This window comes from Mesoplodon mirus (genome assembly GCF_964341445.2).
Source record: "Mesoplodon mirus genome assembly, chromosome: 6".
In the NCBI taxonomy this organism is placed as follows: Eukaryota; Metazoa; Chordata; class Mammalia; order Artiodactyla; family Ziphiidae; genus Mesoplodon; species Mesoplodon mirus.
This window is the reverse complement of record NC_138982.1, coordinates 17,137,408-17,209,496: the sequence shown is the minus strand read 5'-3', so window position 1 is coordinate 17,209,496 and position 72,089 is coordinate 17,137,408. Positions and strand designations below refer to the sequence as shown.

The following is a 72,089-nucleotide window of genomic DNA, read 5'->3' as shown; positions in this document are numbered from 1 at the left end:
TCATATTTTCTCATTCCATGAACTGATTCAGGAAGTATTTATTTAGTTTTTAAGTACAAAACCCTGTGATGGCACCAGAGAGGAATACAGAAATGAAAACTGGGTGAACTACTACCAAGGAAAAGGAGGATGAAATTGTCACTGCAAATAAGTAAGTAAAGTTCTTATTGGAGAATTAAAGGAAGAGGATACAATTTTGAATTGAGCCTTGGAAAATGAAATGGATGACCTTCAGCCAAGTGGTGTTAAGTGACCAGAGACTTTGGGCATAACTTATTTTATCAAGTTTTATCATTTGTTTCTGGAAATGGAATTATATATTGATCAGTGGTAGACTTTGGAGGCAAACAAAAAATGGATCTTAAACACTCAATGATTGATAAAACAAGATAAAACAAGCAAACTGAACATGAATCTGACTTCAGGCTATTCCTGTTAGATTTTAGTAAACTTGGAAACAACAGGAAATTCCAAACTGCACATTTTTGCCAAATTTTGTGTTTAACTTATATCCTTAAGTTGCTCTGAGTCTAATAGCTTGTGTACATTAACAGCCAATTGACTTGGAGCGAACACGGTGAGACAACAGCATATCAGGAAAAAGGAATGATAAGGACAGGTGCAGAGCACAGAGTCTTTGGAGGATCAGATCTGTTGTGCCTCATGCAGTAAGTACTGAATACACTCCACACCAGTCTTGGGAGGCCTAATGGTCTAAGCTGAGTCATCTCGGAGCTTGATATGAAATTCACATTTTTCTGTATGAAGGGTCTGAACTATCACCATTCTTGGCCTTATACTCCGTTCTCACCCTTTGTTTCCCAAGTATGGTCGTCTTACTGATGGCAAGACACCACATGATTGTACGGGTTACCATGACATCTGCTCACATACTGAGAAAGATTCAGTCCCTTTTCAACCTTTGGGAATACATCAAGAAGAAAGCCTGATTTTGATATTTTAAAGAATATTAAGTTTTTAAACAATTCTTTAACACTTACTATTGCCCTTTTTACAGGGGGCGCTATGAGGTGTCAGGCTCAGAGCATTGACAGGCAAGAGTATTCAGATAGTATTTATTGGTATTTTATGTTCATTACATTCATGAAAGGTGATATTGGTTTACTATTTATGATGTAATCTGAAGTTTACTTTTTTTTAATTTATTTATTTATTTATCTATTTTTGGCTGCGTTGGGTCTTCGTTGCTGTATGTGGGCTTTCTCTAGTTGCGGTGAAGTGGGGCTACTCTTTGTTGCGGTGCACGGGCTTCTCATTGCAGTGGCTTCTCTTGTTGTGGAGCACGGGCTCTAGGTACACAGCCTTCAGTAGTTGCAGCATGCAGGCACAGTAGTTGTGGCTCACAGGCTTAGTTGCTCTGCAGCATGTGGGCTCTTCCCAGACCAGGGCTCAAACCCGTGTCCCCTGCATCGGCAGGCAGATTCTTACACTGCGCCACCCGGGAAGTCCCGAAGTTTACTTTTTAAAAATTTATTTATTTATTTATTTAATTGTTGGCTTCCTTGGGTCTTCATTGCTGCACACGGGCTTTCTCTAGCTGCGGTGAGCGGGGGCTACTCTTTGTTGCGGTGCACGGGCTTCTCCTTGCGGTGGCTTCTCTTGTGGAGCACAAGCTCTAGGCATGCAGGCTTAAGTAGTTGTGGCACATGAGCTCAATAGTTGTGGCTCGCGGGCTCTAGAGCACAGGCTCAGTAGTTGTGGCGCACGGGCTTAGTGGATCCGCGGCATGTGGGATCTTCCCGGACCAGGGATCGAACCCTTGTCCCCTGCATTGGCAGGCGGATTCTTAACCACTGCACCAGCAGGGAAGTCCCTGAAGTTTACTTTTAAAAAATCAATGTATTTAATTTACAAATAGTTAATTATTAAGAAACATTAAGAAAATTAATAGTATAGTTTTCACCTAGATATGGCAAAATTGCGAGGATTTTACACAAATTAGTGATGTGTTGAGCCATTGCTCTGAGCTGAGGGAGAAGCTGTGAGAGGGTGTGCTGTCAGCTAGAAGTCCCAGAACAGAAATTAGAGGCCTCTTCTCTCCATGTACCTTTGTGGGGGAGGAAGAATTCTCCTCTACCCTTCCAGGTTCTTCTGTCTGGTCTAAAAATTAAATTGACATGAGACGGATTAACAGGAGAAAATCAAACAAAGTTTAATAACATGTATATATGGGAGAGACCCAGAAGAACTGAGTAAGTCACCAAAATGGCTAAAAGCCTCACCTTAAATATCATCTTCAGCTAAAGACAAAAGGGGGTGTGATTTGGGACTTCAAAGGGGAGAATGGCAATTCACATGGAGATGGAAAAGCAAATGTTTGGTAAATAAATGTTTGCTGGGCCCTGCAGAGACAGTGGGACACTGAGTGGACTCTAATCACTAGGCCCCGCTGAGTTTCCCTCACCACATCTAACCCATATTCTTCGCAGAGATCTCTGGTGATAGCTCTGTTCCAGGAACAGGCCCTCTATCTAAATTGTTTTAAGGCAGTTAGGGGGAAAATCACAGTTTCTTCCTGACTCTTTTGGGCCTTGATTGTTTTCAGCCTGAAATAATCGGCATGCGAGACACGTTTTGCGGTGGCAAGTTGGCACGTTTTGTTTGCCTACACCTTCAACTCAGTTTATGAAATAGTGATCTCTCTAAGTTGATGTTGGGCAATCGTGCTCATGATAGATGGTTTCAGGAAGGCAAAGCCAGCTGTTGCTTTTAATCCTGAGTACTATGAGAGCAGGGACAGAGATGTTTGCTTTCTCTTCTATTTGTGTTAGCGCCATAATAAAACATGACCTTTTCTGCTGTTTGTCTTTGACCTTGAGGTCATGTGCATCTTTTCTACAAAGTTGCTCAAGCTGCTTATTTTTCCATTATTGGTAAGAGAAAAGAGGCAGATCCAATTTAGATGTGCAGTTTTTGTTTTTATCTGAATTTTTGTTTTTATTTTAACTGTATTTGATAAGGAATGAATATATAGGGCTATAAAGGTTCTTTTTTTAGGACTAAAAAAATTCTCTTTATGAAAAAAAATGCATTGCTTTTAAAATTTAAATAATACTTTCATTATTAATTAAAAGTATATCCTTCTAATCTACATAGAGTAATAAAACATATGTGACTAAGAAAGAAAGTAATTGTAGAATATAGTATGTTTTATAATAAAATGCTTATTCAGTTATGAATTTTAAATTAGTTATAATCGTTTAATGAAAAAATTTAACTATTAAATATTTTGGTAACAGACTCATGATTGTGTTATACTCGAATTATCAGACCAAATTAAACAAAACTCAAATAATCATATCAGGAAATACCATCCATGTAGTAATTGAAGAGTTTGGTAGCTAACTTTATTGACTTTTAAAAATACATGCTGTATTTGACAAGTTTTGAATACTGCTTTTTTAAATGATCTTAACAAATTTGTGGCTCTTGAACTATTTGTTAGTGGAGACAGAGTTTGAACCTATAGTTTTTATTTGTAGAATAAATAAACAAACTTTTTATTTTTTATTTTTTTTTTATGCGGTACACGGGCCTCTCACTGTTGTGGCCTCTCCCATTGTGGAGCACAGGCTCCAGAGGCGCAGGCTCAGCGGCCATGGCTCATGGGCCCAGCTGCTCTGCGGCATGTGGGATCTTCCCGGACCGGGGCACGAACCCGTGTCCCCTGCGTTGGCAGGCGGACTCTCAACCACTGTGCCACCAGGGAAGCCCCCAAACATGTTTATTATTAGTTATAAACAAACATGTGCTAGAAGCCCAATAGATGTTATTTTTATTTACCACCTACTTCTTTCCGTCTGGAGTTATTTCAGTTGATTAGTCCAAGTATTCTGAGCCATCTTTTCCTTTGGAGTAGGTCCATTCTGAACCTCATCAGCAGTCAACCTGTCTCTTGATCAATTGCTCTTACTATTGTTTAGTCCATTCATTTATAACCTCATTTTTGCAACAGCTCTATTATTTTAAAGGCTTCCTGGAATGACTTGTGTGCTTGGGAGGTGTATTTCCTTGAAACTTTTAACATTCTTTGCTTAGTATCACTGATGTCACAAATATGTTTTGGTTTCTTGCCCTTTGTTTTCCCTCAGAATTCCTGACATCCCTTCCCCCTACCACACCAAGGGGCACCCCAGATTACTATCATTATGCTAGAAATTTCAGCCAGCACTTCCTGGAGGTTGTCAGTTTTCTTCACAAACATTATTTCGGCTTCGCTTTAGACACCACATGCCTTATAGCCTTCTAAACTGGTTTGCTTCTTTTGAAATGCGTAGAGGAAATGAACACCCAAAAATAATAGAGAAAAATCAATTTGTCTTTCTTTTGCGGTGCTCTGCCTTCCTCTGGTAGTTCCATTTAAAGTAAGTGAATATCAGATTTTAAAATTAAATATTAAATGCTGAAAGGAATTTAAGAAATGTTTCTCAGATTTGAGCACCGGTGGAAGTCTGTCAAGAGTACCTTTGAAGACTACAAAATTCTTAGACTATATATTGAGAAACTGTTTCTTACAACTTCAAAGCCTCTGCTTTATGTTTTGGCTTCATGGTGCTGCCCAGTCATAAGGTGGTCATCTAAATTATTCACAATTTGCATGTAGATTTACATTATCAGAATTTCAAAAACAAAATACTTAAAAATACTCCTGGAGGACTTGTGGACACTTAAAAATAGATATGTAGATCTCAGTTTGAAAAATACTGACCAGCTCCTACACTATGATTTCACAAGTGAAAAAGCTAGGTCCAGAAAGGTGAGGGGGGCCTTGTTCAGGGTCACCAAAGAGTTAACAGCATAAGACTTGGTAAGAAGATTGGGCTTGAGTGTGTGTGTGTGTGTGTGTGTGTGTGTGTGTGCACGTGCACGTGTGCATGTGTGTACATATGACATAGTTTGTGCCCACCTAGTTTTCCTTCACTTTAAGTCTTGAAACAACATGCTGCCCTTTACTTAAAGGTTATGGTCATATTGAAACCTAAGACATCATTTGGGAAAAAGGCATTGCAATTAATTATAAGGTTATTTGAATTTTGTTTTTATTTTAACTGTATTTGATAAGGAATGAATATATAGGGCTATAAAGATTCTTTTTTTAGGACTAAAACAATTCCCTTTATGAAAAAAATGCATCACTTTTAAAATTTAAATGATTAATTATAAGGTTTGTGTTTATTCTTTCCTTTATTCACTTAATTTAAAGAATCCACTCATTCATTAAAACATGGAAAGCTAAAAACCAATTTCTCCACCAAAAAAGAAAACAAAACAAAAACAAATCCCCTAAGTCACAGAAGAACTGTGTGTAATGTAAAAGATAAAATGAAAGATATGGAATAAGTAATAAAAAAATGAAATCAAGTGTAATATTAATAATATTGTAGTTTAGAGATTACCTGTTTAAATATACAAAATTTAAGAACTTATAATACGACATCAACCTATTAGTTACCAAAATATGCCAGGAGATAGTTATCACTGGATACCTTTTAAAATCTACAAAACATTGGCATTTAAAGTTTAGGCAAACCAAGGAAAGATGACAGAATCATCAGTAAAGTCCTCATCTGGTTTGCCATGTCTCCACCAGAGCAATTTCTAAGGACAACCAGCTACAATACTATTGAATGTGCCTGATCCTCTCTCAGACAATAAAAACCCAATTTATTTTGTAAGGAAGTGATAAATGCTTTCAAAATTTATTCACGTGTTGACTTAAAAAGAGTATATGCATGATGTGAGAGTTGTGAGTTAAGTTTTATTTGGGGCAAAATGAAGACTGCAGCCGGGAGACAGCGTTTCAGATAACTCTGAGATACTGCTCCCAGGAGGCGAAGCGGGGAGCCAGGATGTATAGGAGTTTTGCAACAAAGAGGAGGTAATTGGGAACATCAAAAGATTATTGTTAGGACTTCCCTGGTGGCGCAGTGGTTGACAGTCCGCCTGCCGAAGCAGGGGACATGGGTTCGTGCCCCGGTCCGGGAGGATCCCACATGCCGCAGAGCGGCTGGGCCCGTGAGCCACGGCCTCTGAGCCTGCGCGTCCGGAGCCTGTGCTCCGCAACGGGAGAAGCCACAGCGGTGAGAGGCCCACGTACAGCAAAAAGGAAAAAAATAAAAATAAATTATTGTTAAATAAAGAGAACCAGATATCTCAAGTTAAGGAATTTAGCACTTTTCTATATATGGGAAGATGCAGGAGTCTGGGCTCACTGAAATCATTCCTTTGATATGCATCTTAGGTATCTGGGGCCTGTATTTTCACATCCTGAGTTTCCTCAGGGCTCACGGCAGGGAGTGGCTGCAGTCTGCTGGCTGCTAGATGGCAGATACTCTTTTTTCAACCCTGAGTTTCCTCACAGCTCAGCAGCTCACGTTGGAGGGCTGCAATCTTTGGTGACTGTGACATCCTTTGTTTATTAATATGGCAGGAAATATTCCACTTATAAAGATTCCATTTATCACACGGGAGAGTGAATGAGCACAAAATGAGTCCTCAGCCAAATTGTTTCATATAGTATTTTTTTTATTAGTTTCTGCTTTATAACAAAGTGAATCAGTCATACATATACATCTGTTCCCACATCCCTTCCCTCATGCATCTCCCTCCCTCTTACCCTCCCCATCCCACCCCTCCAGGCAGTCACAAAGCACCGAGCTGATCTCCCTGTGCTCTGCGGCTGCTTCCCACTATCTATCTACCTTACGTTTGGTAGTGTATATATGTCCATGCCTCTCTTTCGCTTTGTCACAGCTTGCCCATCCCCCTCCCCATATCCTCAAGTCCATTCTCAACTAGGTCTGTGTCTTTATTCCCGTTTTACCCCTAGGTTCTTCATGACATTTTTTTTTTAATTCCATATATATGTGTTAGCATACGGTATTTGTCTTTCTCTTTCTGACTTACTTCACTCTGTATGACAGACTCTAGGTCTATCCACCTCATTATAAATAGCTCAGTTTCATTTCTTTTTATGGCTGAGTAATATTCCATTGTATATATGTGCCACATCTTCTTTATCCATTCATCCGATGATGGACACTTAGGTTGTTACCAGCTCCGGGCTATTGTGAATAGAGCTGCAATGAACATTTTGGTACATGTCTCTTTTTGAATTATGGTTTTCTCAGGGTATATGCCTAGTAGTGGGATTGCTGGGTCATATGGTAGTTCTATTTGTAGTTTTTTAAGGAACCTCCATACCGTTCTCCATAGTGGCTGTACCAATTCACATTCCCACCAGCAGTGCAAGAGTGTTCCTTTTTTTCCACACCCTCTCCAGCATTTATTGTTTCTAGATTTCTTGATGATGGCCATTCTGACTGGTGTGAGATGATATCTCATTGTAGTTTTGATTTGCATTTCTCTAATGATTAATGATGTTGAGCATCCTTTCATGTGTTTGTTGGCAGTCTGTATATCTTCTTTGGAGAAATGTCTATTTAGGTCTTCTGCCCATTTTTGGATTGGGTTGTTTGTTTTTTGTTATTGAGCTGCATGAGCTGCTTATAAAGTTTGGAGATTAATCCTTTGTCAGTTGCTTCATTTGCAAATATTTTCTCCCATTCTGAGGGTTGTCTTTTGGTCTTGTTTATGGTTTCCTTTGCTGTGCAAAAGCTTTGAAGTTTCATTAGGTCCCATTTCTTTATCTTCATTTTTATTTCCATTTCTCTAGGAGGTGGGTCAAAAAGGATCTTGCTGTGATTTATGTCATAGAGTGTTCTGCCTATGTTTTCCTCTAAGAGTTTGATAGTTTCTGGCCTTACATTTAGGTCTTTAATCCATTTTGAGCTTATTTTTGTGTATGGTGTTAGGGAATGATCTAATCTCATACTTTTACATGTAGCTGTCCAGTTTTCCCAGCACCACTTATTGAAGAGGCTGTCCTTTCTCCACTGTACATTCCTGCCTCCTTTATCAAAGATAAGTTGACCATATGTGCGTGGGTTTATCTCTGGGCTTTCTATCCTGTTCCATTAATCTACCTTTCTGTTTTTGTGCCAGTACCACACTGTCTTGATTACTGTAGCTTTGTAGTATAGTCTGAAGTCAGGGAGCCTGATTCCTCCAGCTCCGTTTTTCGTTCTCAAGATTGCTTTGGCTATTCGGGGTCTTTTGTTTTTCCAAACAAATTTTGAAATTTTTTGTTCTAGTTCTGTGAAAAATGCCAGTGGTAGTTTGATAGGGATTGCATTGCATCTGTAGATTGCTTTGGGTAGTAGAGTCATTATCACAATATTGATTCTTCCAATCCAGGAGCATGGTATATCTCTCCATCTATTTGTATCATCTTTAATTTCTTTCATCAGTGTCTTATAATTTTCTGCATACAGGTCTTTTGTCTCCTTAGGTAGGTTTATTCCTAGATATTTTATTCTTTTTGTTGCAATGGTAAATGGGAGTGTTTTCTTGATTTCATTTTCAGATTTTTCATCATTAGTGTACAGGAATGCCAGAGATTTCTGTGCATTAATTTTGTATCCTGCTACTTTACCAAATTCATTGATTAGCTCTAGTAGTTTTCTGGTAGCATCTTTAGGATTCTCTATGTATAGTATCATGTCATGTGCAAACAGTGACAGCTTTACTTCTTCTTTTCCAATTTGGATTCCTTTTATTTCATTTTCTTCTCTGATTGCTGTGGCTAAAGCTTCCAAAACTAGGTTAAATAAGAGTGGTGAGTGTGGGCAGCCTTGTCTTGTTCCATCTGGAAATGGTTTCAGTTTTTCACCATTGAGGACAATGTTGGCTGTGGGTTTGTCATATATGGCCTTTATTATGTTGAGGAAAGTTCCCTCTATGCCTACTTTCTGCAGTGTTTTTATCATAAATGGGTGTTGAATTTTGTCGAAAGCTTTCTCTGCATCTATTGAGATGATCATATGGTTTTTCTCCTTCAATTTGTTAATATGGTGTATCACATTGATTGATTTGCATATATTGAAGAATCCTTGCATTCCTGGGATATACCCCACTTGATCATGGTGTATGATCCTTTTAATGTGCTGTTGGATTCTGTTTGCTAGTATTTTGTTGAGGATTTTTCATCTATGTTCATCAGTGATGTTGGCCTGTAATTTTGTTTCTTTGTGACATCCTTGTCTGGTTTTTGTATCAAGGTGATGGTGGCCTCATAGAATGAGTTTGGGAGTGTTCCTTCCTCTGAAATTGTTTGGAAGAGTTTGAGAAGGATGGGTGTTAGCTCTTCTCTAAATGTTTGATAGAATTCGCCTGTGAAGCCATCTGGTCCTGGGCTTTTGTTTGTTGGAAGATTTTTAATCACAGTTTCAATTTCAGTGCTTGTGATTGGTCTATTCATATTTTCTATTTCTTCCTGATTCAGTCTTGGCAGGTTGTGCATTTCTAAGAATTTGTCCATTTCTTCCAGGTTGTCCATTTTATTGGCATAGAGTTGCTTACAGTAATCTCTCATGATCTTTTGTATTTCTGCAGTGTCAGTTGTTACTTCTCATTTTTCATTTCTAATTCTATTGATTTGAGTCTTCTCCCTTTTTTTCTTGATGAGTCTGGCTAATGGTTTGTCAATTTTGTTTATCTTCTCAAAGAACCACCTTTTACTTGTATTGATCTTTGCTATCGTTTCCTTCATTTCTTTTTCATTTATTTCTGATCTGATCTTTATGATTTCTTTCCTTCTGCTACCTTTGGGGGTTTTTTGTTCTTCTTTCTCTAATTGCTTTAGGTGCAGGGTCAGGTTGTTTACTCGAGATGTTTCCTGTTTCTTAAGGTGGGATTGTATTGCTATAAACTTCCCCCTTAGAACTGCTTTTGCTGCATCCCATAGGTTTTGGGTCGTTGTGTCTCCATTGTCATTTGTTTCTAGGTATTTTTTTATTTCCTCTTTGATTTCTTCAGTGATCACTTCGTTATTGAGTAGTGTATTGTTTAGCCTCCATGTGTTTGTATTTTTTACAGATCTTTTCCTGTAATTGATGTCTAGTCTCATAGCATTGTGGTCGGAAAAGATACTTGATACAATTTCAATTTTCTTAAATTTACCAAGGCTTGATTTGTGACCCAAGATATGATCTATCCTGGAGAATGTTCCATGAGCACTGGAGAAAAATGTGTATTCTGTTGTTTTTGGATGGAATGTCCTATAAATATCAATTAAGTCCATCTTGTTTAATGTATCATTTAAAGCTTGTGTTTCCTTATTTATTTTCATTTTGGATGATCTGTCCATTGGTGAAAGTGGGGTGTTAAAGTCCCCTACTATGAGTGTGTTACTGTCGATTTCCCCTTTTATGGCTGTTAGCATTTGCCTTATGTATTGAGGTGCTCCTATGTTGGGTGCATAAATATTTACAATTGTTATATCTTGTTCTTGGATCAATCCCTTTATCATTATGTAGTGTCCTTCTTTGTCTCTTCTAATAGTCTTTATTTTAAAGTCTATTTTGTCTGATATAAGAATTGCTACTCCAGCTTTCTTTTGATTTCCATTTGCATGGAATATCTTTTTCCATCCCCTTACTTTCAATCTATATGTGTCTCTAGGTCTGAAGTGGGTCTCTTGTATACAGCATATATATGGGTCTTGTTTTTGTATCCATTCAGCCAGTCTATGTCTTTTGGTGGGAGCATTTAATCCATTTACATTTAAGGTAATTATTGATATGTATGTTCCTATTCCCATTTCCTTAATTGCTTTGGGTTCGTTATTGTAGGTATATTCCTTCTGCTGTGTTTCTTGCCTAGAGAAGTTCCTTTAACATTTGTTGTAAGGCTGGTTTGGTGGTGCTGAACTCTCTCAGCTTTTGCTTGTCTGTAAACGTTTTAATTTCTCCATCAAATCTGAATGAGATCCTTGCTGGGTAGAGTAATCTTGGTTGCAGGTTTCTCTCCTTCATCACTTTAAGTATGTCCTGCCACTCCCTTCTGGCTTGTAGAGTTTCTGCTGAGAGATCAGCTTTTAACCTGATGGGGATTCCCTTGTGTGTTATTTGTTGTTTTTCCCTTGCTGCTTTTAATATGATTTCTTTGTGTTTAAATTTTGACACTTTGATTAATATGTGTCTTGGCATATTTCTCCTTGGATTTATTCTGTATGGGACTCTCTGTGCCTCCTGGACTTGATTAACTATTTCCTTTCCCATATTAGGGAAGTTTTCAACTATAATCTCTTCAAATATTTTCTCAGTCCCTTTCTTTTTCTCTTCTTCTTCTGGAACCCCTATAATTTGAATGTTGGTGCGTTTAATGTTGTCCCAGAGGTCTCTGAGACTGTCCTCTGTTCTTTTCATTCTTTTTTCTTTATTTTGCTCTGCAGCAGTTATTTCCACTATTTTATCTTCCACCTCACTTATCCGTTCTTCTGCCTCAGTTATTCTGCTATTGATTCTATCTAGAGTATTTTTCATTTCATTTATTGTGTTTTTAATCGATGCTTGGTTCATCTTTAGTTCTTTGAGGTCCTTGTTAACTGTTTCTTGCATTTTGTCTATTCTATTTCCAAGATTTTGGATCTTGGAAATAGAATCTTGGATCATCTTTACTATCATTATTCTGAATTCTTTTTCAGGTAGACTGCCTATTACCTCTTCATTTCTTAGGTCTGGTAGGTTTTTATCTTGCTCCTTCACCTGCAGTGTGTTTTTCTGTTTTCTCATTTTGCTTATGTTACTGTGTTTGGGGTCTCCTTTTTGCAGGCTGCAGATTCGTAGTTCCCGTTGTTTTTGGTGTCTGTCCCCAGTGGCTAAGGTTGTTTCAGTAGGTTGTGTAGGCTTCCTGGTGGGGGGGACTAGTGCCTGTGTTCTGGTGGTTGAGGCTCGATCTTGTCTTTCTGGTGGACAGGTCCACGTCTGGTGGTGTGTTTTGGGGTGCCTGTGGCATTATTATGATATTAGGCAGCCTCTCTGCTAATGGGTGGGGTTGTGTTCCTGCCTTGCTAGTTGCTTGGCATAGGGTGACCAGCACTGTAGCTTGCTGGTCATTGACTGAAGCTGGGTGCTGGTGTTGAGATGGAGATCTCTGGGAGATTTTCACCGCTTGATATTATGTCGAGCTGGGAGGTCTCTTGTGGACCCGTGTCCTGAAGTTGGCACTCCCACTTCAGAGGCACAGCACTGACTCCTGGCTGCAGCACCAAGAGCCTTTCATCTACTCGGCTCAGAATAAAAGGGAGAAAAAGTAGAAAGAAAGAATTAGTAGAAGAAAGAGAGAGAGAGAGAAAGAAAGGAAGAAGGAAAGAAAGGAAGAAGGAAAGAAAGGAAGGAAGGAGGGAGGGAGGGAGGGAGGAAGGACGGAAAGAGTGAAAGGAAGAAGGGAGGGAGGGAGGGAGGAAGGAAAGAAAGAGAGAGAAGGAAAGGAGGGGCGGAGGGAGGGAGGGAGGAAGGGAAGGTAGGAAAAAAAGAGCAGGTAAAGTAAAATAGAATAAAGTATGAAATATAGTAGCGTTATTAAAATTAACAAGTAATTATTGAAAAAGAAACAGACAGATAGAACCCTGGGACATATGGTGGAAGCAAAGCTATACAGAGAGAATCTTACACAGAAGAATACACATACACATTCACAAAAAGAGAGCAGGGGGAAAAATCAAAAATCTTGCTCTCCAAGTCCAGCTCCTCAATTTGGGATAATTAGTTGTAAAAAGAGGAAAAGGGGGGAAAGTCTGAAATCTTGCTCTCTAAGTCCACCTCCTTAATTTGGGATAGTTCGTTGTAAAAAGAGGAAAAGGGGGGAAAGTCTTAAATCTTGTCCTCAAAGTCCACTTCCTCAATTTGGGATGATTCGCTGTCCATTCATGCACTCCACAGACGCAGGGCACATCAAGTGGACCGTGGAGCTTTAATCCGCTGCCTCCGAGGCTGCACAGAGAGATTTCCCTGTCTCTTCTCTGCTCTCACAGCTCCCGGGTCTCAGCCTTGGACCTGGCCCCGCCTCTGCGTGTAGGTCGCCGGAGGGCGTCCGTTCTTCGCTCGGACAGGACGGGTTTAAAGGAGCCGCTGATTCGGGGGCTCTGGCTCACTCAGGCAGAGGGGAGGGAGGGGCGCGCAGTGCGGGGCGGGCCTGCGGCGGCAGAGGCCGGTGTGACGTTGCAGCAGACCGAGGCGCTCCGTGCGCTTTCCCGGGAAAGCCCTCCCCGGGTCCCGGGACCCTGGCAGTGGCAGGGTGCACAGGCCCCCCGGAAGGCGGGGCGGACAGTGACCTGTGCTCGCACCCAGGCCCCGCGGCAGCGGCAGCAGCAGCCCCAGCGTCCCACGCCCGTCTCCGGGGTCCGCGCCTTTAGCCGCGGCTCGCACCCGTCTCCGGCGCTTCCCCAAGCAGCCCTCTTAATGCCCTCTCCTCGCGCACCAGGAAACAAAAGGGAAGAAAAAGTCTCTTGCCTCTTCGGCAGCTCTAGACTTTTTCCCCGGACTCCCTCCGGGCTAGCCGTGTTGCACTAACCCCTTCAGGCTCTCTTCCTGCCGCCAACCCCAGTCCTCTCCCTGCGCTCCGACTGAAACCCGATAACAGCTCCCAGCCCCGCCCACCCCGGTGGCCGAGCAGAGCACCGGTCCTCTGTGCCGGAATCTCTCCGCTTTGCCCTCCACGCCCCTGTTGCTGTGCTCTCCTCCGCTACTCCGAAGCTTTCCCCCTCCGCCACCCGCAGTCTCCGCCCGCGAAGGGGCTTCTAGTGTGTGGAAACCTTTCCTCCTTCACGGCTCCCTCCCACGGGTGCAGGTCCCGTCCCTATCCTTTTGTCTCTGTTTATTCTTTTTTCTTTTGTCCTACCCAGGTATGTGGGGAGTTTCTTGCCTTTTGGGGGGTCTGAGGTCTTCTGTCAGCGTTCAGTAGGTGTTCTGTAGGAGTTGTTCCACGTGTAGATGAATTTCTGATGTATCTGTGGGGAGGAAGGTGATCTCCGCGTCTTACTCTTCCGCCATCTTCCTCCCGGGCCTCATATAGTATTTTTTGACAATTGCTTCAAAGATCCAATTTCTATAGAGTTTGTTAAAATAAAAATCTTAAAATTATTGATTATATATTGTTTATATACTATTTTCGTTCTTAAAAAGTAATTTTAAGAATTAAAGGAAATATCTTCAATTTATTCAAAGATGTAGGTTTTGAGGCATGTATTTCTTTTTTTTTAATAAATGTATTTATTTTATTTATTTATTCTTGGCTGCATTGGGTTTTCGTGGCTGAGCATGGGCTTTCTCTAGTTGCAGCGAGTGGGGGCTACTCTTCGTTGTGGTGCGCCGGCTTCTCACTGCGTCTCTTGATGCGGAGCACGGGCTTTAGGGGCACGGGCTTCAGTAGTTGTGGCATGTGGGCTCAGTAGCCGTGGCTAGCGGGCTCTAGAGTGCAGGCTCAGTAGTTGTGTTTCACGGGCTTAGTTGCTCCGCGGCATGTGGGATCTTCCCAGACCAGGGCTCAAACCTGTCCCCTGCATTGGCAGGCGGATTCTTAACCACTGAGCCACCAGGGAAGCCCCGAGGCATGTATTTCTAATTTTAAATATTTTTTGTATGCTAAACGAAAGCAGGATGAGACATTTTTCTAAACCACTTTAAGGGATATTAAAACTTGATCTTATTGGATATGTATATAATAAGACTTTTATAAACTTTGCTATTTTAGCTTGTGCTGGGTAACAGCTTTCTGGAGACCACAAGGGGGCAGACTAAGAACAAATGAAAGAAAATAATATGTAGCCTCTTTTTCTGGTTAAAAGTTACTTTCAGACTGAACGGACCTGGTTTTAATTTCTTTTTACTGAATTTTATATTGTTGTCTTCTGACCGTGAAAACAATTTCACAATCTCTTTGCAAATATTGAAAAACTGATTGAGCACTAAAAATCTCAATTCATTTGATTGACCATATCCAGTTTATCTCTTATTTTCTTCTAAGAGATAGATAGAAGGACTGTGTTGAAGTCACAAATTATGCTGGAGGAATAAATTTTCATTCCATGATTTTCCACTAATTAATTTTCTTTTTGATATTTTATTTTAAAATATGGAAAAATATTATTCATAACTAATGTCTTATTTGTTTTCATACCAATTATACAGATTAATATTTTTAAAAGAAATGGCTTGGGTACTCTTGTATTCATCTTATTCTTATTTCAACTTCATAGTTTGACTGAAACTTTTATTTATTTATTTATTTAGGCCATGCTGCACAGCTTAGTGGTATCTTAGTTCCCCCTCCAGGGACTGAACCCCGGGCAACGGCAATGAAAGCACCAGGTCCTAATCACTGGACCATGAGGGAAGTCCCTTGATTGAAACTTTTAAACACCCCTCTATATTTACTTGAAGGTAATTTGATTAGTTGGGAAAAATATTTTCTAACAGAATCAATTTTTTTTTTCAGGGAAGTATATTTGTGTGCTCGTCTATCTAAAAATGATAACTACTGTGTAACTATTATAAGACTAACATATTGAAAACCATTCTTTGGCACAAGAAGGAAAAGTTCACGTCTGCATTAATCCTTAATAATTAACTGAATGTTCATGAAGAATGAATGCATGGTTAGAATGAAGGAAAGAGCTTCACTGTAGTCAATGTTTTGATCCATTATAAATAAGTGAGATTTAGCTAATATGTTCAGCTATATTACTTCTAAATTCAACTAGATTTAAACATGGAAGTTATCCAACAGCCTACATACTTAAATATATCCAAGTGAGGTATTTCATTTAAATTACGATAGATAAAATATGAAGTTTCCTATTCACTTAGCCCCCGTCTCTAATTCCAAATTACTGCCTGAGATCTAGCCCAGGTATAATGTATCCTACACTCCAAATAGTCACAATTTACACTCACTGCCTATTCTTTTGTTTGAGATTTTAAAAATACACACGTTTAAATTTGGTATTTAATTCATAGAATAAAGATTTTAAAAGTTGAAAAATAGTGGTTAGATCTCTAAACAGACACCATGCATCTCAACCTAAGGATAAAGAGAATGAAAGAGCAACTGAAATTAGAACTGTTCATAGCTGAAAAGCCAACCCACATATCAACCCCCTGCTGAACTGATCCCCATTCCTCATAAGTTAGGGAGAAGCATTTGAAAAAGAGGAAATGTATATTCTAAACTTCAGGTCTTTTACCGGCATAGAATTTTAAAGCCTATGACAAAAGTTGATCAAGATCATTGCATAGACTCAGCCACTTTTTAGGGAAGAGATTTCATTTCCAGGCAGCATAATTTGTTAGGATCAGAAGGATAGAGCTTTTAGCTTTAGTAACACTAAGTTTTTGGATGACATGATCTCAGCTTGTATGCCTGGCTTATCCTGACAGCAGTGAGAACATGTCTCTCCAAGACTGCAAGTTTGCTGGGTTATACCACAGGCATAATACTGGGGCTCCCTCCAGAGTGAGTCATCTCCTGAGAATTTATGGGAGTCGAGGCCTTTTGATAATCTGAGACCTCAGCTTGAAAAAGAAGAGTGACATCATATCGCTAGGAGACAAAATGGAGTGTATGTTTCTCTGACAGTCATCTAGGATTTTTCTTGCAAGAGAGATCGCTCACTCAGATACACCCTCTGAATGGTGTCAACAGATGTTCTCTGAGGGAAAACAGCTCCACAATGAAACATTCATTCTTCTTATGCAGGCACCTCATCTTCTTCAGAGCCTCAAATGTACTAAAAAAAAAAACAACAAAACCACTACTGTTTTCTAGAAACTGACAGATGAGATGCTTCCCTAACCCACCCTCAGCCTCCTGTCAGAATTCTACAATCTTTTATAACAGATTTAAGTTTTAAGGGCTCTTAGGCTTTCCAAAAAGGGTTATGATTTTATTTTATAATGATACCCTAGCCTAGAGCCTAGGGAAAAGGGAGAGCTGAGAATTTTAAAAATACAATTAGAAATAATTCCAACCCTAATCAAGAGAAAGAAGTGAATACCAGTCCTGGGAGAACATTCCTATCTAGAGTAATGCCTACCAAGATTAGACTCCACTTTAAAAAATGATATTAAAAAAGAAACTTAAAAGAGGCATGCCAAAATATGTAAAGGTTTAAAGACTAGGAGGGTAGTTATAAATTATGTGGCACAATCAATAATATTGGGTGATTTCCTAGCATTTGGAAACAAAGATTTGCCATGTTTGAGCTAAAATGTTCTAAATCCACCAACCACAGCAGCTTGGCTTTTCCCCCACTGCTTCTTTTTGATAGGTTGCCAGGCAGATTCTCCTCAAGTCCAGGTTAAAATGCTCAGAGCACTGAGGAAATCTAAGTCCTTTTTTTCTGGCTCCTGGCTCCTGTGTCTCATGCCCCCTTTGGAGTCTGATGAGTATCTAAATACCTGGGTATTTGTGCAGCTAAACACTCTTCTGCTCCTCCCCCCAGCACATTCACTTGGGATAAGAACCCACCTGAGCCCGGTTCGCTAGGAAGAATACATGTTATTATCTGTAGTGATTATTTTGCAGAGCGTTAAATGTTGTTTGCACTATTGAGGTACATCAGAAATATGTTCTGAATGAAGGTGTTGATTGGTTTATATGGTAAACAACTATGCATAATTAATTCTTGGTGATTTACATGATACACTATCCCCAGTGGAGCTGTGGAGCTTTGGGGCAGATCCAGGAACCTTGAGACTTGCCTAAGGTGACCTAGGAAGTTAACAGTTTTATACTTATCGCTTCTCTCCCAACCACCCTCCCTAAGGAAGGGAAGAATAGCCTCCAATATCATTAAGTAAATGATAGGACAGGCTTTGAGGCGGGGCTGTCTGGGGTTGATTTCCAGCCTTGCCACTTACTAGCCATGTGATCTTGGGATTTCTGTCTCCTAAAGTAAGATCTGACATATTTTAAATGATACCCATTATCACTGAGAAATGAAATCATTTACTTTTAGGTCTTCCTTTCTGCCTGAATAACATACACACATATACATTTCTTTTTCTTGACTCTGATCAGCATAGGCCTAGCCTTCACTTTCTATCACCTACTCAATCTTATCTAAGAAACATTTATTTTTGGCATAATCATGCATCAGCCATAAAGCTGAGAGAATCTTGGTATGTAAGGCAACTGGTCAGAAAACAAATCCACACAGCTCTTGGTTGGTTGATATGATATTAGCATCAAGTCTGTCTGCTGTTCATCTTGACAGCTGGTCATAATTTTGTGAGGCTGAAATGAAAGGAATAGAAGCAGGATATTAGTGAGAATGAACAAATGAAGAGAAGGGTGTTTCCTTCACAAAAATCCTACTGTACTTTTTTTTTTTTAATAAACATAGTTTTATTTTATTTTTGGCTGCGTTGGGTCTTCACTGCTGTGCACAGGTTTTCTCCAGTTGTGGCTAGCAGCATTGTGGTGCGTGGGCTTCTCTTGTTGCAGAGCATGGGCTCTAGGTGCGCGGGCTTCAGTAGTTGTGGCACGCAGGCTCTAGAGCACAGGCTCAGTAGTTGTGGTGCCCGGGCTTAGTTGCTCCGCAGCATGTGGGATCTTCCCAGACCAGTAATCGAACCCATGTCCCCTGTGTTGGCAGGCAGATTCTTAACCACTGCGCCACCAAGGAAGTCCCTGCACTTACTTTATATTCTGGTAGTTCTCCATCTGTTCCACACTGAAATACTAGGGAGACAAATTTAATCCTGGACTTATCTGTAAGAAAGCACTCTTCCAAATTCAGTAGAACTGGAGTTTCTCAGCGAAATTCTTAATTGCTCTGTTTCTTTTATCTTTTGTCCTGCATTGGTCATAGGCTGTTCTAAACCAGCCTCATTCTCCAAAAGACTATCCCAACTCCCTTACAGGAAGAGATATTGATTTGGCTCTGTGTTAGGTGTTGGATATTTAAACATGAAAACACAAGTCACTGAATTGACGAATGTCCTATTAGGTATGTGAGCCAAGGAAATATAAACAGAATTGTGGTACTATAGAAGGACCACCTAAATCTGCACGGACAATAGCAAAATGTCTGAAAATAAGTGGGATAGAACTACATTCCCTTAAAACACAAAGCTGGAATGCCCTCATTTACTGCTTACATCTGCATTACTATCCTAAAAACGTATCTAGCTAAGCCTTGACTTTGCCTCTTTTTCTCTTGTCTAGGAGGAAGCCTCGATGCTCTCTGTAAGCACTTCTAATCCTTTTATCCGCATCTAACACTTTTGCCAATGCTCTGAATCTTCTTCCCTCTTATTTCCTCTGGGATGTTCCTCCATTGGTCAACTCTTACAGTCCATCTATTTCTCTAACATACTGCTATTAATTAACTTTATTTTTTTTCAGTTTATGAAGTTTGTCAGGTCTCCCCCATATTACAAAAAAATTAAAATTAAATGATCTCACTTTACTCTCCCTTCAATCTATCACCCTCTTGCTTATTCGTTTCACAACTAAATCCCTTTAAGGCCAATGTTTAAAAAGTAATTAATTGCAGGACTCAAAGAAAAAATAATCAAGGACTTCATAAATTGTAGAGCAAAAAACAAATATGAGAAAAAACATGTTCTGCTTCTTGAAACTCTTCGGTAGCTCTGCATTGCACATAGAATGAAAGCAAAACTTGCTGCCATTGCCCACGGACCACTGTTAATCTAACATCTTCGAACTAAATTACAGCTTCCCCATCAATCCCAGATGTCTCATATGATTTCTTGGACTTGTTGATATTTTGCAGCAGGGAATTTTGCTCTTGTTACTGGCCCTGCTGGAAAACTCTTTCCTCAACACTCAGGGCGGCTATTTCCTTTTCATTATTTTGGTCTCTAAGCAGATGTTTCCTCTTCAGAGAGGCTCTCTCTGACCATACAGCCCTGTCCCTGCCATCTGCCCTAATCACTCTCTCTTCCTCCTGTTTATCTCCCTCAAAGCACTTCTCATGATCTTAAATTATTCATTTATTCGTTAGTTTGATACTAATTTGTTATTTTACTCCACCACTAGAATGTAAGCTCTGTGGGGGCAGACTCCTTATTTGCCTGGTAGAATTTAACAGAGTTCAATTATCGAATAAAAGAGAGATAATAGATCATCTCTAGAAAGAGTTTTTTTTAATGAAGGAATAAAATAATCAAAGAAGTAATAGGAAAACATCCCCAAGGAGCCAGACAGAGCCACACCTTTTTTGCAGGCCAGCATCAGAGTTGCTTTGGCAGGCAGTCAGTTGCCATGATATCCTAGGGTCCTCCTCTCCTTCCATTTCTGAATATCATATCTCTCATGGTTAACCCTGGGCACATGCCAACCAGCCTGCTTATAGAGCATTTCCTTGAGACCTTCCTTACATGTCGTTGGTCTGTACTCTGGATCCCCAAATGATGGCATAACAGTCTATAACTAACTCAGAGTCAGATGATCTCTAATTTGTTGATGAAGTTAAATACCAGACAACATCTAAGAAAAGAATTTCAAACAACTGCCACTCTCTTGACATTAATGCTACCTAAACAAAACATTTTTTATTAAAACCTGCTCAAATGCCTCCTGGCTTGTTTTTCTTGATTTTTAAAAACATGATTCTGATATATAAACTAGAAAGCAAACAAACAAGGAGAAGTTTCTAAACATTATATAGACAAAAGATGCAGAACTTATTTTTAAAAAGTGAATCAATCAATCAATCAATCAATCAATCAAACAAAAGAGCCAAATCCTGGAACTTACTTCTCCAGATCAAATGCTTGCATACACACATCTGAATTCATAAAATTCTAAACTTACCACATGTGCTATAGTTTTCACCTGTGTTCATATTATTCTCTATGGCTCCTCAAAATTATCTGGGAGAGGTATATAAACATAATATGCTAAAAGGTTAGAAGATACAGTGATTTTCTCCTCATGATGTAGTTTCTATGCTCCTCTGTCACTACCTTTTCCCTTTTGTTCACCCAGTCCTAGGAGTGCTAGTTGCTTCACGTAGTTACAAATCTCTGGGATTCATTGTTTTTTGTTTTTTTTAACTTCTGATGCCTGTATAATCAACTATCCAAATCAAATTCTTTCTGTTTGGTATACTTAGCATCATTTCAATTTCCTATCTGGACCCTGATAATACAAGCATTTGTATACCCATTTGTCAAAATTATATCAGCCTTTTTTCCACGCATTCCTTTTAAAAATTTTTTATTTTGTGTTAGCATACAGTTGATTAACAATGTTGTGTTACTTTCAGGTGTACAGCAAAGTGATTCAGTTATACATATACATGTATCTATTCTTTTTCAAATTCTTTTCCCATTTAGGTTATTACAGAATATTGAGCAGAGCTCCCTGTGATATACAGTAGGTCCTTGTTGGTTATCTATTTTAAATATAGCAGTGTGTACATGTCAGTCCCAAACTCCCAATCTACCCCTCCCACCCACCCTTCCCTTTAATCAATTCTTTTAAAGCAGAACAAAAGGAGAAGCCAAAAAATGTGAACGTCATGATGTTGCTTGCAAAATTTACTCACAAAATCTGCTGATGTAATATGAGGTACAAATTCTCCAGATAACCATGGGTCTCCAAGTAAGTCAGAAGCAATTGGTTGGAGACAGATTTTGCTGCCCCTTGGTCTATAGCTACAATGAATCTAAATGTTAGATCTTTTCTTCTCCAGGGCATTTCAGTGAAGAGCAAGGTTTTAGTTAAGGGAATATAAAAACATAACTGTAGGGTTTATTACTGTAAATTTTCCATTCTGTGGAAATATAAAAACATTATTGTAGGGTTTCTGCTCGAGAAAATAACCATCAAGTTATTTGTCAATTTTAACTAGCATACTAATTTTCTTTTCTTTTCAGTTTTGTATAATTATAATCTATGAAAACAGATGTCTGTTAGACTTGCTGGATTCTGTTGTCATGCCAGCCAAGTAAGAGCTCTATGCTAGTTTCATTTTAAGCTAAAGGTCTTATATGTGATAATACTCTCAGTTTCCATGGTGATTAGTTATGGTTATAACTCTAGTTATAAATCTGTGGTTCTAATGAAATTATGTGTAATAGAGGATAGAGAAAGCGTGTTAGGGTCTCTTCAGTACAGAGTTAGAGAGAAAAGGTGATATAGTGATGTACATGGAAACCAATGTAGAGCGCCAATGTGTTTTAATAAAATTAAAATATGACAGCTCAAGGACACAAAGGTTACCACTGGATTTCTAGTCAGTCATGAATTATCAGAGTGAATAAGACTAAGGGTTCCAGAGATGTAAGGTAAGGTTTAAGTCCTGTCTTTAAGGTTAATTGACTTTGTGTAAGTTAAATAGTATTTCTCTACCTTGTTTCTTCATCTGTGTACTGGGATCACTATAAAAATTTTTACATCATAGGATTTTTTTGAGGAGGAAGTGATAAAATATATTTAAAATTCATAGTAGTTTATGTCATTTAGTACTCCCTCAAAAGAAAGAAGCAATTAGTCACCTAATTACACATGAGACTAAAACAAAGTCTATTCTCAAGGACAGTGCTGACTTTTCATCAAAAACAATGGAGCCTAGGGAATTCCCTGGCAGTCCAGTGGTTAGGCACGAGTTAGGCACGTGGTTAGGTGTGAGTTCGATCCCTGGTCGGGGAACTAAGATCTTGCAAGCTGCGTGGTGTGGCCAAAAAAATAAAAACAATGGAGTCCAGAGGGCAGTAGAAGGACATACAAAGTGCTGGGGGTGGGGGGTGGGGAAATATACTGTCAGGCAAGGATTCTATATCCAGAAAAACTATCCTTCAATGTTAAGTCAAAGGATCAATAAAGTCATCACTAGATAAATGGAAACTGACAGACTTTGTTGCTTGCAAAACCTTACCCTTCAAATAATACTAAAGGAAATCCATCAGGTTGAATGGAAATGATACAACATGATCACATAAATCCACAAGAAGGAATGAAGAGTGCTGGAAATTGTAAACATATTGGTAAATATAAAAGACTCTGTGTGGATATCTATGTCTCTAACAATGTTTGTTTTAAAGTCCATTTTGTCTAATATTATTAGATCCACTCAGTATGTTTATGGTTATAGTTTTCATGGTTTATCTTTTTCCATCCTTTTACTTTCAACTTATTTGTGTGTGTGTACTTATATATTTTCTCTTCTAGCTTCTGTTTATTACATATACAGATATAAAATATATAACACTGACAGCTAGAAAGAAGAGAAATAAATTGAGCTATATCGCAGCAAAGGCAGTAAAGTTGCCATATTTTACTGTAATTTAGTCAGTATTAAACAGAGTAGGTTGTGATAAAATAAGGGTGCATATTCATAGAGCAACCACCACGAAAAGAACACAAGCATATTTAAATCATCAGTAAAGGATTTAACCAGTACATAAAGATTCATAAAAATAAGGCATTCAAAAGTAATTGAAGAAAAAATTACTCAAGCCATATAGAAAACAAATAGCAAAATGGCAATGATATCAAACGGCAAAATTCCAATGATATCAATAACTCCACTGAATGTGAATAGACCAAGTCTCCAAAAAAAAACCAGATGTTTTCAGACCAGATGAAAAAGCAGGAACTAATGATATGGTATCTCCAGGGAGAAATATCTTAGATTCACAGACACCATAGCACTTCAGTGCGGCAGCCAACTGAGGCTACTGCTTCCTTTCATCCCCAAACCATATGAAAGCTGCTGTACACCTAATTTTCTATCCTTTATCTATTTCTATAGAGATACATAGATACATAAATACATAGATAGATACATAGCAGAAAAACTGCTATTTTTCTTACAGAACTATGATGGATACAGAAATGCCTATTTGGGAGATTAAATCACAGTGACAATGAAATATTTTGGTGAAAATAAGGAGTTTAAGTAAGGATTGCAATGGAAAATTTAAAGAAAGAAAAAAAATATAAATTTAAGCCATTAGATATCCAGCTCATGGCACCATGAGAAATTCAGAAATTCTGTCTGCCCTGACAGAACAGCATCTCTTACAGGTGTAGGCCCAATGTATTTAAAATTAAACTCAAACTTTGCCAGTTAAATTCACTGTCCTTCCAGGCCTCTTATGTGCAACTAAGAACTTGAGAAAGAAGAGTGAGATCAGAGTATTGTGTTGATAACATTGGTATGGATTCTCTGATTCCTTAAATAATACTTAAATGTCAAAGGTCTACAAAACCTGCCTTGTCTGCAGCAGTCACCCTCCTCCTTCATCCTCTGGCTGAAGAATTTATCTTCCAATTCTTGAAGATCATGTAATAACCTCACTTAAGTCAGTTTTCTTCCAAGATTCACTCTCATCACCTTGTTTGGCTTCACAACCAGATAAAATTCACAGATAAAGATTCACAACCAGAATAAAATCCTGGTGACCTAGAATGATGAATACAGTGTCTGAGCCTGGAAGATATGTAAATTGACTGAAAAAAATAAGGCCCCTCAGGCCTTATTACCAAGCAGATCCAATGATGCTCAAAGTCTGAGGCATAAAGTTATGAATAAAATATGTGGAAGATGGAGAGTCCTCAAAAAATTAAGAATAAAACTACCATAGGACCCAGTTATTCTATTTCTGAGTATTTATCTGAAAAATACAAAAACATTAATTCAAAAAGATATATGCACCCTTATCTTCATTGTGGCATTATTTAGAATAGCCAAGATATGGAAACAATCTAAGTGTATATCAGTGGATGAATGGATAAAGAAGATGTGGTAAATATACACATATACCACTCAGCCATAAAAAAAAAAGCCATAAAAAAAGAATAAGATCCTGCCATTTGTGACAACATGGATGGATCTGGAAGATATTATGTTAAGTGAGATGACTCAGATAGAGAAAGACAAATACCATATGATTCCAATCGTATGTTGAATTCAAAAAACAAAATAAATGAACAAGCGGTGAGATACTCTGTGTTGAGAGATAGGTTCAAGATGGCATAGTAGAAGGACGTGAGCTCACTCCCTCTTGCAAGAACACCAGAATTACAACTAACTGCTGAACAATCATTGAAAGGAAGACACTAGAACTAACCAAAAAAGATACCCCACATCCAAAGACAAAGGAGAAGCCACAATGAGACGGTAGGAGGGGCACAATCACAGTAAAATAAAATCCCATAACTGCTGGGTGGGTGACTCACAGACTGGAGAACACTTACACTACAGAAGTCCACCCACTGGAGTGAAGGTTCTGAGCCCCATGTCAGGCTTCCCAACTTGGGGGTCCAGCAATGGGAGGAGGAATTCCCAGAGAATCAGACTTTGAAGGCTAGCAGGATTTGATTGCAGGACTTTGACAGGACTGGGGGAGAGCGAGGCTCCACTCTTGGAGGGCACACACAAAGTAGTGTGTACATCAGGACCCAGGGGGAAGGAGCAGTGACCCCATAGGAGACTGAACCAGACCTACCTGCTAGTATTGGAGGGGCTTCTGCAGAGGTGGGGGGCAGATGTGGCTCACTGTGGGGACAAGGAAACAGGCAACAGAAGTTCTGGGAAGTACTCCTTGGTGTGAGCTCCCCTAGAGTCCTCCATTAGCCCCACGAAAGAGCCCATAGGCTCCAGTGCTGGGTCACCTCAGCATCTCCTCTAAGATCAGGAACAAGACAAGGATGTCCACTCTCACCACTATTATCCAACATAGTTTTGGAAGTCCTAACCATGGCAATCAGAGAAGAAAAAGAAATAAAAAGAATACAAATTGGAAAAGAAGAAGTAAAACTGTCACAATTTGCAGATGACATGATACTGTACATAGAAAATCCTAAAGATGCCACCAGAAAACTACTAGAGCTAGTCAATGAATTTGGTAAAGTTGCAGGATACAAAATTAATGCACAGAACTCTCTTGCATTCCTATACACTAATGATGAAAAATCTGAAAGAGAAATTAAGGAAACACTTCCATTTACCATTGCAATAAAAAGAATAAAATACTTAGGAATAAACCTACCTAAGGAGACAAAAGACCTCTACACAGAAAACTATAAGACACTGATAAAAGAAATTAAAGATGATACCAACAGATGGAGAGATATACCATGTTCTTGGATTGGAAGAATCAACATTGTGAAAATGACTATACTACCCAAAGCAATCCACAGATTCAATGCAATCCCTATCAAACTACCACTGGCATTTTTCACAGAACTAGAACAAAAAATGTCACAATTTGTGTGGAAACAAAAAGACCCCAAAGAGCCAAAGCAATCTTGAGAAAGAAAAACGGAGCTGGAGGAATCAGGCTCCCTGACTTCAGACTATACTACAAAGCTACAGTAATCAAGACAGTATGGTACTAGAACAAAAACAGAAATATTGATCAATGGAACAGGATAGAAAGCCCAGAGATAAACCCATGCACACATGGTCACCTTATTTTTGATAAAGGAGGCAAGAATATACAATGAAGAAAAGACAGCCTCTTCAATAAGTGGTGCTGGGAAAACTGGACAGCTACATGTAAAAGAATGAAATTACAACATTCCATAACACCATATACAAAAATAAACTCAAAATGGATTAAAGACTTAAATGTAAGGCCAGACACTATAAAACTCTTAGAGGAAAACATAGGCAGAACACTCTATGACATACACACAGCAAGATCCTTTTTAACCCACTTCCTAGAGAAATGGAAATAAAAACAAAGATAAAAAATGGGACCTAATGAAACTTAAAAGCTTTTGCACAGCAAAGGAAACCATAAACAAGATGAAAAGACAACCCTCAGAATGGGAGAAAATATTTGCAAATGAAGAAACTGACAAAGGATTAACCTTCAATATTTGCAAGCAGCTCATGCAGCTCAATATCAAAAAATCAAACAACCCAATCCAAAAATGGGGGGAAGACCTAAATAGACATTTCTCCAAAGAAGATATGCAGATTGCCAACAAACACATGAAAGGATGCTCAACATCAGTAATCATTAGAGAAATGCAATTCAAAACCACAATGAGGTATCACCTCACACCAGTCAGAATGTCCATCATCCTAAAATCTAGAAACAATAAATGCTGGAGAGGGTGTGGAGAAAAGGGAACCAACCCTCTTGCGCTGTTGGTGGGAATGTAAATGGATATAGCCACTATGGAGAACAGTATGGAGTTTCCTTAAAAAACTAAAGTTGGAACTACCATATGTCCCAGCAATCCCACTACTGGGCCTATACCCTGAGAAAACCATAATTCAAAAAGAGTCATGTACCACAATGTTCATTGCAGCTCTATTTAGAAGAGCTAGGACATGGAAGCAACCTAAGTGTCCATCGACAGAAGAATGGATAAAGAAGATGTGGCACATATATACAATGGAATATTACTCAGCCATAAAAAGAAATGAAACTGAGTTATTTATAGTGAGGTGGATGGACCTAGAGTCTGTCATACAGAGTGAAGTAAGTCAGAAAGAGAAAAATAAATACCGTATGCTAACACATCTATATGGAATCTAAAAAAAAAAAAAAAAAAAAAAGGCTCTGAAGAACCTGGGAGCCGGACAGGAGCAGACGTAGAGAATGGACTTGGGGACATGGGGAGGGGGAAGGGTAAGCTGGGAAGAAGTGAGAGAGTGGCATGGACTTATATATACTACCAAATGCAAAATAGATAGATAGTGGGAAGCAGCTGCATAGCACAGGGAGATCAGCTTGGTGCTCTGTGACCACCTAGAGGGGTGGGATAGGGATGGTAGGAGGGAGACGCGAGAGGGTGGAGATATGGGGATATATGTATATGTATAGCTGATTCACTTTGTTATACAGCAGCAACTAACACACCATTATAAAGCAATTATACTCCAATAAAGATGTTAAAAAAAAAGAGAGATAAGGTGCCCACTCTTGAGGTCAAGGAAAACTTCTCTGTCTGCACATGTGCAGGAAGGCTCCTTGGGGGTCAGAAAGGGAGGGGGCACCACCCCATAATATGTGTGGACTTTGCAGTGGAATCCATCTTAACAAAGAGTTGCATACACATGTTGGGGAGGGTCCCAGGACCAGTCAGTTGTGAAAAAAGAAAGAATATAATTGGCCAAAGGTAAACAAAGATGGGGAAGGACTGTCCTATATAAGTAATTTAAATCACCTGTTTACCACGGTCCTCATTTAGGACACCTGCACTCCTCTCCGGGTGTGTATTTCTGCCTAGCTTCTGACTTACTGCGCTCTTCCTCATTAGAGAGGGCGCCCATATCCCTTCTCTCTGGGTGCGTTTTTCTGCCTTACTCTGTCTTAAATAACAAACTGTTTCTCTGTGTGCTCTCCCACATGTTATGCTGTGTCCCTAATAATAAACTTTGCACCTGTTTTTACAGTTTTTGACTCCATGAAACATTCTTGCTTTTAAACGGGGAAAAGAGCTAGGGCCACTTTGCTTCTAGCCTCTAGCCCCTGGTGGACTAGCGGTTAGGATTCCTGGTTTTCATCCAGGCTACCAAGGTTCATATTCCTGGTCAGGGAAATAAGATATCTCTTCAGGACCACTCACTGCTGTCTCTCTGAGATCAGCTGCATATCATGGTCACTTGCAAAAGGCAAATGAACAAGGTGTTAAGCTGATGAATGTCAACACAGGAAGGAAACAAAAGTGCCATCTAATTTACATGTTTCTAATCTTAATAGGAAAACCAGACCTTCCTATTTGGATCACCAGCATTGGAAGCTACCCACGTAGTTCTCATGACTTTGTCGCCAGCTGATATTACTTATTTAAAGACCTCTTTTCCCAGTGCCCTAGAAGTTTGCAGACGTACTCTGAAGCTTGTGTCCAGTTTACAGCCTCACAGGTGGAGATGTGCACTGGCCAAAGCATGGAATTCTGCCACCAGCTGACTTTGTTCTTTGATGGCACAAGCTCATCCAGAAGATCACCACATCAAAGAAGTATGGTGGCCAAGGGAAGCCAGCTGTCTACTGCCCCCACCGACCCACACTACTCTGGAAGATCTAAAGACTTTAGAGACCCAGAGGAGGGGTCGCTAATGAATGATCTTTGAAGGCTTTCTGCTACAGGTGAGCTCAGAGAAGTTGCAGTGGTGTATCCAGAAGATGGGTGCATTCTCCCATTGACTTCCATCAGTGCTTTATTGAGGTTTTCTCAGAAATTATTGGTATGGATGCAAGGATGGATCAAAATCATCCTCTGGCCCTAACCACTTTTGTCTTGCTTTTCTTACTGATTATCCAAACTCCAATTAGGGAAAAGGTGGGAGGATGGACAGTACAGACTACTGTTTAAATCTTAACAGTGACTACTTAGCTTGGGGGACAACCTAGAGAGGGATAAAGAAGAAAGGAATAAATTAAAAACTGCTATGTCAGCTGCTCAGAACTCTTTACTAAAAGAAATAATCCCTACTCTGGACAACCTATGAAGGGAATGAAAGCAAAGAGATACTATGTAATTATTGCAAGAAAACGGGATGTTGGAAGGACTGTAAAAAGTTACTTTGGAGGATGCAAGAATTTTGTGAACAAGGGAAGCAAGAAAGGCCAGAGGCTAGGAAATAATTGACAAATGGCTTAAAATTGACAAATTCAGGGATCTCAGAGACAGAAACTGGTGAAATGTTCATGCTGGTGCTACTTATTCTGCAATTTCCTTGAGAATTTCTCATTTCCATTTGGTGATAGATCAATATAAGATATTGGTATATTGGATCCACCATGTTCCTTTTCCTCCGAGGTTCCCATACAAATCGGTCCTCTGATTGAAGTGCAAATTTTCTTACTTCCTGTATCCCCTGGGAAGAGATCTGCTGTGCAACTTAAAAGCCAGCATATTCTGTACTCTGGCAGAATGTCTGTGGATTTCTATGGGGAAAAAGCCACCTGATTTGTTTACTGTGTGTCATCTGAAAGAAAAGGGATACTGCAGAGAGTAGCAGTGTGACACTATGTGGGAAAAGCACCCTGAAACAGGTTGATGCATCACTTTTGGCCCTAGAACCAGATCTAAGAGAATCAGAAAAATAAGGGGTAGTTTAAAAAGAATGCTCTTTCTGTAATACTCCCACGCTTCCAATAAAGAAGGAAGGTTAATTTTATATGGATGGTCAATGACTATATGGCTTAGTACAAAATTTTGGAGAAGTAAATAAATTTGTTGTTCCATTACCAGTGTGGTTCCTAACCCTGCAACTGTTCTGACTTCAATACCATTGTTTGCAAGGTTTTTCTTTGTATTGAATAGTTGATCTATGTTCTGCATTTCTCACTTTCTGTCCCTCTCGCAGATAAATCTAAATTATTATTGCTTTTGCTTATAAAGGAATCCAGTATCCAGTATTTACGGCAAAGGATTCCTAAAGGCTTTTGGGACTCTATTTTTTTTTTTTTTTTTTTTTTTTTTGCTGTACGCGGGCCTCTCACTGTTGTGGCCTCTCCCGTTGCGGAGCACAGGCTCCGGACGCACAGGCTCAGCGGCCATGGCTCACGGGCCCAGCCGCTCCGCGGCATATGGGATCCTCCCAGACCGGGGCACGAACCCGTATCCCCTGCATCGGCAGGCGGACTCCCAACCACTGCGCCACCAGGGAGGCCCGGGGACTCTATTTTTTAAAATTATTTACAAAACAAAAAGCGAGCAAGAGATTTGTCCCACCCCCAGAGGGATTTGTAATTACTCAATATGTAGATGATTTGCTGGTAGTGTCAACAGCTAGAGAGCAATGCAAGATTGATAATTTGGCTTTGCTGCAATTCTTTCCTTCACAGAGGCATAAGGCCTCCCAGACAAATTGCAATCTTGCTAAATGTTTGAGGCATCTGTTGTCAGCTATAAGTCAGAGTATTACAATCTAGTAGTCAGTAATAACAGCTTACCATCAAAAAAAAAAAAAAAAAAAAGCGACTCATGGGACTAGTACAGAATTGTACACAACAGACTCCAACATTTGCAGAGTAGACAAAACATCTGACGAAAAACTTGCGTGATAATTCGTCCTCTGGTTTGGTATGAAGAGGCTTTGAACAACTGAAACTGGCTTTGATGCTATGCTAGGGTGATTTCTTATTAAACTTGGAAGTGTGGAGAGGTTTTTTTTGGGGGGTGGATTTTGTTTTGTTTTTTTGGTCGTCACAAGCAGTTAAGTTAATAGCAGGAGAGCTGTAATTCTTGGTTCTGCATTTACAATGAATACGTATACTATTAATAAATATATGTTTGGTGTTTACCATGAAACAGGGGAAATATTTTTTTTAAAGGGCCTCCGGGTGTCCCAGCCCCATAGGAGCAGTAGAAAGCCGGGAGGAAGCCGGTGGAGCGTAGCCTGGTCCGTCCCACGGCGGGGCGCCAGCCCGGAGCCGCCCAGGTCCTTCACGGGTAATTTGGTAGCCGCCGCCCGCGCGTCGCGGACACCCCCGCCGCCATCTTCCTCCGAGGTTCGTGGTAAGTTTTTTTTTTTTTTTTTTTGCGGTACGCGGGCCTCTCACTGTTGTGGCCCCTCCCATTGCAGAGCACAGGCTCCGGACGCGCAGGCTCAGCGGCCGTGGCTCTCGGGCCCAGCCGCTCCGCGGCATGTGGGATCTTCCCGGACTGGGGCACGAACCCGTGTGCCCTGCATCGGCAGGCGGACTCTCAACCACTGCGCCACCAGGGAAGCCCCGCGGTAAGTTTTTTGAAGAGAGAATTTTTGTGGTTTGTTTTTGTTTTTTGCGGTACGCGGGCCTCTCACTGTTGTGGCCTCCCCCGTTGTGGAGCACAGGCTCCGGACGCGCAGGCCCAGCGGCCATGGCTCTCGGGCCCAGCCGCTCCGCGGCATGTGGGATCCTCCCGGACCGGGGCACGAACCCGTGTCCCCTGCATCGGCAGGCGGACTCTCAACCACTGTGCCACCAGGGAAGCCCCAAGAGAGATTTTTTTATATCAGTGGGATCTTAGATACCCCATAGGAAACTGATAGCTGCTTTATCAGAGGCTTTACAACTGCCTGCTCAGATGTCAGTGATTTATTGTAGAACTCACAGGGCAGAAGGGCAAAATTTCTAAAGGCAATAAATGTGCTGACAGAGTTTCAAAAGCGACTATTAACTTATGGCCGTCTCCAAATTTAGAAGTCCCATTTTTAATGCTATAAGAAACTTTTGTTCATTTTCAAAAATATGCTTCACTAAATAAAATGGACAAATGGACTATAAAAGGGGCCCAAAGAAATGTGACTGGACTATGGGAATTACCTAACAAAGTAATTCCTATATCATAGTCCCTATTAGTTTGGTTAATACTGCTGTGTCAACAAAGTCATCTGAATAAAAGAGGAATTTTATTTTAGTTTTAATTTTTTTTGGTTTGTTTTTGTTTTGACATTCAAGAATGTTACGAATTCACAATTTTCTCACTTTTTATTCATTTTAGTGAGCTGTAATTTGAGGAAACTAGGAAAGTCTTATAAAATTCTTCATATCTAAGAAGTTTTTACACATATATGTAAGACTTGCTTTGTTTTTTTGTGGTTAAGTTGAATACCTGAAGGTAGATTTAGTATATTGAGTAACAGTGTATACTCAGTACTAACAGGCAGAAAAAGCTGGCAAACAGAATTATTGGGATGCCAAGAAATGTTCTAAAAGAAGGATTTTAAAGGAGCTAGACTTATACTACTCCTAATAAAAAGATGAAGTTATTTAAAATATTAAAGAGTTGTGCTACTTCTCAGTAGAATTCTTTGAGGACACTTCCAAAATAAATGCAAGGAGTTTTCCTTAATCAACTTTCCAGAAACCTGGTGTCAGTTGAATTTCATAGAATTAAGGCCTGCAAAAGGAAAAAGATTCTGTCTAGTTATGGTGGATATGATGTTTGAATGGCCCAGGCAGCAGTAAAGCCTTTCTTAATACACATAATTCCTACTTTGGGCACATCTGAGCATATTAGATATAGAAGTCATTTATTTCTACTGTTGTCTGGGAATTATACAAACATTTGCAGATTCCTATAAGCCTCACTCCTCTGCACAAGTAGAATGAATATATAAAACTCTCAAAAAAACTCATTTGGAAAGATTTTGCAACCTCCTATGTTAAAAAGGCCTAGAGCTTTACTTCTAGCTTTGTTAAAAATTAGAGGGACCCCTGCAGGCAAGAACAGAATCTCTCCCTCTGAACTTATAATTGTCATGCCTATGAATTTGGGTCTGAGACTATATCCTGTGCCTGATTTAACTGAATCCTGTCATAATCATTGTCCAAAACTTAAAAGAGCTTCTCTGTTTCCTAGAAACCCTGAGACATAAAGTCATAAGGACCTGGAAGGACCCACTGGAAAAGGTCTGCCACCTGTATTGACCAGGATAGCTCACCTGCATGAAGGTATTCCAGAGGAAAGATGGGCTGTCACTGCTCTGAGAAGGACCCACTCAGGTTGATGCTGATCACCGTGGCTATCAAAGTAAGAGAAAAACTCAGTTGGATCTGTGCTTCCCATGGGAAGCATTCCCATAAATAACTTCAAACTTAAATTTTTTAGACTGATATTGGTACTGAACTCAACTAAAAGGAGGTATTCTAGCAAACTTATTACTATTCTCATAGACTACCTTGCTGACCTATTCACAATAGGGTTATTTCAGATACTTTAAAATCACATTTCCTAGAAAACAAACATGCTATTTGTTACATTACTTTTTCTTTAGTATTCCCAGTAATGATGCCTATAATCTCAATCAGTTCTAAATTATTTTCCCAGTGTAAACAAGGTCTGGACTTATAAATTCAACAATCTGATTATTGATAGAGTAAAAGTAGAATAATCTTTCTTAGTAATTTTTTATAATAACAAAGTAAAAATAACTAATATGCACCCAGATACTCAAGCCCTAAATTTGACACGAAAATGTTCTGTTAACTGGTTTGATTGGAAAGATGATGTAAAAAAGAACATCACTGAATTAATAGACACATCTGGCATTTACAGATAGGAACTTGAAGTCAACCTCATTCTATTTACTTTGGGATGCAAGTTGCCTCTAGCTCCAGTATATCCAGATAAACTAAAGTAAATGCCTGTCATTAATGCATATGTAGTTGACTATTAGAAGAGTATAATTATGGATTTAGACCCAGTGCAGGAAAAAAAAAAGTGACCTATAGGGTGAGTTTTTCATATACATTAAACATTGGAAGTTCAATCTGTACCTTTCAGTGGGTACCTCATAGTGAGATTTTCATATCTGATGATGGCTATGGGTGTCTTTGTGTTTCACATCCAGGTAAAATTATTTGGGAACATACCAACTGGTAAATAGTTAAATCAGATTCCTGATTAGCAGTGAACACAATTTTTTCTTGGTCATACATAAATTTTACAAGCTGTGATGTCTTTAATGCTTGTACTTTCAAATTATCAACTGTCTAAGTATTTGGCAATTCCTTATGAAGTCTTACCCAATCCAAGCCTACAGAGTAGCCTAACTCTGGAGACCAATAAGCTAAATTTGTAATTAAGTGGTTTCCTTGCAAAGCCCAGTAAATTTCTCCTGAGTTTCAGTCAGTCACATACATAGCGTCACACTGATATAACAATTTAGGCTTTTTAGTCATTGTACTATGTTCCCAAATAATTAAGCTTCTAGGGCTGATAAATTGTGGGGAAATGACTAGACATGATATTGGAGGGGAAATAATGGAGGGTAAGGTTTTTTTTTTTTTTTTTTTTTTTTTGCTGTACACGGGCCTCTCACTGTTGTGGCCTCTCCCGCTGCGGAGCACAGGCTCCGGACGCACAGGCCCAGCGGCCACGGCTCACGGGCCCAGCCGCTCCGCGGCACATGGGATCCTCCCAGACCGGGGCACGAACCCGTATCCCCTGCACCGGCAGGCGGACTCTCAACCACTGCGCCACCAGGGAGGCCCGAGGGTAAGGTTTATTTTAGTAAGGTTGTTTATGCAAACTCATCTCCATGGAGACTCATCTCCAGTGCTAAGAATGCTCTCCTCTTCCTGGTGCAGGGAGGGCACCTTTCTCATGGGACATGTTTTCCCTGATTGTGGCAGATGGGGGAGGGCAGAGAGCCCTTCCTGCATCTGCTGTTTCTCAATTACCTGCAGCTCAAAATAATCCTTATGCCAAAGTGTCTTATTTTGGGGTGGCACATCCGAATGCCCTTCATTTGGAGCCCCAAGGTTCTGCTTCCTGTTCAGTTGTCTTCTACTTTGAACTTTCTGTATGATGTCATCTAGCTCTTTGTTCTTACTGATGAGTTATATGCTAAATTCCTCTTCCAAAAATCCAGATATTTCATGGCAGAAGTAAATTTATTGTCACAAGGCTCAAATATTAAAAAATGTAACTCTGCTTGCTATAATAAAACTTCACTTAGCTCTTCTTCTTGCATAATTGCCCATACGGGGAGATTTTACTTTTGTTAATTCAGGGTAAACTCAGTTACTTACAGTTTAAAATTTATTTTCTTTTGGGTAGATGCTCAGTCAAATTAGGATTCTCCGTCTCTGATTTTTCCTTTCCTCATCACCATGTGGTATTCCTTTTTCTGTGTTAGATGACAGAGGCAGAAATAACTGGTCGCTGGCTGCCTTTTGCCAATACTTATCTATTTCTAATCTACTGATTCTCGATGCCAAAAAGTGTCCCTGGTAAATAATTACTCAATGCATTTCCTTTTTCCTGGTCCTTTTTCACAACACCTTGTTTCTTCAAATTCTAGAACTTTTATGATAGTGAAATTGTAAAGACTTGAGAAAGATTATCCTTTCAACATGTTGCTTGCTTCCAGTTCACTTAAGTCTATTTTGGAACTTCTAAACATTGTCAGTCCTGAATAAATTACGCCTCTAAGATCATAAATTAATATAAGACATTTCTTCAAAACCTCAATCAGACATCACACCATGGGTCCTCACCCAATATAGGAGCAACCCCATAGATTTTTGAAGCCTGTTTTTCCACTTTATCACTATTTTTGGCATAATATCTTTCAGCAAATTATAAAATTGCACTGTAAAAAGGAGAAATAGTTGGACTTCCCTGGTAGTGCAGTGGTTAAGAATCCGCCTGCCAATGCAGGGGACACGGGTTTGAGCCCTGGTCCAGGAACATCCCACATGCCGCAGAGCAGCTAAGCCCGTGCATCACAACTACTGAGCCTGCGTGCCACAACTACTGAAGCCCGTGCACCTAGAGCCGGTGCTCCGCAACAGTGGAAGCCACCACAGTGAGAAGCACGCTCACCGCAACGAAGAGTAGCCCCTGCTTGCCGCAACTAGAGAAAACCTGCGCGCAGCAATGAAGACCCAACGCAGCCAATAAATAAATAAATTAAATAAATTTATTTTAGAAAAAGGAGAAATAGTTGATAGTTTTGATTATTCCGTCCATCAACAAATGCTAGGTAATGTTAAGGGGAAAAGGTAAAGTATTCCCTTTGTTATAATGAACGATAAATTCGTTGATGACTGAAACCAAATTTTATTTGTCTCTTTCTTTCTAGAAGTTCCTGGCTTCTAGAAATACACACATACTCTCAAAGTTGAACTAAGCCAACTTAACAGGCAGGGCTCTCAAAATGAACTTTTAGCTCTCTAATTTATAGGATTTATTGTCAGGATACCAAAATATATATCGAAAACCAACTTAGTAATGCCTGGATTCAGAACGATGAATGTTCAGAGAGGTGAGATTTTCCAAGCTAACCATGCCCTCTACTCAGCCTGGCTTGACCATCTCCTTCATAGTAAATCAGTGTCTCTTTGGCATGTAGCCCCCCCTTCATTCCTCCCTCAGGGAAAGGAGACTATGAAACTCTTTTTTTATAAGATATCATGGCTTCTGGGTGTTCAGTCAGTGAGGATATATATACATGTAACACAAGATAATTTACATTACCATTACTCTCAGGAGCTCATTGAAGTAAAAATATTGAAAAATCTGTTACTGTAAATTTTAGGTTTTTTATTTTATAAAACATTTTGTAATTGAAGTAAGTATTAAATGAACCACTGAGAGGCAGTTTAGTCCCCCAAATTATCCCTTCTTCCCATAAAAAGATGGTTTTAGTTTTCCTTTTGAATCCAGAGCATATTAATACTACTTTCAAAGATTTAGGTGTACATAAGGGATAAAGACTCATTGGCAATATCTCATTCTTCTTACTGGCTCTTTTTCTACACAACGGAAAATCAAACTATTTTGGAAACACATCCTGGAAAATTGAGAACTGTCCTAAAAAAATGGTTTCCCAGCAAGATCATAAGGTGAATATTTATCATCATTGGAACAGGGGTGGATTTAACATTTGTTAAGGATCTTATTTGAGCCAAGCATCTATTTTTAGCAAGTAATTTTACTGAAACAAATTCAGTGGAAAAACCCAGAAATAAGGATTAAATGGTCCACTGTGAAGGTATCAAGAAGATATATGAAACTAAACAAGACAGACTCACAATAAAACATTTCAGTTGAATGGATAGAACTTTTTTTAGTTCCTACTCCACCTGCAGGTGATACTGTGCTACTCACCACATCATCTCTGGGAAAGGAAAACTCAGAGGGACACAAGCATTTAAAAAAATAATTTTGTTTCACTTGCAATGTTTTGCAAAAATGACTTCAGAATAACTAGCTATCAAAAAAAAAAAAGCCAACACACAAAGTACTTAGAGTAAAAACCAAACATAAATATTACCATAGTTATAGGTAGTCTGTTCAAGGTGGGGAGATAGCAGTTTGCTTACTTGATTTTCATATCTGCAAGAGTCAGAGGTCGTCGTATGTCTCCAGTCATCACTATTTCAAAAGTAGGGGAGATAGCAACTTAGAGAAAGGGCTCAAGGCTTTACTTACTCAGAAACCAGTGCTCTAAAAGAATGCTTTTGCTTTAAGTTTATCTGAGGATACAAATTGCTTTTTTTCTCACTGTTTATGTGAGGTGCTTAGTAAAAAAGGCGAGCAAGGAGTCCATTTTGCTCTCTCAGTCGCTGTTTCTGGTTAAATATCATTCCCACATAAGTAGGTATTTGACAACATATGTTTGTATAGCTATTTCTAACTCAGTGTCAATAATTTGATGTTTATTTGGCTGGTTTTATTTTATTTTATTGTAATGAATAAACAAAAATGTTCTTGTTAATATGAGTAACATAACTAGAACCATGTGAAACTAGAGCGTGATATTTCTCTCTGGAGGCTTTGTAAAAGTCTGAGGGCCATAAGTTAATCACTTTTATTCAGAAGTACTTTTATTGCCCTTATAACTATAAATTGCAAGGCTTGGGTTCAGAAAACAACCAATGTACCCCTACTAAGTTTTGCCTGCAATACTATAAATGTAGAAATATTTCTCTTTCTCTAAGATCTCCAAGATTCCTGTCCTGCAAGAAAGTAGCATTCTTTCCTATCTGTAAGTCTGGGAATCCATAAATCATAGAGCAGGAACCAAAGAGTATATTGTGGCATCATTTTCATATGAAAAAATATATTATTTTTCCTCAACAGACTTATCATGCCTTACTAAATAAGATTTTTATTGAAACTATGCAAATAATTATAATAAAAAGCCACAAGACATATTAAAGGCATTTTGCCTAATATATATATAAATATATATATATATAAATATATATATATAAATATATATATATATATATATATATATATATATATATATATTTTTTTTTTTTTTTTTGCGGTACACGGGCCTCTCACTGCCATGGCCTCTCCCGTTGCGGAGCACAGGCTCTGGACGCGCAGGCTCAACGGCCATGGCTCACGGGCCCAGCCGCTTTGCGGCATGCGGGATCCTCCTGGACCGGGGCATGAACCCGTGTCCCCTGCATCGGCAGGCGGACTCTCAACCAATGCACCGCCAGGGAAACCCTTGCCTAATATTTAACCATTGTTCTGAGCAGTTCTGTTAACAGGAACCAATAATGTACCTTTGATTTAAACAAAATCATCTTTCTTAAATTTTTCCAATTATGTTTATTTTGTATATTGAGGGGTTTATTTTCAGGACTCTTACTGAACTCTAAGAAATCAATTAATTATATGTCATTTAAAGAATTTTTGCAATTTGTAATAAGATAGGCTGTTAAAATGGATAGATCAAGAAGAAAAGTGTTCTCATACTAGTAAAAAATAAAACATTAAGCACAATTAAATTTTCTCTTTAGAGTCATTCAGCCTGAAGTAATTACTTCTTACTTATTTGATCTGGAGTTTTTGGGGAGTCTACTATCACAAAGTCATCTGCATCTATACCAAGAATGCTAGAAATCCTGTCTGATAGATATCTGCTCCTGAGAGTTGTATGCTGAAGGCTGTTCCTTACAGAATCAGTAGTTAAGAGTGTGTGGTGAAGCCCATTACTGAAGTCATCATTCTTTTGATGTTTCTTCCAGTACACTCTGAAGCTTGTAGTAGGGACCTTTAGATAAGTGTGAATGAAAAGCAGAAACCACTTTTTGTTTATAGGATTGAAAGACTCTGGTTATTTTATTATAAGAATGAACAAAATAAGAATGGAGAAATCCGCTACTGAAGTTTCAGACAAATCAATTTTTTAACAGTTCAGTAAATGATTATCCTGAGAATAAGAACATATTAATGACAGTGATGTCACTGACAAGTCTCCAGGGTCTTTTAATTTATCCCCCAAAATGTGTGTTATAATTGTCACCAATTGGCAAGCTATTTTAAGCCTAGAAACTAACTCTTTATAATCAACTTATTGATAGTTGTTGTAGCCATCTTTGCACACTATGGCTGTCTTTGTACATTAACTTGACTGTTTCTGTTCATCCTAAAAAGTACAAATGTACTAAACTATTTATTTTGCATATAATTATTGTAGGAAAAATGTGCTCTTTTTGATTTGTCAGCTCTTCTTATATCTTGGGCTTGGCAAACAAGACAGGTTTCACAGTAGTGTCGAGCCAATTAAAATTATGGTATGATTTTATATACATTCACAATTATTTTTAGCGTCCCTTCTTTTATAAAGTAAAAGAGAAATTTACTGATGTATGATTATTGATTGATCTATTAGTCTTCTGGGTATAAAAGACACCTTGATAGTTTTATTACTCTGGTTTTGAGGGCTGAATCTGTTGCTCTCAAAAGGAGATAATATATGTTATGAGAGTTTAAAGATAAATGCTTATAGGAAACAGTTACAATCTTGATTTTGACTGAAAATAAACACAGTAGTGAGTAACAAGATATATGAGGAAATCTAGCTTTTCAGAAGTGAAATCTTGTTAAAAATATATTCAAAAGCATGAAAAAAGTACACACACAAAAAATCAGTAGGCTCTTGAGTGAGACTGTTTTGATGATTATAAGAAACTTTTGCCACCTAAGAAGAGAAAAATGTAGTGCTACTTGTCAAGAGTGGCCAGTAGATTCAAAGATCAATTTTCCTTTGAACTATTTCGTTGTTTTTCTCTTTATTATTTCTCTTTATTATAAGCTTCTTTTAACCATTTTAATATCTTCATATTTATCTTTAGACATATAACAATGCACATTTAGTAAAAGGCTATTGTTTAGATTATCTCAGGATGCAAATTGCTTTCTCCCCCCTCTCCGTGGCAAGTAGATAGGCTTGTTCAAAATGGCAAAGAATAACAAGTCAACATTTCTTCTCACCTGGCACACAGGAAAGAAAGGGCTTGACAGGAGAAGTCCAGTATACTTTCTTGTCCAGGAGAGACATCACACATGTAAGCTCCTGAGTAAAATGTACCTTCTCTTTCCAAAATGAACACAGCAGGCTTGTATTTCTGTTAACTTGGCAGAGGAAGAAACCATGAACTAAAAAAGATAAGTTCTATGTAGGCCAAATTTCTTAACTATTCATCCTGTTTTAAAATGGTGAGGATAGAGGTTCAATGTAACTGTCTTATTGCATCCTGTTGTTTAATAAGCTAACAGTTAAGGAAAATGCTCTGCCCTTATCCCTAGGGAAAGATCAAGAACACTCATTTGGTACAAGCTTTATGCATCTAAATCACATAAGGCTGTGTCCTTTGAAATCATAACAGGGGAAATACACTGAAATTGGCAAATATATTTAAGAAGGGTTAAAAGAACCTTGGAAGTGGAAGTTTCAAATTTGCTGTTTGCACACTCTGTATTTTGTTAGATAGCCATAGTTTGTCTTTAAATCATCCCATAATACTGTTAGGGTTAAAAAAAAAAAGAGGGGAGGGAAGGGAGTATATAATTAATTTGATACAGTTGGGTATGACCTATATACATTTTGATTCCTGTCCATCCCACAACACCACAAGTACATATTTTACTATAAAAATATGCCTGGGTAGTTCATTCAAGGTAGCCCAAGTTGTGTCAGAAATTAAAGTATACACATCACCAGTTTATGGTAATTTTTAGGATCTTAACATTCCTTGGAAAAAAATGAGGGAGTGGGGACTTAACCATAGATTTTTTTTTTTTTTTTTGCAAGGGTGATTATTCTGTAGAGGAGCCCACTTAATGTGACTTGTTTCAATAAGGAATCTTTAAGTGTGACTAAAATATTTTTAAAAACTGTTAGAACATTTTTAATGCAAAAGAGAATGGTTTTCTTTCTCATCTGTTATTAATTACCAGATTAGGACTTGCACAAATGGAAACAAATAGCTTCGTTTCATGAATCATCTTCTGAATAAACATACAACTCCAAAAACAAAAAAAGAATTCAGATTAAATACCTTATGTATTTGAGGCAGGCCTGGGCCAAAGTATCTTTCACCAAAAGAAGTACCAGAAAAAATGCTGAGTGACATCAAGAAGATGGAGGAATAGGAGGTTCTAGCCTAATACAGAAACACCAATTTTATAACTGTCCACAGAAGAAAATACCTTCATGAGATTTCTGGAATCCATGTGAGAGGTAACAGCACCAAGGTGGAGCACAGAAATAAAAAAAGATGAATTGAAAAGGGTATGAGTAGTTTCACTTTACGTGCATCACCCATCAGAGTACAATGCTAAGAGAGATCCCCTTGGCCCACAAGTCTCCCATGGAGGAAGGGAGACTGAAGTGAGCAAGGGACTTTGCTGCAGACCCTTGAACACTGGTGGACTCCATCAGCTAGCCCACCCAGAATCTTCGGCTGGGCTGACTGGTGAAGGCCTTTCCCTGCAAAGACTGAAAGAAGTGTTTCTTCTTCAAATGCATGGACACCAACACAAGGCCACAAGGATCACAAAGAATCAGGGGAAACTTGACACCACCAAAATAAAATAGAAACCTAGTAACTGCCCTAAAGAAATGGAGATCTTGGGGCTTCCCTGGTGGCACACTGGTTGAGAGTCTGCCTGCCCATGCAGGGGACATGGGTTCGTGCCCCGGTCTGGGAGGATCCCACATGCCACGGAGTGGCTGGGCCCGTGAGCCATGGCCGCTGAGCCTCCACGTCTGGAGCCTGTGCTCCGCAATGGGAGGGGCCACGAGAGTGAGAGGCCCGCGTACCGTAAAAAAAAAAAAAAAAAAAAAGAAATGGAGATCTTACTACCTAACAAAGAATTCAAAATAACTGTCTTAAAGAAGTTCAATGAGCTATGAGAGAACATAGGCAGACACCCAAATGAAATCAGAAAAACAAAATACATGAGAAGAACTTTACATAAAAAAGCAAAAAATCATGTACCGTATAGATGAGAATCATCTATGCTGCTCAAAAAATGGTTTCTTTTTATCTTACCTCATTGTACATTTATAAAGTCATGTTTTCAAGGACTGTATAGCTCTTTTCGAGACACTCCTAAATTAGAGGCCCTATATAGGAAATACATTTCAACTTCTTTGAATAAAGCAATTAAATATTCAATAGTAAAATAAACACACAAAGTGTCTGGACTCCAAGCAATATTAATTTGTAATGTTTAAAATTCTAATTGAAGTGAAAAGAGTTATGCTTTTGTACAGATGGGAAACTTCCTGGAAATATCTTTCCTCATGTTTTCATTCTTTCACGTTAAGCTAGTTGGGAGCCTGAGAAAAACAACATGAGACTTTGAGGATCATGAATAAAAACATCAGGTCAGAGGAGGCTTGGATGATGAGAGCAGAGATTCATCATGGGAAATAAACTGTTCTACTCTTGGGGGGAAAAACACTTATAAAATCATACTAAGTGGAACTGTCATTGTAAAGCCACAGTGTATTTCATTTTAAAATATATATATAATGATTCTATGTGTGCATTCACACATAACATTTTCTAGCTTTGTCAACTAAAAAAGCCTAAAAATGATTGACAATAACCAACCCATGAGCAATAAGCATTTTAAGTATCCAGACTGTGATCTTGAAATAACAATTTAAAGTGAAAGAAACCAGAACATCTTGAAAAATGACGTGATTCCAGTGCAAGAAATATACTAGTTGAGCCAAGAACACCTTGTCCTACCAGATAGTAAGGAAGCTATCAAATATCACAAGGGTCATGTTAAAAGGATGCAGGAGCCAACTTGAAGGGGCTCCTACTGACCAAATATGGAACAATTTAAGTTTTAATATGGAGAAGAAATGCAGTAGATTGAATTCCATCAAAAATGTTTAAATATGTAAGTTCATAATAATATTTAAAAAGTAAATCAATAAACTAGGTATCTTCTGAGAATGACAGTGAAGCAGTTTTTCATCTTGAAAACTGTATGTTTTCAAGAATCAAGAATTTATCCTGACTTTCCCATATAAACTGTACTACTGGTCAACCTAGGAGTAGGTAAGAGTAAAAAGCTTTTTATTAAAATCATTACAGCTAATAAATGAAAAAGAAGTGATACAACTAGAATATCAACTTTTTTCAAACTCAATTGAGGTTAACAAGTCTAGGTACTAAGCATCAATGATTACTACACCAAAAAAGAGCAAAAACCAACAGCATGTGTCTTCTGATGGAAGAACACAGCCTTACCTACAGAATGGCCAAAGAGATGAAACCTGAGTCTGATGAGGACTTTTAAACCAGCTGCCAATTTGCATGAAATACAGAAGACAGAGAACCATGTTGAACTACATCATAAGTGTGCAAGATGAATATATAAAAATTGTATTTCTGTACACTAGCAATGAATAATTCAAAAATAAAATTAAGAAAACAGTTCTATGTACAACAACATAAAAAAGAATCAAATACTTAGTAATAAATTACCAAAAGAAGTATAAAACATTCTCTGAAAACTACAAAACATTATTGAAAAAAATTAAAGAACACCCAAATAAATAGAAAGACATCCTCTGTTCATACATCTTTTCTCTCTCACAGCTTAGTCAAGAAAGTTCAAAATCCTGTTCTTTATCTTTGAGAATGTCTTCTAACATAAGAGATTAAATAGAAAATAACAAAGAGTTCATTCCTCATAATGGCTCCTACAAATAAAAATGAAAGCTCTAAGATCAATAGATTTATAAGAAAACAGATAAAAATTTAAATGAGGTAAAACATATTGCTTGTTATTTACTTATCCCCAGGAACTGGCCAGATTCCCAAGGCTCAGGAAGCGTCATGATTACTCCCTTCTTTATCTGTTAGTTCCCAAGACTTGCTAGCACCGTTTCTGCTGACCTGCATGTAGTCTAGCAGTTCGGCATGTAGCTCTTTCAGGATCTTTGTTTAGTCAAAGGCCTACTGTTGCCTCTGAAACCTGAACAAGACTATTTTACTAGCTCCCCCAACACCTTCCAATACCAGTGGAGCTCCAGGAAATGCCAAAAGACGACTCAACACATGAAGGCCCGGTCAGGGTTCCATAAATTTATTTAGATAAAAGATGAAAGCATCAGGAGATACAGGAAGATTTTGTGGACTTCTCACATCTCAGCTCAGATGTTACCCCTGCAAGAAGGTCTTCCTTTACAGAAAACATTAAAGAGGTACAAAGATAACAGAAGCATCATTTGAAGCCAAATAAACAATACAAGTGACAATTTCAACTGCATGAGAGAAGCCTGAAGCATACAGCATCAATACTTTGCTACTCAAAGTGTGGTTTTCAGACCAGGATGGGCATCACCTGGGAGCTTACAGAATTCCAGATTATAGGCCATGCCAGACCTACTGAATCAGATTATGCATTTTAACAAGATCACCAGTTAATTCATAAACACATTAATGTTTGAGAATCTGTGCTAGACAGATAACTCCTTCACCTTATTTAATGGGTAGATGAATGGAATCATATAGATGAAAGCTAAGGAATATTTTAGTCTCAGCACTTCAGAGCCAGGTGATCTATATTTTCCTTGCTTCCTTAAGCTATAGTTTGCAAGAGTCTAATTGAACATTTTCATAGGAAATAATCATTTGAGTTACTAAATCTATAGATATAAAACTATAGAAAAGTTATATTTATTGAAAGTCTAGGCTAAGCATAACATATGCTAAATGTTGTAGCAAATATAAAAACAGAAGTTTGATAGCTTCAAAAACATGATTACCATGATCAGAAGGCTACAGACACCCAGAAAAAAACATTCTATATAAATAAAGATAGAGATAGATAGAAGAGTAAATATACACAAACATTTGTGGATGATAAAACCACCTTGAATCAGAAATGGAAACATATGGAGAAAAAACAGGGAGAAATAAAAAAAGAGTTGCTTGAACTCAGGAAAGAAATGGAAGAAAAGACAGAATTATCTCAGAAATGAAAAATGTAAGATGGTGAAGGCAGAATTGTGTCAAATAAAAATGTAACAAAAGCATTGAAGAAAGGCAGGAAAATGACCAAGAGAATGAAAATGACATAAAGAAGTAAAAAGGGTGGAAATAGAAGACAGGTAAAGTAGGAATAATATTTATATTATCAGAGTCACTGGAAAAGAAAAAGAAAACAATGGAACAGAAATAATATGTAAAACTATAGCCCAAGAAAAAGTTCCAGAAATTTTTAAAAAATGACCTAAATCTACACATTGAAAAGGTTTACTGAGTAGCTGGCAAAAATGATGAAGGCGTTTTCTTAGTAAAATAACTAGATTTTAAAGATAAATTTAAAATCTTCAAGACCTCCAAGCAAAAATTCAAATAATTTACAAAGTCAAAATAATTAGATTGACAGATTTTTCAAAAGCAAATACAAGACAACTATGATTCTATCTGTATAAAAATATACAGTAAAAGAAAATGTGAAAAAAGGATTTTATGTTCAACCAAGCTGTCCTTTAAATATCAAACTTAGTAAATTCATTTCTAACCTACAAGAACACAGGAGATTCTGCACTTAGCAGCCCTTCTTGAGGAATTAACTAGCGAAAGAATTTTAACCAAGCAATGATGAGGAAACCTTCATCAAAAGGATCAATAATAAGTGTAATAAAATATATAAATGTACATATAAGACTAAAACAATATGGGATAAAAGTGGAAGACTAAAATACAAATGTTACATGCTGTGACATAGTAGAAATTAAACTACTAAAAAAATGGAGTAGAACAAAGAAGGAAATAGTGAAACAGAAAAGGCTCATTGCTATATAGGCAATAGGTGGGCATTAAAGAATGCTGAAAAAATAGTATAAACCAGATAGTAAAAAGTTAGATAAGAAAACATGGAACTAAATATAGTTTTAAAAGGAATAAATACCAAGGTAATCACAAGAATAAAAATACAGATCTTCCTAAACACAAATAATAAATGAACAAAGAAGAACATAAAGAATATACATCTCATAGATGAAGACACAGAGCAAATACAACAAAATATCCATAATTACAAAATATCGTGACAATTGAAACCAAATATATCAGTCATATCAATAAATGTGAATGTATTTAACTCACTTATTTAATAAAAAAACAATTTCCAATTTGGCTCACAAAACAAGGCCCAAATACATGCTGTAAACAAGAGACAACCCTAAATCAAAGTAATTCAGAGGTGCTAAAAAATAAAGAAATGGATTTCCACTTACAGGAAGATAGAATAGACACACTTTTCCCTATTTCTCCCATTAAGTACAACTAAAAGTCCTGAATATTATACATAAAAGAAACATGAAAAGTCTCTGAAAGGTGGAAAGAAGGCAGACCAGCTAGGGCTCTCCGGACCTAAGGAACAAATCATAGTGAGTTTCTTGGGTTTTCTGTTTTGGCTCATGAATCCTAAACTTTGAGCTGAAAAAAGCAGCTACCTCAAAAAGCCAAGGTACACAGACAAAAACAAACAAAAAACCCCTGCTCTCTTTAAAAAAGGACTAAGAAAGGGGCAGCTTAGCACGACATAAATATATAGATAATAACCACACTACTGCAGTCAAACAACACAGAAAAAAACTGTGGCTCACCCCAACATATGCCAGAAAAGGCAAAGTAGGCAGCCACCACTTCCACCATCATGCTTGCATTCCACATAGCAAAGACTGTGAAAGAAGAGCAATTAACCTGTCATACATAATAAAACTCACTCTTGTTGTCTCCTTTTTGTCAATATGGTTTGCTGTTGGGCCTCCAATATTCTGGACCTCTCACCTATGTGTAACTCTGCCTGCCTCATGAAGTTGGCCTTTGCACTAGATCTGTGTGATGTAACAGCTAGTTTTGGTCTCTGCTCTTCAGACTGACCTCAATGCCCTCCACATTCCAAAATTACACACAAAATTATGTAAAGTCTCTAAATGGCTTTAGCTTTTTATTTCCCAATTGTTGTTTTTTTTTTTGCAGTACGCGGGCCTCTCACTGCTGTGGCCTCTCCCGTTGCGGAGCACAGGCTACGGACGCGCAGGCTCAGCGGCCATGGCTCACGGGCCCAGCCGCTCCGCGACACGTGGGATCTTCCCAGACCAGGGCACAAACACGTGTCCCCTGCAACGGGCAGGCAGACTCTCAACCACTGCACCACCAGGGAAGCCCCTCCCAATTGTTTTTAAATTTGTTGAAACAATACCACTTTCACTAGATTACTTGTTGAAAGGACAAAAAAAAAAAAAAAAAAAAAAAAAACCATGGAAAAGAAATAAAAGCTAATATTCAACACATGTTAAAAACCACTACCACTAAATATTTGAGAGTTATTTGCTTATGTAAGGGGAAACTTCACCCAAGCCACTGCAAATAATTTTCAAATGATGTTGCATAATATTACCAAATATTGGGCATTAGAATAAAATGCTTATTTTCTGATTGTGTGAGATTTCTCAAACAGATCCAGACATAGTGTAACGTCTCTTCAGGACAGATTGTATTAGATAATATTTTTAAAGTTCTCAAAAAGAATGAAAGTCATGTTTTACATCTAATAAAATAAAAGTATTTCTTGAATTTGAAAGGTAATGTTATATTTGTATTATCTGCTCAACTATGAGATGACTTTGGGACAATATCTTTATGAAAATATAAAAACCATTGCTTTATCATCTCTCCAATAGGACACCAAAGGCACAGGCCATGAGAGAAACAAACAAATTGGACTTCATGAAAATTTAAAAATTTGTGCACCAAAAGACAATATCAACAGAGTAAAAAGGCAACCCATAGAATGGGAGAAAATATTTGCAAATTATATATCTGATAAGGGATTAATGCCCAGAATACATAGAGAATTCCTATAATTCAAAAATTAACAAAAGATCCTTATTCAAAAATAGTCAGTGGATTGAATAGATGTTTCTTCAGAGAAGATATACAAATGGCCAATAAGCACATGAAAAAATGCTCAACATCAAAACTTTAACAAGATACCATCTTGAGATACCACCTCATGCCCTTTAGGCTGGCTACTAAAAACAAACAAACAACTACAACAGTAACCGAAAATATAAAGGGTTGAAAAGGAGGCAGAGAAATTGGAACCCTGTGTACTGTTGATGGGAATGTAAAATGCTGTAAGATGCTGCAGCTGCTGTGGAAAACAGTATAGCACCTCCTCAAAAATTAAAAATAGAATTATCATATGATCCAGCAATTCCACCTCTGGATATAAACTCAAAAGAATTGAAACTAGGTTCTCAAAGAGATATGTATAACCATAGTCATAGTCATAGCAGCATTATTCACAATAGCTAATAGCTATTCACATGGAAGCATCCAAGAGTCTATGGATATATGAATGGATAAGCAAAATGTGCATATGCATACCATGGACTGTTATTTGGCCCTCAAAAGGAAGGAAATTCTGACATATGCTACAACATGGATGAAACTTGGGGTTATTATACTAAGTAAAATAAGCCAGTCACACACACACACACATGCACACACTGTATATGAGATACGTAGAGTACTCAAAATTATAGAAAGTATAAAGTGTCGGTGGGACATCCAGAAAGAAGTTAGATGTCAGATTGTCAGAGGAGTGGACTGGGATAGAAATAAACTTTAAACTCAAATAGGTCCACAAATAATCAATTTATCCCCCAATTTATTCTTACACCTATTTTCTCTATCTTGATTTTAATATCTCATCCATTCCATTTTCCAAAACCAAAACTGTTTCTCTTTCCCTTCCCCAAACCAAATTGATTCCACATTTAGTTGTAAGTCAATAACTTCTCTTCATTCTAACTCTCACTCAACCTGAATTCTCTCTCCTGGGTTCCTGAAATGCTTTCTCAGGGGGCTTTGTGTCTTTCATTTCTCCTCCCTCCTCCTAATCTATCCTCCAAGCTGCTCCCAGGATTATCTTTAAAAAATATTGTTCTGTTCTGGTTTCTCACCTAGTAGCTGGTATCATCAGTGATTCTTCATCACTATCAGGATAAAAATCTGTATTTCTTAGCATGATCCTGTTTACTTTTCTAGACTTATCTGTTGCTACCTTCCCCCTTAAGCACAGGAACGTTTTAAATTATCTTTGTTTCTCCTAACACAAAGTGTGGTAAAAGCAGGCACTTAATGTTTTTCAAGTAAAAGAATAAAGAAGGATCATTTCCCTTAACAAACAATATTATTTTGTGCTCCTCAGTCTTTTGCACAAGTCTAGGAAACCTTTACATCCCACACCACACTGCTGCTCTCCACTATCTCTAACGTTCACTTATTTGTCCTTCCATATTCAGTTCAGGTGTCACTTTCTTCAGTGTATCTTCACTCACTCCTCCCTACCAAATAGAGTAAATCAATTTCTCTTCTCTGACATACTTTATCATGGTGATACTATTCTACATAGCAGCAAGCAATTATAATTAATTTGTTTACATATATTCTTTCTTAACAGGCTTGAGAATAGTATTTCAATCAACTCATACATTCCCAAAGTTTGGCATAGAAATTAGCAAGTAGTAACATAGAAAGGGTACAACAAATGATTTTTCAGAGAATAAAGGAATAAAAGTATAAATCAAAATATAAGAAATTTGGTAAGGGAGATTTACAACATACATCATTATAGTAGAGCTACTGTCTATTAGAGTAAATATTTTCAAATATTCTAACTATTAACATAGGTGTATTCTTGACATGGTATACTGTACTTTCAAGAAATAATGATTCGTGGTCAATAAACTTCCAAGCCTAGGAGTTTTGAAAAATATTCCAAAAAACTAGAACTAATCACAACAAAGAGAGTGAAAAGGAGACATTTCTCTGACAAAAACAAAAAGACTAATTTTATCCAAAATAGAATTAAAACACACATTTTCAAATTCAAAAATCTTTGTTTTGACTTCTATTGCTTATTTTTCTAAATTTCTTCTTATCTTAGAACAGAAGTCTCAGTGTACCGTTTTGTGGTCTAAAATAGCCTGACCAATTTCAAGACCAAACACACTTTGCTAAGCTTTAGATCAGGATGCAAATTCTTCCCCTAAAGTAACTCGTAACTGCTCATCCATCACAAATCAGTGGGTAATAAGAAGTATTTGGGATCTGGGTATGCATAAGCTTTGCTCTGAGGAAGCCAGAATTTGATTTTAAACAGGACACATTCCTTCAATGGAATTAGAATGTTCTTACAAGAAAGGAGAGAGGGATATTTGTAGGGTTAAAAACGAAAGGATATAATAGTGGCTGGCATATAGTAGATGGTGGATAAATGTTTGTTAAATAGGATTGATTATTTGTGATTGATTATTTGTGATTGAATAAAAGAGTATTGATTATTTGTGATTGAATAAAACAGAATATGTTTGTTAATTCCTATTTACTATCACTTACATAACAGAGAGGATTTGAGAAGCAATTCTTACCTTAAAGTGTCCTTTCCTCATAGAAAGACTCAGCAGTAACTCCTTCTCTGACAGATGACCACGATGAAATTATTCTTATGAGAACAAATTGTTGCATGTGAAAGCTATAAAGTTAAATGTTACTTGGATTATTAATAACATCACCCCTCCCCCACACACACACTATTCCATATATAACTAATAAGTTTACTCCTCAAATGTTAAGGAGAAAATGAGAGTTGAGATAGTGCCTACAAGGGGGTAAAAAGAGTAGATCCAGAGATGAAGAAAATGTTTTTTGAGGAGACTCCATGGATAAGTTAGGGAAGAGAGGACTCCTCTGCTGTGGAGGCTCCTATAGCTGGAACAAATATCTGAGACAACTTTCACTGTATCTCATAATTTTGCCTAATTGAGAATATAAGACATTGATCACCACCCCCAACTCTCAACCATGCCTGCCTTAAGATGAAGCAGCTTTATATGGACCCCTTTCATTTCACAATTCTCTGAAGACCATACGTTATGAAGCTCCAGGAAGTCCTTTAGACTTGTCTAGTCATCCTAGGGCATTCATTTCTTAGTTACCTCTCTAAGAACCCAAGGCCAAAAGTGCGTAATTCATCCATACCACTCTTCTGCCTTCTGTTTTCTTTGTTCCCATCCTGGGGAGAATGAGAAATCTAAAACATCACTTAGAGCCCCTGCTGTAATTTTTACTTTATCTATAAATAGCCTCAGAACAAAATGATCTTCTAGAAAGAAAGTCGAAACTTCAATACGTATTTGACATCCAAATCAGAGAGTCTGCTTGTAGCTTTCCAGAGCTTAGGAGCCAAGCTCCAAGAAGAGTCAAGAATGGCTTTTCCAAAATCCGCATAACAGACGAATAACTTCCCTTCAGCCTGCACCTGATCACCATTCAATGTGGAGGCCTTTCTTTTGTTCCTTAAGCTGTTGAGTGCTCTTAGTCTATGATTTATTGAAAGCTTTTGTTTCATAATTTGTTGAGGGTTTACTGAGTAAAGACCAGATGCCAAGATACAAGCTTTACATATGTCACTTCTCCTGTTTTGATGGAAAAAAAAAATTTTTTTTTTACATCTTCATTGGAGTATAATTGCTTTACAATGGTGTGTTAGTTTCTATGGAAAAATTTTAAATGAAGTTCTTCCATACCTAAGCCAAAGTTTTTTTTTTTTTTGTATTTATATTGCTACTATTCAGTGAAACTGGACAAAGCATTTTAGATGTATTTATTCCGCCTTTTTCTTTCGACTACTGCACTAGTTTAACCCGTCTTTGGAACATCCACAAACAGATCATAAAAATTACCATCAGCAGAAAAGAAGACTAAAAATTTAAGACTAGAAAACAACCAAGGCTTGATCTAAAGTTTATTTTGGTTATTAACAAGTTTATATTTCAGTGCCAAGATGACTATGGAGGGTATGGAGGGAAAAAAAGAGTAAATGATGGTGTATGTATTTTTTGTTTTTGATAATTTTAATTCCATTCCTCAAATTGCTCCAAAAGCACATTCCCCCTTTATCTTCAAAATACCTTTCTTTTACGTTCTGTTTATTGTCCCTCCTTGTAGCCTTCATTTTTCATTTCTACCTACAAATGTTTGAGTTGATAGGGAAAGGAGAAAAATGAGGCTTAGGAAAGCTTAATGATGAGAAGTAAAAATGATTTCAGAGCTATTAAATCAATTTAGTTTTGTCCATGCAAAGGCCAACTGCAAATGTTATTTGGGTTTCTATGAAGCCAATTGTATTTAGTCATGAGAAAATTTTTATTGAATAAAAAGAAGGTGAAATCATCAAAAATGGCTGTGTAGGAGTTTTCTACCATCTTCCTCCCCAGAGAAAATAGACTTTTGACTATCATCCATGAATGACAGAGCCTCTGTGGATTTCCGAAGTTCAGCAGAGAAGATCCACATACCAATGGAGCAAAAAAAGTCTGAGATTGGATTCGTTGAAGAGGGTAGGAGGAGCAGTTTTACTTTACCTGTGTCACTTCCCCCAGGGTGCACAAAGTGCCAAGAGAGACCTTCTTGGCCCATGATTTCTGCCACAGGGGAAACTGAGAACATGTGAGTGAGCACCTGATTTCCCCAGCTGTGCGGGTCACTGCCATTTCTTTCTTGCTCCACCCACAATACTGCATCATGAACTGCACAGCTGGGAGGCAGTGAGTGGCTGGGAGAACAGCAGCCTGGGCTATGAATGAAACATGTCAAAGAAATGCAGATCCTACTAACTGCTTTGCAGACTCCATCAGGAAGACCACCCATGAGCCTCTGGGGCTGCCTCACCTGCAGATCATCCCAACTGGCCCATGGGTTCCTCCAACACTCCACATGCCTCATTCTCCCTCCCCGCCCATGCACCCCAGGCCAGCTCTGTATGTGTGCCCCTAACTGCAGACAGTTAGTGAATGTGTGCAGAAAGAGACTCAACTCTGCAGGTTTGGGAAAAAGTACACAAACCTGAACATTCAATACCACACTAGGGAAAGCAAACAAGACACACTGAGCACCTGGCCTGGCTTGGCAGGATCCAGAGAAGGCATATAATCTTGAGAATTCCTCCTCAAGAGGACACAAGAAATGTAGAGCAGGCATATCCATATAAAAGGTCTGAGAAAGCCTCAGAATCCTTAATAAGGAAGTACAAAAGAGTTTTTGTATGAGATCAAAGTTAAGTTGCTATCATCTTAAAACAGTTTTTTATCTATAAGGGTTTTATGTGAGCCTCATGGTAACCATAAAGTAAAAACCTACAGCAGATACACAGAAGATAAAGAGAAGGGAATCAAAGTATACCGTTACAGAAAATCATTAAGTTACAAAAGACAGCAAGAGAGGAAGAAAAAAACAAGAGAACTACTTAACAGTCAAAAAACAATAAAATGCCATTAGTAAGTTCTTAACTATCAAGAATTTCTTCAAATGTAAATGGATTAAATTGTCCAATCAAAAGGTACAGAGTGACTAAATGGATTAAAAAAAATAACACACAACTATATGCTACCTACAGTAGACTCATTTCAGCTTTAAGAACACACATAGTTTCCAACTGGGAGAATGGAAAATAGTATTTAATGCAAATGGAAACCAAAGAGAACAGGGGTAGCTAAATTTTTTTTCTTTTAGATATTTATTTATTTATTTGGCCACACCAGGTCTTAGTTGCGTCATGCAGGTTCTTTAGTTGTGGCACGTGGGATCTTTTAGTTGTGGCATGTGGGCTCTTTTAGTTGTGGCATGAGGAATCTAGTTCCCTGATCAGGGATTGAACCCAGTCCCCCTGCATTGAAAGCATGAGTCTTAACCCTGGACTACCAGGGAAGTCCCACAGGGGTAGCTAATCTTATATCAGATAAAATAGACTTTAAGTAACAAGGGACAAAAAAGGGTCATTATATAATGATAAAGGGGTCAATTTATCAAGGGAATATAACAATTCTAAATATATATGCAACCAACATCAGAACACTTACATATACTAAATACAGTAAGCAAATACTGACAGATCCGAAGGTAGAAATAGACAACAATACAGTAAAAGTAGGGGCCTTCAGTACTGCACTTCCAACAATGGATAGATTATCCATACAGAAAATTAATAAGGAAACATTGAACTTTAACTGTACTTTAGACCAAATAAACCTAACAGGTATATACAGAATATTCCATCCAACAGCAGCAGAATACACATTCTTCTCATGCACACAAGGACTATTCTCCAGGATAGATCATATGTTAGGCCACAAAACAAGTCTTAGCAAATTTAAGAAGACTGAAACCATACTAAGTATCTTTTCTGACCACAGTGTTATGAAATTAGAGATTAATAACAAAGAAAACTGGAAAAATTCTCAAATATGTGAAGATTAAACAATAGGCTATTGATCAACAAATGTATCAAAGAACTCAAAAGGGAAATCAAAAAATATCTTGAAACAAATGAAAATAACATACCAACAGTTATGGGATGCAGGAAAAAAAGCAGTCCTAAGAGGGAAGTTTATAGTGATAAACATCCACATTAAGAAAAAAGAGAGATCTCAAGTAAATTACTTAAATTTATACCTCAAGAAACCAGAAAAAGAAAAGCATACTAAGTCCCACGTTAAGAGAAGGAAGGAAATAACAAAGACTAGAGCAGAAGTAAATGAACTAGAGAACAAAAAAAATAACAGAAAAGATCAACAAAACTAAGAGCTGTTTTTTTTTTTTGGAAAGGTAAATAAAATTGAACATTTAGCTAGACTAAGAAAAAAAGAGGGCTTCCCTGATGGCACAGTGGTTAAGAATCCACCTGCCAATGCAGGGGACACGGGTTCGAGCCCTGGTCCGGGAAGATCCCACATGCCGCAGAGCAGCTAAGCCCATGCACCACAACTACTGAGCCTGAGCTTTAGAGCCCATGAGTCACAACTACTGAGCCCGTGTGCCACAACTACTGCCGTGCACCTAGAGCTCATGCTCCACAACAAGAGAAGCCACCGCAATGAGAAGCCCGTGCACTGCAACGAAGAGTAGCCCCCGCTTGCTGCAACTAGAGAAAGCCTGTGCAGCAATGAAGACCGAATGCAGCCAAAAATAAATAAAAATTAATTAATCTAAAAAAAAGAAAAAAAATTTTCCTCTAGGATCAGGAATAAGCCAAAGATGCCTATTCTTGCCACTCTTATTCAACACAATATTGGAAGTCCTAGCCAGAGGACTTAGGCAAGAAAAATAAAAGTTATCCAAATTGGAAAGGAAAAAAATTCAAATTGTCTCTGTTTGCAGATGACATGATATTATATACAGAAAACCATCTCATTTACAGTAGCATTAAAACAATTTTTAAAAACATTTGGAATAAATTTAATCAGGAGGAGAAAAATCTGTGCCCTGAAACATGAAGACACAGATGAAAGAAGTTGAAGACACAAATACATGGAAAGATATTTCATTTTATGAACTGGAAGAACTAATATTGTTAAACTGTCCATACTACTCAAAGCCATCTATAGATTAAATACAATGCCTATAAAAATTCAAATGTTATTTTTCACAGAACTAGAACAAACAATCCTAAAATCTGTATGAAACCACAAAAGACCCCGAATAGCCGAAGCAATTCTGAAAAAGAAAAACAAAGCTATGGGCATCACACTTCCTGATTACAAGCTATATTACAAAGCTACAGTAACCAAAACTGTATGGTACTAGCATAGAGACAGACTCACAGATAAACGGAACAGAATTGAGAACCCAGAAATAAGCTTATGCATTTACAGTCAACTAATACTTGATAAAGGAGCCAAGAATACTCAGTAGAGAAAGGATAATTTCTTCAATAAATGGTGTGGAGAAAACTGGGTATTCACATGCAAAAGAGTGAGACTGGACCCTTATCTTACACCCCTCACAAAAATTAACTCTAAATGGATTCAAGGCTCAAATGTAACACCTGAAACTCTAAAACTCCTAGAATAAAACATATTGAAAAACTCCTTGACATTGGTCTTTGCAACAATTTTTCAGATATGACACTAAAAACATAAGCAAAAAAAGCAAAAATCAACAAGTTGGCCTATATCAAACTAAAAGGCTTCTACACAGCAAAAGAAACAGTCAACAAAATGAAAAGGCAACCTATGGATTGGGAGGATATCCTGATAAGGGGTTAATATGCCAAATATATAAGAAACTCATATGACCCAATAGTAAAAAAAAAAAAAAAAAAAAAAAATTCCAATTAGAAAATGGGCAGAGGAACTAAATACACATTTTTCCAAAGAAAACATACAAATGACCAACAGTTACATGAAAAGGTGCTCAACTTCACTAATCATCAGGGAAATGCAAATCAAAAGCAATGAGATATCACTTACACATGTTAGGATGGCTATTATCAAAAAGACAAGTGACAGCATGTTGGCAAGGATGTGACAACATGGGAACCCTTTGTCTTGTTGGTGGTGATGTAAATTGGCAGAGCCACTATAGAAAGCAGTATCGAGATTCCTCAAAAAGTTAAAAACAGAATTACCATATGATCCAGCAATCCCACTTCTGGGTATATATCCAAAGAATGAAAACACTAACTTGAAAAGATTATCTGCATGCCCATATTCATTGTAGCATTATTCACAATAGCTAAGACATGGAAACAACCTGTGTCCGTCAACAGATGAATGGATAAAAAAATGTGAGATTTATATAAATATTATTCAGCCATAAAAAGAAGGAAATCCTGCCATTTGTGACAATATGGATTGACCTTGAGAGCACTATGCTGAGTGAAATAAGACAGAGAAAGACAAATAATGTATTGATATCCCTTATACATGGAATCTAAAAAAACCAACTCACACAGAAAGTAGAATGGTGATTTCCAGAAGCTGGGATGGGGGAAATGGTGAAACGTTAGTCATAGGGTACAAACTTCCAGTTACAAGATGAATAAATTCTGAGGATCTATTATACAGCATGGTGACTAAAGTTAATAATATTGTATTATATACTTGACAGTTGCTAAGAGAGTATATCTTAATTTTTTTCACCACACACACACACACACACACACACACACACAAAGGTAATTTTGAGAGGTTATGGATGTGTTAACCAAGATTATTGTGGTAATCACAGTATATACATGTATCAAATCATCACTTTGTATACCTTAAACTTACACAATGTTATGTATTAATTATATCTCAATAAAGTTGGGGAAAAAAGTACATTTATATTTTCTTCTCATCAAAAGACTCAGTTATTTTTTAGAAAGTTTTGCCCTTTCAAATTAATTAAAGGCAAATATATTAGGATTTTTAAAATAATAGTTGCTAACAGGTGAAGGGCACACTAGACCTCTCTATACAATCTTTGCAATTTCCTATGAATCTATTTCAAAATAAAAGTTAAAAAAACATAATAAAGATAGAGAAAGTAGTATGCAAAATATTCTTTTTGAAATTAATAATGGGTATATAGGTGTTCACTGTGTTATTCTTTTTACTCGTCTATGTGTTTGGAAATTTTCATAATAAAATTTGGAAAATAAAAAGAAAACTTTTATTGAAAAGAAGTAAAAATTATTACTCAACCCTGGAATTCATTCATTTTAATTGTGTGTACATATATATTCTGTTATAAATTGATTGCAGCCATTTAACTTCTGCATGTATACAATGTTTCTCCAAATGGATGAATACAGACAAGTAATACTCAGAAAAAAAAGTGAAAGGAAAATTATGAGAGAAAAGAAGAACACATAAGAAGTCAATTTAATTCTTCAAAATTCACTTGAAAATAGCTTTCTCAGGGCCATTTTATGAAATGAGTTTTCTACTTATCCCCTTCCAATGTGTAATTTTCAGTTCTTTAACCTGATCTTTTCCATTTTCAGGGCTTCAGAACACTAAATCCAAGTGGATTTAGTTTGGCTTTAGTTAGAAATTTCAGGCTAAAGTGGTTTTCATCCTGCTGAGCTTTTTTTTTTTTCTATCTTTCATCTCTTCTTTCCTCCCCCTTCTTCTAAAAATGACATTTAACTCTAATCCCTAACAACTAGAAAAAGACTTGACTTTCATTTGTATCTTAAAATGATACTTTGGAGATAATGACAAAACAACCCAGGACTAGTTAATTTTAGAGAAGGGCGGTATATGAATGTTAAGTTGTTAAGTTGCTCAACAAAATATACCAAGATTATATCAATACATTTATTGGGGGCCTGACATAGAGGCTCTCAAGGACTTCTAAATGATGCTAACATGCTTTAAAAACCTAAAGCACCTGAGCTATGTGCACCAATGTCACTCATCACACAGTAGACTGATAAAGAAGTCCTTGAGATTGGAAATCAAAAAAAAAAAAAAAACAAAGATAATAAATACACTCAAAGAGACTAGAAATAATCAGTTTTCTGGTATCTTTGTAAATAAGACATTCCTGAAAGAAACACAGATTAACTTCAGCTCCCCCTGGTCTAACCACCTCTCAGCCTCTCTCAACATTCATGAAAAATTCATTCATTCCATAACAAAAAAGACCTACTTGATGTTGACAAAATTGCTCATTTCCCATATGCAAATAATATTTTCCAAAACATCACTGTAAAAGGATAGCACATGTCAAGGAAGATGAAAACCTTTAATTAACATTTAGAGACAGGGACTTCCCTGGTGGCACAGTGGTTAAGAATCTGCCTGCCAATGCAAGCGACATGGGTTCGAGCCCTTGCCCGGGAAGATCCCACATGCCATGGAGCAACTAAGCCCATGTGCCACAACTACTAAGCCTGAGCTCTAGAGCCTGCAAGCCACAACTACTGAGCCCACATGCCACAATTACTGAAGCCTGAGTGCCTAGAGTCCATGCTCCACAACAAGAGAAGCCACGACAATGAGAAGCCCGTGCACGGCAACAAAGAGTAGCCCCCGCTCAGCGCAACTAGAGAAAGCCCACGTACAGCAACGAAGACCCAAGGCAACCAAAAACAAATTAATTAATTAATTAATTAATTAATTAATTTAAAAAAAATTAGAGTCAGTGCAACAGGATGGTCCCAGGAATGCAAAATACTTATATGTTTATTTTCTGTGGGTCCCTCTTAGTTTTGCCTTGCTGTTTTCAATAGTTCTCTGAGAGATTTAACTAAGGGTTCAAGAATATATTTGTGACTTCTCTTCTGGTCTGAGTTAAAAACCCTGAATGCCCTGCGGTTACTCTTTTTATAGCATTTTATCTGTACAACTGCAAATGTGTTTGTCAGTCTCTCCTCTTGAAAGCAGGAATAATAATTTTTAAGGGCTTTTAGAATAGGGAAAATAGGTGCACGTATCAGAACATTTATTGCTGAATAGGAAATTGTGTGTTGACTAAAAAAACTATGTTTAAAAGAAGTTAAAACAAAAAAAATGTTTTAATACAGCAGAACCTGTACCAAAGCCAGCTGAGTGACCTGGATTTCCTTTTCTTTTTCACATAAAATTTGTTTGTCAATTAATAAAAAAAATACCATAATCATTATTATAAAGAAGTGAAAACAAATTCTCAGAACATAAAACCAACACATTAATGAAAAATAAACTCTGAGGAAGAGAAGGTTAACAGAACCTGTGCCCTAGCCCTCATTTATATCCATACCTCGAGGTTGCATTATTAGTTTCCCTTTTATGAGAAGGAGGGAGAGTGGGAAGGAGGGAGGAAGCAAGGGATTAAGAAAGAAAGAAGGAAATAACGAACTGTTATGATTGTAAGCCAGAATTTTGTGCATACATTTAATGTTCAGAAAACAATGGATTCCCTACTTTACAGCTATCTTTAATATCAACCAGCCAGGACTTAGTATTTTTAGCTCATCTTTTCTTACTTTAAAATAATAGTTCTTGTCCTGGTTAGGGCTCAGAATTACCTACAAAGATATACAAAATGCAGATACTAAGAACCCATCCCAAGATTACTGAATCTCCAAAAGTAAGAAACAAGAATTTGTATATAGTTTTATTTTTTGTTTTTTTAATTTAATTTTTTAATTGAAGTGTAGTTGATTTATAATGTTTCAGGTGTATGGCTAAGTAATATGTATATATATATATATATATATATATATATATATATATATATATAATTCTTTTTCAGATTCCTTTCCATTATAAGTTATTACAAGATATTGAATATAGTTCCCTGTGCTATATGGTAAGTCCTTGTTGTTTATCTATTTTATATATAGTAGTGTGTATCTGTTAATCTCCAATTCCTAATTTATCCATCCCTCCCTGCCTTTGGTAGCCATAAGTTTCTTTTATATGTCTATTGTATATATTTTTAAAAAGAAAAGGTAAAGGCACAAGGGATTCAGATATGCATCTTGGTTAAAAACCCTACTAAAAATCCAGAGAAACAAATGAAAAAGGTAACACATAAGTAAGCAAAGTAAGAGAATATAAAATTAATGTGTAAAAATATTTTTAAATTCATGTATCTTTAAGATATAATGTTACAAATAAAATAAACAAATAAAATAACAGCAAAAATATAAAACATCTAGGAATAAAATTAAATAGAAGCCTTCAAGATCTCTCCAGAAGAAACTTTAAAATTCTCCTGCAGGACACAGAAGAAGACAGAAACAAATAGAAAGCCCATGCCCTCAGGAAGGAAGATTCAACACAATGAAATCACCCAGCAGGATGTTTTAAAAATAGGGGGAGACCTTCAAGATGGTGGTGGAGTAAGACGTGGAGATCACCTTCCTCCCCATAAAAACATCAAAAATACATCTACATGTGGAACAACTTGTACAGAACACCTACTGAATGCTGGCAGAAGACCTCAGATTCCCAAAAGGCAAGAAAAGTCCCATGTACCTGAATAGGGCAAAAGAAAAAACAGAGACAAAAGAATAGAGATGGGACCCACACCTCTGGGAGGGAGCTGTGAAGGAGGAAAAGTTTCCACACACTAGGGAGCCCCTTCACTGCCAGGGATGGGGGGTTGGCAGGAGTGAAGCTTCGGAGCCATGAAGGAGACTGCAGCAACAGGAGTGCAGAGAGCAAAGTGGAGAGATTCCTGCACAAAAGATTGGTGCCAACCAGCACTCACCACCCTGCCATGGCGGGTGGGGGCTGGAAGCTGAGGCTCAGGCTTTGGAGCTCAGACCCCAGGGAGAGGACTGGGGTTGGCTGCATGAAGACAGCCTGAAGGGGGCTATTTCATCACAGCTAGCTGGGAGGGAGTCCAGGAGAAAGTCTGGACCTGCCAGAGAGGCAAGAGACCTTTGGTTTCGGGTACACGAGGAGAGGGTATTCCTTCCCAGTGTGCCCACAGAAGGCAGAGCACCACCTAAGTGAGTTCCAGAGATGGGTGAGAGCCACAGCTATCAGCTCAGACCCCAGAGACGGGCAAGAACCGCTAATGCTGCTGTGACTGCCACCAAGAATCCTATGTGCAAGCACAGGTCACTATCCACACCCCCTGGGAGCCTACGCAGCACGCCACTGCGAGGGTCCCGTGATCCAGGAAAAAGTTTCCCAGGAGAATACATGGTGTGCCTCAGGCTGTCGCAATGTCACGCCAGCCTCTGCTGCCTCAGTCTCACCTGGCATTCCAATTATGACTACCATATCCCTCCCTCCCCCTGGCCTGTGTGAGCAAGAGAGCCCTAATCAGCCACTGCTTTAGCCCCCACACCCATCTGGGTAGGGAACAGACTCCTGAGGGCAACCTACACGAAGAGATGGGGCCAAAACAAAAGCTGAACTCCAGGAGCTGTGCAAACAAAGAAGAGAAAGGGAAATCTCTCCATGCAGCCTCAGGAGCAGCGGATTAAATCTCCACAGTCAACTTGATGTACCCTGCATCTGTGGAATACCTGAATAGACAACGAATGTTCCCAAAATTGAGGCAGTGGACTTTGGGAGCAACTGTAGATTTCGGGTTTGCTTTCTGCCTCTAATTTGTTTCTGGTTTTATGTTTATCTTAGTTTAGTATTTAGTGTTTATTATCATTGGTGGATTTGTTTACTGGTTTGGTTGCTCCTTTCCTTTATATATATATTTTTCCATTTTCTCTTTTTGTGAGTGTGTATGTGTATGCTTCTTTGTGTGATTTTGTCTGTGTAGGTTTGCTTTTACCATTTGTCCTAGGGTTCTCTCTGTTCATTTTTTTGTTTTTTTTTTTTTCTCTTTCCTTTTCTTCTGAGCTGTGTGGCTGGCAGGGTCTTGGTGCTCTGGCTGAGTGTCAGTCCTGAGCCTCTGAGGTGGGAGGGCCGAGTCCAGGAGTTTGGACCACCAAAAACCTCCTGCCCCAGTTAATATCAACTGGCGAGAGGTCTCCCAGATATCTTCATCTCAACACTAAGACCCAGCTCCACCCACTGCCAGCAAGCTCCAGTGCTGGATGTCCCATGCCAAACACCAGCAAGATAGGAACACAACCCCACCCATTAGCAGAGAAGCTGCCGTAAGTCATACTGAGTTCACAAACACTCCAAAACACACCACCAGATGAAGTCCTGCCCACCAGAAGGAAAAGATACACCTCCACCCACAAGAACACAGGCACCAGTCCCCTCCACCAGGAAGCCTACACAAGCCACTGAACCAACCTCACCCACTGGGGGAAGACACCAACAATAATGGAAACTATGAACGTGCAGCCTGTGAAAGGAGACTCCAAACACAGTAAGTTAAACAAAATGAGAAAACAGAGAAATATGCAGCAGATGAAGGAGCAAGGTAGAAATGCACCAAACCAAACAAATGAAGAGGAAATAGGCAGTCTACCTGAAAAAGAATTCAGAGTAATGATAGTAAATATGATCCAAAATCTCAGAAATAGAATGGAGAAAATACAAGAAACATTTAACAAGGACCTAGAAGAACTAAACAGCAAACAAACAATGATAAACAACACATTAAATGAAATTTAAAATACTCTAGAAGGAATCAGTAGCAGAATAACTGAGGCAGAAGGACGGAGAAGTGACCTGGATGATAAAATAGTGGAAATAACTGCCACAGAGCAGAATAAAGAAAAAGGAATGAAAAGAACAGAGGACAGTCCCATGGACCTCTGGGACAACATTAAATGCAACAACATTCGAATTTTAGGTGTGCCACAAGAAGAAAAAAAGAAAGGGACTGAGAAAACATTTGAAGAGATTATAGTTGAAAACTTTCCTAATATGGGAAAGGAAAGAGTCAATCAAGTCCAGGAAGCACAGAGAGTCCCATACAGGATAAATCCAAGGAGAAACATGCCAAGACACACAGTATTCAACCTATCAAAATTAAAGTCAGCAAGGGAAAAGCAACAAATGATATACAAGGGAAACCCCATAAGGTTAATAGTTGATCTTTCAGCAGAAACTCTGTAAGCTAGAAGGGAGTGGCAGGATATATGTAAAGTGATGAAAGGGAAAAACTTACAACCAAGATTACTCTACCAAGGAAGGATCTCATTCAGATTCGATGGAGAAATTAAAACCTTTACAGACAAGCAAAAGCTAAGAGAATTCAGCACCACCAAACCAGCTTTACGAAAAATGCTAAAGGAAATTCTCTAGGCAGGAAACACAACAGAAGGTAAACACCTACAAAAACAAACCCAAAACAATTAAGAAAATGGTAATAGGAACATATCAATAATTACCTTAAATATAAATGGATTAAATGCTCCAACCAAAAGACACAGACTGGCTGAATGGATACAAAAACAAGACCTGTATATATGCTGTCTACAAAAGACTGACTTCAGACCTAGGACACATAAAGACTGAAAGTGAAGGGATGGAAAAAGATATTCCATGCAAATGGAAATCAAATGAAAGCTGGAGTAACAATTCTCATATCAGACAAAATAGACTTTAAAATAAAGACTATTAGAAGAGACAAAGAAGGACACTACATAATGATCAAGGGATCAATCCAAGAAGAAGATTTAACAATTGTAAATATTTATGCACCCAACATAGGAGCACCTCAATACATAAGGCAAATGCTAACAGCCATAAAAGAGGAAATGGACAGTAACACAATCATAGTAAGGGATTTTAACACCCTACTTTCACCAATGGACAGATCATCCAAAATGAAACTAAATAAGGGAACACAAGCTTTAGAAGACACATTAGACTAGATAGACTTAATTGATATTTATAGGACATACAATAAAAAAACAACAGAACACACTTTCTTCTCAAGTTCTCATGGAACATTCTTCAGGATAGATCATATCCTGGGTCACAAATCAAGCCTCTGTAAATTTAAGAATATTGAAATCATACAAAATATCTTTTCCAAGCATAGCGCTATGAGACTAAATATCAATTACAGGAAAAAAACCAAGAGACCACTGAAGAAATCAAAGAGGAAATCAAAAAATACCTAGAAACAAATGACAATGAAAACACAATGACCCAAAACCTATGGGATGCAACAAAAGCAGTTCTAAGAGGGAAGTTTATAGCAATACAATCAGGAAACAAGAAAAATCTCAAATAAACAACCTAATCTTACACCTAAAGCACTTAAAGAAAGAAGAACAAAAAAACCCCAAAGTTAGCAGAAGGAAAAAATCATAAAAATCAGAGCAGAAATAAATGAAAAAGAAATGAAGGAAACAGTAGCAAAGATCAATAAAACTAAAAGCTGGTTCTTTGAGAAGATAAACAAAATTGATAAACGATTAGCCAGACTCATCAAGAAAAAAAGGGAGAAGACTCAAATCAACAGAATTAGAAATGAAAAAGGAGAAGTAACAACTGACACCGTAGAAATCCAAAGGAACATGAGAGACTACTACAAGCAACGATATGCCAATAAAATGGACAACCTGGAAGAAATGGACAAATTCTTAGAAAACTACAACCTTCTAAGACTGAACCAGGAAGAAATAGAAAATATGAACAGACCAGTTACAGGCACAGAAATCAAAACTGTGATTAAAATTCTTCCAACAAACAAAAGCCCAGGACCAGCTGGTTTCACAGGTGAATTCCATCAAACATTTAGAGAAGAGCCAACACCTATCCTTCTCATCTCTTCCAAAAAATAGCAGAGGGAGGAACATTTCCAAACTCATTCTTCGAGGCCACCATCACCCTGACACCAAAACCAGACAGATATGTCACAAAGAAAGAAATCTACAGACCAATATCACTGATGAATATAGATGCAAAAATCCTCAACAAAATACTAGCAAACAGAATCCAGCAGCATAGTAAAAGGATCATACACCATGAACTAGTGGGGTTTACCCCAGGAATGCAAGGATTCTTCAATATTGGCAAATCAATCAATGCGATACACCATATTAACAAACTGAATGATAAAAACCGTATGATCATCTCAATAGATGCAGAAAAAGCTTTCAACAAAATTCAATACCCATTTATGATAAACACTCTCCAGAAAGTAGGCATAGAGGGAACTTACCTCAACATAGTAAAGGCCATATATGACAAATCCACAGCCAACACTGTTCTCAGTGGTGAAAAACTGAAAACTTCCTCTAAGATCAGGAACAGGATAAGGTTGCCTACTCACTGTGCTTACTCAACATAGTTTTGGAAGATTTAGACACAGCAATCATAGAAGAAAAAGAAATAAAAGGAATCCAAGTTGCAAAAGAAGAAGTAAAACTGTCACTGTTTACAGAGGAGATGATACTAAACATAGAGAATCCTAAAGATGCTACTGGAAAATTAATAGAGCTAATCAATGACTTTGGTAAAGTAGCAGGATACAAAATTAATGCACAGAAATCTCTTGCATTCCTATACACTAACGACGAAAAATCTGAAAGAGAATTTAAGGATCAATCCCATTTACTATTGCAACAAAAATAATGAAATACCTAGGAACAAACCTACCTAAGAAGGCAAAAGCCCTGTATGCAGAAAACTATAAGGCGCTGGTGAATGAAATTAAAGATGATACAGACAGATGGAGAGATATACTATGTTCTTGGATTGGAAGAATAAACATTGTGAAAATGAGTATACTACCCTAAGCAATCTACAGATTCAATGCAAACCCTATCAATCTACCAATGGCATTTTTCACAGAACTAGAACAAAATTTAACAATTTGTATGGAAACACAAAAGACCCCGAATAGCCAAACCAATCTTGAGAAAGTAAAATGGAGCTGGAGGAATCAGGCTCCCTGACTTCAGACTATACTACAAAGCTACAGTAGTCAAGACAATATAGAATTGGCACAAAAACAGAAATATAGATCAATGGAACAGGATAGAAAGCCCAGAGATAAACCCATGCACATATGGTCACCTTATCCTTGCAAAGGAGGCAAGAATATATAATGGAGGAAAGACAGCCTCTTTAATAATTGGTGCTGGGAAAACTGGACAGCTGCATGTAAAAGAATGAAATTAGAACAATTCCTAACACCATACACAAAAATAAAGTCAAAATGGATTAAAGACCTAAATGTAAGGCCAGACACTATAAAACTCTTAGAAGAAAACATAGGCAGAACACTCTATGACAGAAATCATAGCAAGATCCTTTTTGACCCACCTCCTAGAGAAATGGAAATAAAAACAAAAATAAACAAATGGGACCTAATGAAACTTAAAAGCTTTTACACAGCAAAGGAAACCATAAACAAGACAAAAATAAAACCCTTAGAAATGGAGAAAATATTTGCAAACGCAGCAACTGACAAAGGATTAATCTCCAAAATATACAAGCAGCTCATGCAGTTCAATATCGAAAAACAAACAACCCAATCCAAAAATCGGTGGAAAATCTAAACAGACATTTCTCCAAAGAAGATTTACAGATTGCCAACAAACACATGAAAGGATGCTCAACATCACTAATCATCAGAGAAGTGAAAATCAAAACTACAATGAGGTATCACCTCACAGTGGTCAGAATGGGCATCATCAAAAAATCTACAAACAATAAATGCTGGAGAGGGTGTGGAGAAAAGGGAACCCTCTTGCACTGCTGTGGAAATATAAATTGATACAGCCACTATGGAGAACAGTGCGGAGGTTCCTTAAAAAACTAAAAATAGAACTACCATATGACCCAGCAATCCCAGTACTGGGCCTATACCCTGAGAAAACCATAATTCAAAAAGAGTCATGTACCACAATATTCATTGCAGCTCTATTTACAATAGCCAGGACATGAAAGCAACTTAAGTGTCCATCAACAGATGAATGGAAAAAGCAGATGTAGCACATATATACAATGGAATATTACTCGGCCATAAAAAGAAATGAAATTGAGTTATCTGTAGTGAGTTGGATGGACCTAGAGTCTGTCATACAGAGTGAAGTAAGTCAGAAAGAGAAAAACAAATACTGTATGCTAACACATATATATGGAATCGAAAAAAAAAAGGTTCTGATGAACCTAGGGGCAGGACAATAATTAAGACGTAGAGGTAGAGAATGGACTTGAGGACATGGGGAGGGGGAAGGGTAAACTGGGACGAACTGAAAGAGTAGCATGGACCTATATACACTATCAAATGTAAAATAGATAGCTAGTGGGAAGTAGGTGCATAGCACAGGGATATCAGCTTGGTGCTTTGTGTGCACCTAGAGGGGTGGGATAATGAGGGTGGGAGGGAGATTCAAGAGGGGGGATATGGTGATATATGTATACATATAACTGATTCATTTTGTTATACAGCAGAAACTAACACAACAATTGTGAAGCAATTATACTCCAATAAAGATGTTAAAAAATAAAAATAAGCTGATTCTAAAGTTCATATACAAAACTAACAAGGAGAAGTCACTAGGGACATTCTGAAGATTACTGATGGATTATCAGTTTTTCAGAAGTCAAAGCATATTACAAAACTATAATAATCTAGCTCATGAATGTCATAAAGCTACAATAAAAAGCATATGATTAGCTATAATAATGAAAAACTGATAGTGGGAAAAGGAAATCTAATAGTAGATGAAACACAGAAAGAGATATGGTATACAATAAAAGTGGCATTTCAAATCAATGAAGAAAATCAGTTTATTCAGTAAATGCTGTCATCATCAACAACAAAAAAATGTAAATCTACTAGATGAAAATATGAGAGTAGCATGTAAAATAAACTTGGAGTAAAAATTTTCTTTCTAAGTGTAGCACAAAACTCAGAAGCCAAATAAAAGATTGATAAATTCAACTACCAAGAATTTTGTCAAGGCCAAGAATAAAGTCTATAGAAGGAAGATAAAATTAGGAAAAATATCTACAACTCATACCACAGACAATGTGTTAACTTCATTAACTGATAATAAACTTTTACAAATTTTAAAAGGGTCAACAATCCAACTAAAATTTCAGCAAAGGCTATGAACAAAATGCAGAAGAAGAAAACTTAATAAAATAAAACCTCAAGTAGGTCTTAACCATGTGCAGCTACAGATATTTTCCTCTTGTCAGTCTGGCAAAGATCACAAAGTGTTATTTTCAAAAAAACAGAAATTGCTGCCAAAGGTGTGGAAAAACAGATATTTTCATACATTACCAATGGGAGTGTAAATTGAAACAGCCACTGAGAAGGGTGATTTAACAATGGCAGTTCAAATAAAAAATGTGCGTATTCTTTGACCCAGAAAAGCCACTTCTATAAATATAACCTGATTTATATTTGGAACTGATATATGCAGAACTTGTTCATTTTAGCATTGTTTATAAGATCAGAAGGTTGGAAACAACTTAAATCTCTATTTCTAAGGGTCTAGCTAAATAAATTGTGGGTACACATCTGTGCAATGGAATAGTCAGCAACTGTTTAAAAGAATAAGGTGTATCTATATAGATTTACAATGAAAAACCAAGGTGCCAAGTATTGTGTTTATTCTGCTAAGTTATTTTCACATAGCTTACATGCTTTTTTGTGAAATGGAGTATCTCCAAAATATACGTGAAATTGGTACTAGTGATTTCCTCTTGGGAGGAGGATTAAGTGGCTACAGAGAAAGAGTGGCAGGAAGGTTTACTGTTCATCGTATATGGTTTTGAATATTTTTATTTTTATAACATTTATTCAATGAAAAATATGAATTGGAACTCTAAAAACCAACACCCTACTCCTGCCTGAGGTTTTACCAGTTTGCTTTTCAGACACAGCCCCTTTAAAAAGAAGAGAGACAACACCCAAGGCAGAGCTTCCCCGGAAATGCCAAATTGGCCTGTTAAGACAGTGATCTTGAATTACACGCTTTCAGCTACTGTGCCTGACTGGCTCCATTATTGTCTGGCCCTCTTTCAGCTCTCCTGGCTGAAATGACTTCCATTGTTCCCTGCTTCTTGATTGCTTTAACATGTCTGGGATGGCTAAGTCAGCTTGTTTACTCCCTCCAATAATAGCTTCATTCTCATCTACATCCACGAAGGACACAAGCAGTACTTTATCCCACCATCTGCCTTGGATTTCTCATCACAGTCCCTTTGACCTAGCCCCAGCTCAGTTTCGCAACTTCTGTTCCTACATCTACAGATTAGTTAGGCATGCCTGGCAGGCAATCCCCTCCTCGCCCCACCTCCCAATTTAGTTACCAGCCTTGCCTCAGCCTCCTCTTCCCTAGGGATAGATGTCCACTTCTCAATTCAAAGGAGAAGAATTTCATGCAGAGCAATGGTATGGGTACTGGTAGGTACAGTATGGACAATGGATCAAAAAGGTCAGGAGTGGGAGGTACAAGAGGAGGTGGTAAAGTCAGAATTCTTCTACTAAGGTCCAGAGAACAACAAGAACTTTGTGAGATAGTTGAGGGTGAAAATGAAGAGAAGTGAGTGAATTTTAAAAATTTTCAAGACTAAGAGAATTCACTGAGATCTAGAATACCAGGGGCAAGGATGAAGGAGGACAATGATCCTTGGCTTCTCACTTGATAACTACATGGAAGTTGGTGCTTTCCTGATATGGGAAAAAGCAAGACACAAAAGGGTAGAGGGACAAAAAGAGTTTAAGATGCTTTGATACAACCTGGCAGAGAAGCAGGGTAGCTATCTGGGTATAATAGCCAATAGTTATTGGTAACTGCACTCTAGATCTAAGAGATTTATATATTGTTAATGGACTGAATTTTTATGCCCCCCCCCAAATTCATATGCTTAAGTCCTAACCCCTAGTATAATGGTATTAGGAGGCAAACCACTTGTGAGATGATTAGAGCATGAGAGTGGAGTTCTCATGAATGGAATTAGTGCCCTTATAAGAGACACAAGAGCCTGCCTTCCCTTTCTGGTCCGGAAGATATAGGAAGAAGACAGCCATCTGTAAACAAGGAAGGGGTCCTTCATCAGACAATGGATTTGCTGGTATCTTGATCTTGGAATTTCCAACCTCCAGAAAACTTACTTTTCACCAATACTGTAAGAAAGAAACGTTTAAGCTACTCATTCTATGGTATTGTATTATAGCAGCCCAATCTGACCAAGACATAAGTAATTCAAACCACATAACAACTCCTAGTGTTTGTTTTTTGTTTTTTTTCATACAGAACCATCACTGTTCTTTTTTTTTTCTTAACATCTTTATTAGAGTATAATTGCTTTTCAATGCTGTGTTAGTTTCTGCTTTATAACAAAGTGAATCAGCTATACATATACATATATCCCTATATCTTCTCCCTCTTGCGTCTCCCTCCCACTCTCCCTATCCCACCCCTCTAGGTGGTCACAAAGCACCGAGCTGATCTCCCTGTGCTATGGGGCTGCTTCCCACTAGCTATCTATTTTACTTTTGGTAGTATATATAAGTCCGTGTCACTCTCTCACTTCGTCCCAGCTTACCCTTCCCCCCACCCATGTCCTAAAGTCCACTCTCTACTTCTGAGTCTTTATTCCTGTCCTGCTCCTAGGTTCATCAGAACCTTTTTTTTTCTTTTAGATTCCATAAAGTTGTGTTAGCACATGGTAGTTTTTTTCTCTTTCTGATTTACTTCACTCTGTATGACAGACTCTAGGTCCATCCAACTCACTACAAATAACTCAATTTCATTTCTTTTTATGGCCGAGTAATATTCCATTATATATATGTGACACATCTTCTTTATCCATTCATCTGTCGATGGACACTTAAGTTGCTTCCATCTCCTGGCTATTGTGAATAGAGCTGCAATGAACATTTTGGTACATGACTCTTTTTGAATTATGGTTTTCTCAGGGTATATGTCCAGTAGTGGGATTGCTGGGTCATACAGCAGCTCTATTTTTAGTTTTTTAAGGAACCTCCATACTGTTCTCCATAGTGGCTGTATCAATTTACACTCCCACCAACAGTGCAATAAGGTTCCCTTTTCCCCACACCCTCTCCAACATTTATTGTTTGTAGAATTTTTGATGATGGCCATTCTGACTGGTGTGAGGTGATACCTCCTTGTAGTTTTGATTTGCATTTCTCTAATGGTTAGGGATGTTGAGCATTCTTTCATGGGTTTGTTGGCAATCTGTATATCTTCTTTGGAGAAATGTCTATTTAGGTCTTCTCCCCATTTTTGGATTGCGTTGTTTGGGTTTTTTTTTTTTTTTTGATATTGAGCTGCTTGTAAATATTGGAGGTTAATCC

At 37.9% G+C, this 72,089-nt stretch overlaps 1 long non-coding RNA gene across 2 annotated transcripts; it reads right to left on the bottom strand.

The window, feature by feature from the left end:
- Positions 1-16,339: 16,339 nt before the first annotated feature.
- On the bottom strand, positions 16,340-47,389 carry LOC309806659. 2 transcript variants are annotated; one of them, XR_014294416.1, is made up of 4 exons: positions 47,315-47,389; positions 35,328-35,425; positions 33,236-33,316; positions 16,340-16,648 (listed from the first exon to the last, which is right to left on the bottom strand). It is a non-coding gene; the product is annotated as an uncharacterized lncRNA (long non-coding RNA). The 2 variants fall into 2 exon arrangements; XR_014294417.1 differs by lacking the exon at positions 16,340-16,648 and adding an exon at positions 17,847-18,156.
- Positions 47,390-72,089: the final 24,700 nt, after the last annotated feature.